Source organism: Puma concolor, chromosome E3, assembly GCF_028749965.1.
Source record: "Puma concolor isolate L17-30 chromosome E3, mPumCon1.1.hap2, whole genome shotgun sequence".
Taxonomy (NCBI): domain Eukaryota; kingdom Metazoa; phylum Chordata; class Mammalia; order Carnivora; family Felidae; genus Puma; species Puma concolor.
In genome coordinates, this window is record NC_141682.1 from 6,182,041 (window position 1) to 6,253,059 (window position 71,019).

At 47.0% G+C, this 71,019-nt stretch overlaps 1 protein-coding gene and 2 long non-coding RNA genes across 3 annotated transcripts in view; 1 reads left to right on the forward strand and 2 right to left on the reverse strand.

The window, feature by feature from the left end:
- Positions 1–2,903: 2,903 nt before the first annotated feature.
- On the reverse strand, positions 2,904–35,634 carry LOC147572903 (uncharacterized). The gene is made up of 3 exons (XR_015245458.1): positions 35,027–35,634; positions 14,263–14,383; positions 2,904–3,150 (listed from the first exon to the last, which is right to left on the reverse strand). It is a non-coding gene; the product is annotated as an uncharacterized LOC147572903 (long non-coding RNA).
- Positions 35,635–36,524: 890 nt separating this feature from the next.
- On the forward strand, positions 36,525–47,343 carry NPTX2 (neuronal pentraxin 2). The gene is made up of 5 exons (XM_086692927.1): positions 36,525–37,134; positions 38,710–38,926; positions 42,880–43,124; positions 44,780–44,959; positions 45,891–47,343. Exons 1-5 carry the CDS (start codon positions 36,709–36,711, stop codon positions 46,116–46,118), a joined length of 1,296 nt encoding a protein of 431 aa, XP_086549053.1. The 5' UTR covers positions 36,525–36,708; the 3' UTR covers positions 46,119–47,343.
- A 23,380-nt stretch (positions 47,344–70,723) lies between these two features.
- Positions 70,724–71,019, reverse strand: part of LOC147572904 (uncharacterized) — a 3,054-nt gene continuing 2,758 nt past the window's right edge. Inside the window, exon 2 of the long non-coding RNA XR_015245409.1 lies at positions 70,724–71,019. This exon is cut by the window's right edge and continues 288 nt beyond it. This is a non-coding gene — a long non-coding RNA (uncharacterized LOC147572904).

Genomic DNA, 71,019 nt, shown 5'->3' on the forward strand with positions numbered 1-71,019 from the left:
CCCCAAATTGATCTATAGAGTCAACACAATTCCTATCAGAATCCTAGCTGGCTTTTTTTTTTTTTTTTTTTTTGCAGAAATTAACAAGAATTAAGAAGCTGACTCTAAAATTGATAATAGAAATGCCAGAGTCCCAGGGCAACCAAAACAATCTTGAAAAAGAAGAACAATGTTGGAGAACTAACACTTTCTAATTTTAAAACTTACTTCAAAGCTACACTAATCAAAACAGTGTGGTACTGGCATTAAAGGATAAATGTACAGATGAGTAGTACAGAATTGAAAGTCCAGAGATAAACTTTTAAATTTATGGTCACTTGGTTTTCGGCAAGAGTGCTAAGACAATTCAGTGGGAAAGATGAGTCTTTTCCAAAATGGTGTTGAACAACTGGATATCCATAAGCAGAAGAATTAAGTTGGATGCCTTATATTATATGATGCTCAAAAAAAAAAAAAAAAAAAAAAAAAAAAAAAAAAAAGGACCAAAGTCCCAAATTTAGGAGTTAAAAATAAAACTATTAGAAGAAAACATTAGAGTAGATCTTCAAGACCTTGGGTTAGGCAATGCCTTCTTAGATAAGGCACAAAAACTACAAATGACAAAAGAAAATATAGATAATTGGACTTCATCAAAATTAAAAACATTGGGGCACCTAGGTGGCTTAGTTAGTTAAGTGTCCAACTTTGGCTCAGGTCATGATCTCATAGTTTGTGAGTTTGAGCCCAATGTCAAGTTCTCTGTTTTCAGCACAAGGCACACTTTGGATCCTCTGTCCCCCCTCTCTCTGTACCTCTTATTTGTTCTCTCTCAAATAAATAAATATTTTTTTAATTAAAAACATTTGTGTTGCAAATAATGCAACCAAGAAAGTGAAAAGACCACTCACCCACAGAATGGAAAAAAATATTTTCAAATCATATACCTGATAAGTGACTTGTATCTAGAGTACACAAAGAGCTGCTACAACTCAATAATAAAAAGATCAATAACCCAATAAAAAATGGGAAAGGATCTGGATAGGCTTTTCTCCAAAGAGGACCTACAATTGGAGAATAAATGTATGAAAAGATGCTCAGCATCATTAGTCATTAGTGAAACGAAATTCAAAACCACAACGAGATACCATTTCACACTCAGCAGGACAGCTATCATCAAAGAGACAGATAATAATGGGATAAGGAGAAACTGGAACACTCATCTTTTGCTAGTGGGAATATAAAATGCAAAATGTGAAAGGAGTGAAGCTGCTGTGGAAAACAGCTTGGCAGTTCTTCAAAATGTTAAACACAGAGTTACCATATGCCAGCAAAATCACTCCTAGAGAAATCTACCAAGGAGAAATGAAAACATAGATCCACATAAAAATATGTACATGAATTTTCATGAATCTGTACACATAAAAACGTGTACACATAGTTCATATATTTATTCATACTAGCTAAATAGTGGAAATAATCCATATGTCCACCAACTGATGAATGGATAAACAAAATATGGTATGTCTATACAGTGGAATATTATTTGGCAATAAAAAAGGGTAAAGTAATGAATACATGCTACAACATGGATTAACTTTGAAGACACAAATGAGAGAAGCCAGTGACAAATGACCACATATTGTGTGAATCCATTCACATGAGATGTTCAGAGTAGAAAAATCTACAAAGATAGAGAATAGACCAGCCTGGGGCCGAGGATGGGGTCAGAAGGGAAGAGTGACTGCTGATGGGGACAGGGTTTCTTTCTAGGGTGATAAAGATACTCTAAAATTAGATGTGGTCATGGCTGCACAACTCTGTGAGTATACTAAAACCACTTAACTGTATACTTTAAGTATATATATAATATATATAAGTATAATATATATATAACATATTATATACACATTTATTTATTTATTTTGAATCAGGGAGGAACAGAGAGACAGGAAGAGAGAGAATCCGTGAAATCCAAGCAAGATCTGTGCAGAGCTCATCTTGGAGCTCGATCCCACAAACCGCAAGATCATGACCTGAGCTGAAATCAAGAGTTGGCTGCTTAACCGACTAAGCCACCCAGGTGTCCCTCAACTATATACTTTAAATGGGTGAATTGTACAGTATATTAATTCTGTCTCCATAAAACTACTGAAAAAATCAGTACAGAAACATAAAAAATATTAGATTTATAAAAAGGGAGAACTTTTCTTCCCCCTATTATTTATTTATATCAATATGGATTCATGGATTCAATAGGTTATAATCCTTTGCCATTACCATTTATTTTGATGCTCAACTTGCCCCCTATTTTGCCACCAGGAACACCTTCAAGCTGGCTACTGTGTCCTTTTGACGTATATTGATAATTCCTGGAGCATTTCTTTACTATTGTTTTCTTTCCTTCTTGGCACACGATAGCCCAGGCTTATCTTACATTTTTCCTTTCCAGACTGGGGCCAGACATTGTTCCAAAGAGCCCTGGTTTCTTGGTGGAGAATAGTACTTAGAAACCAAGATCTGGGCACGAGGTGTGTTCATTGTTGGTGGGGTGTTAGTGCTTCTCTCAGCAAACAGAACTGAGATTTACAGAAATCTGAATCATCATATGTATGTACATACATGCATGCATACACATACATGCCCTCACAATCTATATCCATTTCTATATTTAACTGGACTAAAACCTGCAAGTTTACACCAATACCTCCCATTTCAACATAATGCTAGAGGGTCCATTCTATGATTCTCTCTTTCCATATTTGTAACTCCTTTTTCTGATGGTAATAAACCTGATATCCATTATCCACAATAAATGTACTTATTAGCTCAATCCTAGAATATTCAGAAAGTAATTTCAGAATTGCTAGCTCATGCCTCTGAGAAAATGAAGCCTACTAATTAGAGTTCAATATTTATTTAGTGGGTTTTGTTTTTGTTTTTAGCCCAAGAGTATTGAGTCCAAATACTGTGTTCAAAAGTTAATTGGGTTAGTTCTTTTTCCTCCATTTCAGTGTGGTCACGTTATTCATTTGAATTATGGTTCGGTTTGTTTTTGTTTGTGTTCAGTTTTGAAATTCCTCCCCCATCCTTGCGGATTTTCTTCCTTCCTTCCTTGCTTTCTTCCTTTTTAAATTCTTTCTTTCTGTGTGAAATATTAAGGTGGTTCCAAAGCTAGGGATTGAACAAAAAGTTATATTTGAAAAAGTGTCATTCTCCCTCTCATTCCCTCTACCCTTTTCTCTCCATTTCCAATCATATCCTGTAGGTAACCAATCGTGTTAGTTTCTAGTTTATAGTATTTCTCTTTGGTCAAATGAGTAGATAGAAAGAAACATATTTCCTAATTTCCTCTCTTCTTTTCACAAAAGACAGCATACCGTAGATGATTTTACACGCTCTACTTTTTTTTTTCACTTAACCTACATCCTAGAAATCATGCTCAATCAATGATTAGAGATCTTCTTCATTTTTTACAGTTGCATAGTACTCCATTGTGTGACTGTACCAGTTTATTCCATCACTCTGCTGAGTGTGTATAACTAGGTTGTTTCTAGTATTTTCTATCGTTGGAGTGTATCTCCAGAGAAAATCCTCAGAAGTGGAATTGCTGGGTCAAAAGGTAAAAGCATATGTGGTTTTGTTAGCTAGACAAATTCCCTTTATGAGGGTTGTAACAATTTGCACTCACATCAGTAATCTGTAAGAGAGCCTATTTCCCTGCAGTCACACCAACACTGTGTGTTGTAATGCTTCCTAATTTCTGTCAATCCAATGATGAGAAATGGTATCTCTATGTAGTTTTCATTTGCATTTCTCTCATCATGAATAAGGCTGAACATATCTTTATACATATAAGGACCATTTTTGTATCTTTTTCTGTGAATTGTTGATTCATGCTTTTGCCCATTTTTATTTCATGGTTTTTAAATATTCCCCCATTTAAAAATATAATTGTTTATATAATACATATATTAACTCATTACCTGTGATGTATGTTGAAATGATTTTCCAAGGTTGTTAGCTGCCTTTTAACTTTATATATATGAGGAAGTCTTCTTTAATGTAATTTGATTTATTAATTTTTCTTTTATCACATTGAGGTTCTGAGTCACAGTTAAAAGCCTTTCCCTACCTCCAGGTTCAAGAGGAGTCCATCCATGTTTTTTTTTTAATTTTAATTTTTACAATTTAATACATGTTTATTTATATAATTACCAATTTACTGGATACTTATGCATGTTTTTAGTCCTTGTAGGATTTTATTTACATAAATTTAGATTTATATAGCTTTTTAATTTTTTAAAAAAATTGAATTTTAATTACAGTACAGTTAGCTAACATACAGTGTTGTTAGTTTCAGGTGTACAATATAGTGATTCAGCACTTCTATACATTAGTCAGTGCTCATCATAATAAGTGTACCTTAATCTCCTTCACTCACTCCCCCCCCCGCCACCTACTTCCCTCTGGTAAACCAGCAGTTTGTTCTTCACAGTCTCTTTCTTGGCTTGTCTCTTTTTTTCTTTGTTCATTCATTTCGTTTCTTAAATTCCACATATGAATGAAATCATATGGTACTTATCTTTCTCTGACTAACTTATTTCACTTAGCATTATATTCTCTAGCTCCATCCATGTTGTTGCAAATGGCAAGATTTCATTCTTTTTTATGGTCAAGTAATATTCCATTATATATATATATATATATATATATATATATATATATATATATCATATAATATAATCATATCATATAATACACATACACACACACACCGCATCTTCTTTACCCATTTGTCAATTGATGGACATTTGGGCTGCTCCCATAATTTGGTTACTGTAAATAATGCTTCAATTCACATAGGGGTGCATATATCTTTTCAAATTAGTGCTTTTGTAATTTGGGGGGTAAATACCCAGGAGTGGAATTATTGGATCCTATGGTAGTTCTACTTTTAATTTTTTGAGGAATCTCCATACTGTTTTCCACAGTGGCTGCACTGTTACCATTCCTACCAACAGTGCACAAGGGTTCCTTTTTCTTTCTCTAAATCCTTTGCAACACTTGTTGTTTCTTGAGGTGTAGATAGCTTTTTAGATAGTCGATCCAGTGGGAGTTTATTCTTGTATATGATACGAAGTAGGAGGGATCTACTTTTATTTTTATCTTTAAAAAAATTTATTTTTAATATTTTTTAAACATTTATTAATGTTTATTTTGAGAGAGTGAGAGAGAGAGTGAGCATGGACACAAGTCTGAGACAGGAAGAGAGAGAGGGAGAGAATCCTAAGCAGGCTCCACACTATAAGCACAGTTGGTCTCACCAACCATGAGATCATGACCTGAGCTGAAATCAAGAGTTGGACGCTCAACTGACTGAGACACCCAGGAACCCCATCTATTTTTTCAAAACAGGCATGTGAACTGTATCTTTGAGGACACCTGTAACTTGCTTACTCGGGTGCATCCTGCATTTAAGTCCAATGTCAAAGTCCATGCCGGGGGTGGTAGCTGCTCCCTTGCTTCATTAAAGATTATGTCTCCTCTCCCTCATGTTTTGTTATTCTTGTTTTTGGTGGGTTTTAAGTAAAAAGGGTAGGGTAAAACTTATCTTGACTCTGCTATCTTTAACTGGAAGTCTGCTAAAATATATTTTTTATTTTTATTTATTTTTTAAAGATTTTACTTTTTAAAGTAATCTCTATACCCAATGTGGGGCTCAAACCTACAACCGTGAGATCAAGAGTCACATGATCCAACAACTGAGCCAGCCAGGCGCCCCTGTTAAACTGTATTTTTAACTATGACATTTTAGCTTTACTAAAAATAATTAAAAGTACAGTTTGAATTTTTATAAAAAGTAGTTCAGTTGACTGGGAGTGGGAAAGATGCCTCCTGGATTAACAGGGAGAGTGTTAAGTATAAATGAAAGCATTAGGGTTGGGTAAGGCAGCTAAATTTATAGTAAAAACAGGTTTCAGGGAGTTCAAAACCTATGAAAGTATGGAAAATTGTAGGTTTCCTCCTACAATCCTCCAACTGGCTGAGTTAGATTGTGCCATTCTTCTCAAATTTGCAATATAACCAGACGGTGGGGACAGCAAATCGTCACTGAGCAAAGTATGTGCATTTTCTTAAATTATGCTCTGAATTATAGATCATCCTTCCAAAGGCAAACCATACAATTATTAGCAAGATTCCTATTAGCTAATTGACTATTTCAATAAAACCTTCTGTTTTAATAGAAATAACATAATTAAGTGGAAAAGCATCCTAAACTTTTGCTCATTATTTGTATACTTCTTATTCAGAAAGTCTGGCCACTGGGACCATCTCTCTAGCTTAAGTGCCATTATTAACCTGCTGCGAGTTACTCAAATTTCAGCTAGGAAACCTAGAAAGAAAGAAATAGCTTCTATGTGTAAATTCTGTCAAACCTAACCTATAGCATGGCCAGTATCAGTCACTAAATCTTAATCTCTAAGACTTTACTGAGGATTATTTTGTCAGATCAGATGTGCGGTGAGGCAGCCAGGTAACTTGGGAGTGGTTGGCACGTGTGGGCTAGGAAGAAGTCACACTGAAAACAAGCAAATCCTTCTTTATAATTTTGCTCAGTGCAGGCCTTCTCCCAATATCCAAAGGGACTGCAATTTGTAACCAAAGAACTGGCCATGCATCTTCTTCAAGAAGGGGTTGCCATGAACATCGGGTCAAGAGTGCGGGTGAACTTGGCTTGTCATCCTGCCTTTACTCTTCAGCTAAAGAAGGAAGTAGGTCAGGGAAGAGCATGTGGAAAAAAAGATCAAGTGTTCTCATTTTTATTTTCAAGTTCAAGCTGTTTTAGGGTCATCATCCAACCTTTGCAGAGTCTTCCCATCAAGTAGAGAGGCCCTAAATTAGCTGAGCAACTGCAGTTTCCAGATAGAGGAGAGGTCATCACCTGGTAACTGGTCCCATCTTCTAGCCCACTGCATGACCTCATGGACCAGGGGTCCCCTGAGTTGTCTCTTTACCACTCACTTGGCAAATGCCTGTTGTCTACTCCGTGTACTTTGCAATGTATTAAGTGCCACGAGCCTGTGAAAACAGTTGAGGGGATTTTTGCAATGTTTCTGTATTAGTCTGCTCTAGCTATCATAACAAAACAGTACAAACTAAGTGGCTTAAATGACAGAAAATTGTTTTCTGACAGTTCCAGAAGCTGAGTCTAAGATCAAGGTGCTTAGTTTCTGGTTAGAGCTAGTTAGAGTTAGCTTAGAGCTAGTTTCTGGTTGAGGCCTTTCCTTCCTTGCTTGTAGACTGTCACCTTCTTCCTGTGTCCCCACATGCCCTATTTTCTGTGCCCATGTGGAAGGAGAAAGATCTATGGTGTCTCTTCCTCTTCTTATAAAGATATCAGTCCCATCAGATGAAGGTCCTACCCTTATGACCTCATTTAACCTTAATTACCTCCCTCAAGGCCCAATCTCCAAATGGTCACATTTGGGGGTTAGGGCTTCAGCAAATGAATTTGGGGGGACACAATTCAATCCCTAACAGTTTATTCCTGGAATTTTTAGATTTTTTTTTTTAAGTTTGAATCACAGATACTTTTGGTCTATGGGAGATTTTACCTAACGTATTATACACATTCACCCTTACCTAAAGTATGTGGGTTGACTGGGAAAACTGGATCAAGGACTCTTACTCCCAAATACCTGGGTGTTAACAATGAGATGGAACACAGTAATCACATCTACAGGGCCGCTCGTAAACTTGTAGGGTGGAGAGTCATCTCAACAGTCCTGCCAGAGATCACCCATATGCTCCTAGCATGGTGCCTTGCACACAGTGGTCACTCCATCCAAACGGGCTGAGTGAATAAATGAACAAATGAGTGAGTGACCCATGATGACTTCCACCGAATCTTGGAAATGCCAAATATATGGGATTTTAATAAAAGGAGGCCTGCTCTTTCCCTTCTGTCTGTCATTCACACCATTCTGAGTTTGAACCTTGAACATCTTATCTTTAGCTCTGGGTTTACTTCATGTGCTTTAGGAAGGGTAGGGCTCCCTCCAAGTCTTTGTGAAGTGAGCCTTGGATAAACGGTAGAGGTGTGAAAAGCACCTGTCTAAGAAGATCTGTAAGACGTCTCCTGTGGGTCTTTAATCTGTTTCTTCCAGGGAGTGTGGCACTGGCAGTTCACGGAGGTTCAATCAAATGCAGACAGGTGGGAATGGATTTCCTTCTCCACACAGCTGGCTAGATGGTGAGTCTCTTTCTTTTCTTTCCCTTTCCTTTCCTTCCCTTTTCTTTTCCTTTCCTTTCTCTTTCCTTTCCTTTCCTTTCCTTTCCTTTCCTTTCCTTTCCTTTCCTTTCCTTTCCTTTCCTTTTCTCTTTCCTTTCCTTTCCTTTCCTTTCCTCTTTTCTTTTCTTTTCTTTTCCTTTTGCTTTGCAGTGCTCACAAACTTATTTTGAGCCCTAAGATGACTGGGACTCCAAAGGATAAGACTAATGCTGTTTGATAATCAAGGGGAAGACTATTTTAAAAATCTTTTTAAGGATTCTGCCAGCTTAACTTTAAACTACATATGAGCTGCACTGCATAGGGAAAATGTTCAGCCTAGGTCTACTTCACGATGATTATGTTAACGATAAAGTATTTCATAATTTTTTATCTATTTGGGATAAATTAAGCAAATTAAGTCTACCTTGCAAAACCTGAATTGGAATAAAGCTATTAGAGTAGGATTCCTACTCTAGCAAAACTATATAATTAAATGTAAAAGACTTAATAAATATTTAATAAATTCAATTCGACTTAACATCCACTGAGTGCCTACTATACATGTATGAGGCATAATGCTCAATGCTATAAGGTTTGCAAGAAAAAAATAATTTCTCAAGTAGCCTTGGCTTCCTAAGTATTTTATGTCACAATAATGTGACAACATATAGTGTCTTTTTACAAATCAGCTTATGCATTGCATCTTTAAGCACTCAGCTTCCCCTATTACACAATTTTAATCCTACTTTACCTCAGAGGAGTTCTGTGAAAATGAACAATTATAAAAAGTTCTGACCTTAAGAATCCCTTGTAAAACGCTACAGCTTAAATAATCCTGTTAAAAACATTAATTTAAACAGAGTATTCTCGCTGAGAGCCAAAACAAAGGAAAGAAATTCATTTACGGACTTCTCTGCCAGGGGTACACAGACACACTGTCATTTGCTGATCTAATTCTCTCTTCGGCTTGCAATGTTTTCCCTAAGCTCACACGAAGAAATCTACCAAGAGAGAAGAGAGTTCTCTCACCTACAAAACTCAATCTGGATTCAAGAGCCGACGGATAACACTAGTTCCTCTCAAAAAGGCTCTTATTACTGAATGGATTTTTTTCCCCACCCCCTTCCTGCACTCACCAGAAGGCTCCACAGAAAGTCTCCATAATTTGCTCCTTTGTGTTTCTCATTAGGGCCTGAGAGGAACCCTATTGAGCTTCCCTGACATTATCTCGGTCCACCTGATGCCTGGGTGTTTTGAAATGTCATATTGTTTGAGGGATAATACCAGCCCTGATTGTGTCAGTCACAGAGCTGGGCATGGAATAAGTAAGTGAAGGGGGACCACAAGGAAGAAAGTCAAGGTCATTCACACATGTCGAAGGAACTGGGCCCTCCTTACTCTCTGGGACATTTGGGAGCCAAACTGGCACTGGCCGCGCAATCCCAGGGTGAACTCCATGTATGCACCTGGCAGCTGGCTTCTTGGTCCCAGTAAGAAGTAAGTTTGAGCCCCTTCATCACAAAGAGGGGGAATCAGGGGCAGTGAAGCCTTGTAACTATGACAACCACAGACAGCGAAAGAGAGCAGTGAGCTGGATCTGTCAAGGTAGACGCTTAGCGCAGTCAAGGCTGATCTGCTCCCAGGGGAACAGGTTTGCAGCCACAGGCAAGTCCCACTTGCCCCAGTGTGGGTAACTGCAATGGTAGACCCTGCCAAAAAGTACAGGTCCTTGTTTCTGCTGGCTGCTGATGTTTCCCTCCCCTCACGGGCGTGCCGACCATCCCTCCCAGTCTGTGAATGCGAGCGGAACATGGCACCCGCTTCCTCCTTCCCTGCGAAAACGCATCAGTGCTGCACCCTCCTTGGCTCTGTGGGGTGGGCGGTAGTGGGCAAGGCCAGCCAAGTGTCTATGATCCCAGGGCACTAAGAACACGCAGGGCCAGCAAACCACTCTGGTTGCCTCGCTTACTCTGCCCTCCTAGGCCCTCGAATCTCCTTAGGGAGTTCCTGGGGGGAAATAAACACAATTGGCAAGGGCCTCAGAGATAATTTCATCCCAGATCGGCAATCTCAACAGCCTGCTGAGATATGTGCCAGGTGGGTGTGTAAACATGTAAATCAGGCTTAAGACAATAAGGAGTTGTGGGGCCAGTGTCTCAACTGGCCATCTTAAAGGAATGCAAATTTAATACAATGAAAAACCAAATCGAAACGAAACGGAACATGCAGCCTAAATAAAACACATCTGTGGGCTTCAAGGGTCCCACAGGCCACTAATGTGCAATTCCTGATCTGGTCTATGCCCTCTTTTTATGGATGCAGAGACCGACCAAGTCCCAGGGGGGAAAAGTTACTTGTTCCTGGGCAGGGCTAGAACCCAAGTTACCTAAATTTCCACCTATGGCTGGTGACCTCATAAAGCCTGCCTCATTATGTGTTGGGGGCTCAGCAATGGAAATTGCTAGACTTCTAAGTCCCAAACCTTTGGATGTATGGACACCAAGCCCCACCTGACCAGGACTGCCTGGGGAAGGCTGAGCCGCCCATTGTGGACAGGGTTCCCAGACAGACCTCATGGCCTCTGTGGCTCAGTTTCTATATCTAGAACCTGGAGACGAGCTTCCCAATTTGTCCACCTTTTATCACGAGAGGTTCCTTAACCATTGAGCTTCCTTGTCTGGGGGATGGTGGTTCTACAGAAAAGGCTGCTGTGAGGAAGTAATGAGCTGCTCATGGAAAGCCCTGAGAAGAGCGCCTGATGCAGAGTAATTGCTCTTTAAGCGTCTGTTAACATTGTGGGGTTGTTGTATAGGGGTTATTACTGTTTGATGTAGCCTACAACACCGTTGGCAGATGAGTGAATGACGATGTGGTGTCTCTCTCTCTACACACACACACACACGCACGCATGCAATGGAATATTATTCAGCCGTAAAAAGGAATGAAATCTTGCCATTTGCAACATCATGGATGGATCTAGAGAGTACAATGCTGGGTGAAATAAATCAGAGAAAGACAAATACCATATGATTTTGCTCATATGTGGAATTTAACAAACAAAATAAATGAGCAAAGGAAAAGAGAGAGAGAGAGAGACCAACCAAGAAATAGATTCTTAACTCTGGAGGACAAACTGGTGGTTACCAGAGGGGAGGTGGGTGAGTGAAATACGTGACGGGGATTAAGTGTATAAGAGGACACTTATCACGATGAGCACTGAGGAATATATAGAATTGTTAAATTGCTATATTGTACACCTGAAACTAATATAACACTGTACATTAACTATGGTGGAGTTAACATTAAAAAATTAAAAAAAAAATAAAATGCCATTGGTAAAATTAAATGTTACCCAAAAGCCTAACTAATAGGAAATGACTCAACAGAAGTTTAGTATGTGATTCACACAGCACACCAAGGAAAATTACAAGGAGAGAAATTACACGGCCCAGCCTGGAAAATAGAATAATGAAAACCAAGCAGCGATGCTATCCAGGGTAAACCTTTTCACCAGCCAGGAAGATAAGAATTAAGCAAATTTGTTCTCAAGAAAGATATGGCAGAGAGCTTCCTCTGAAAAAGAAAAATGGAACAATCTGCTTACTAAGTTCTCTCAGGAAAGAAAATTTCCTAAGTAAATACTTCGTATTCAGAATGATCATGAGCCACAAAAGGCATTTTCCTCAAGCGAACTGAGATAGAGTTTCTTGTAAATTAAAAACTTTCCAAAAAAACAAAAAAAGGGGAGAGTGGAGGCCAACTCATCAGGAGCTATTCAAATGAGCACACCTTCCCAGCCACCTGAAGCTGTTGGCCTTCAGCAGAGTTTCTGCGTGTGGGAAGCAAACTGAGGAGTGTCCCCTTCGGAGCCTTTCCTCCTCACCCACCTCAGCCCTGCAGACATTTCTGCCTCACTTGATGTGCAACACTGCTTTCTCCAAGCTTCTGAGATCAGCCCTCGCGGCACGTTGTCGCCTTCCCCAGGGGTCAAATGCAGTGTATGGATATAGAAGCACTTCCACATCAACAAACTCTCTCGTGTGCAATCTTGGGCCCCTCTCCCTGGGTGGTCCAGGGCCCCGGAATCCAGTCCCTATGTACCTTCTCCTGAGGACAGTCACCTTCAGTCATCAGCAGGCCTTGCTCTTCCCCAGCTGGACTGTGTTAAGACTCGACCCCTGGTTTTGGTCTGGTGTAGGGAGGTGAGGCAGGGGCACATCCCGAGAGGGGTACACATTCATTGCCTCGAGAGGCAACAATACCTGCATGGTCTTCCAGTCCTCTTCTAGCCGGGGGAGGGAGGGCACCACGGCAGGGTCTCGAGGTTTCAACAGATCTGGGGCTTCAAGGTTCTCAACTGCATCTCCCAGAATGACCCCATCTCCATCCTCAGGGTGCCTCCTTCCCAACGCAGGTCCTGAGTGGACCTGGCAGACTTGCTGGGGTTGAGAATGCAATGCTTTCTGGGGTACTGGAGGCTTCATGCCCTGCGTGGGGCTCAAACTCATGGCCCTGGGATCAAGACCCGAGCCGAGATCAAGAGTTGGACACTCAACTGACTGAGCCACCCAGGCGCGCCCCCCCCCCCCCCACCACTCTGCTTTTCATAGTCTTTTGCCAAAGTGTCAACGGAACTCATTAAAAAGCATCTCACCTCATTGGAAACATTCATTTCATTATAATATTACTTTAGGCCCTTAACCTCTCAAGGGCTGGAGACATTGGCTTTGCCGGGACTCCTCCCCCAATCCCAGCCCCACTCTCCTTCATGAAAGTCTTCCAGTTTTACCACTCTGTGTGGAGGGACGCAGGAGGAAGGAGCTGAGCCGCAATATGGTTGAAACAGAGGCCTCAGCATGTTCCACAGGAGCTCTGGAGCTGGACCACCCTGCCTGGAGACAACAAGGCCTGAACCCTGAAACTGTCCCATTGCCCAATCATTGGATGTGGCTGCCCTGGTGAGCAGTGGGCCATGGACAGTTCCCAGGGAGGGACTCAGCTGAGAACAGGGATGGTCGCCTGCCCAAGCAGCTGAGGGACAAGTGCCCTGGCCCAGGGGGGGCCGAGAGGTGCATACGTTGGAGGTACACACGTGGCACACCCTTCTTTTGTTCATGCAGATGACGTTGCCTCATCACCTCCTTCCTCCCTGGGCCCCTCCACCTGCAGCCAGGGATCTCTCCAAAACGCAAATCCAATCACACGATGGCTGATCTGCCTAAAACCCTATCGTGGTCTCCCGATGCCCTGAGAATAACATTCAGTTGCCTTAACATGGCTCATAAAATTTTGCATGGTCTGACCTCTGCTTATCTTTGTGGTCTCATTTTTCAACACTTCTCTTGAATGTCTCGCTTCTGACCACAGGACGACCATTTAATTTCATCGCCGTGCCAGGCCTGTGCACGTGTGCGTGCATGCCCGGGGTGGGGCAAGTGAGGGGTGTCTGGAGGGTACTCTTTCTGCCCTCGCCCCCTTCCTTCCCGTGACCACTCCCTCAAGCACCTCCGACTTGCTCATTCCTCCTTATCCTTCACTCCTTACCACTCAGCTCCTCTGAGAAGCCTTCCCTGATCCCCCAGTGTAAGGAAGGTGTTTCTCCTCTGTGTTTCTCATACTTCCTGTCCTTCTCCTGCAACCATGCTGTTCGTCCTATGTTTTAATTGTTTGCTATTCAGTCTCCCTGAAACAACAATGACTGTGGCTATCTTATTCACTGTTGTATTTCTAGCTCCTTGCAGGGTGCCTGGTGCACAGTCTCCTAAACGAATGAATAAATATATGGTGGCTGGAGAGGGGAGCAGAAAGAGGCATAGTCTGACCATTCAACAGAAAGAAAAGACGGAAATTAACCACTGAAGGTAATTATTACCACTTTTGGTCAAACAGCCTCAGAAAGAGAACGGAACTAGTTCTTAGTGCAGATTCTCTCTGAGCACAAAAGCCAGTGGTATCCATCAAGCAGGTGAGGAAGGTGAACTCGCCCAGTGAAAACGGGATTCAACACTGACCTTTACAGAAGAGCTTGGTGCCATTCTGGATGCAGGAACCCGGGGCGGGAGCAGGAAGGCCAGAGATCTGGAGGGAATCTCAAAGAAAGCCAACTAAGCAGTCAGGGAGTCAAAGTGATTCCTGCAGAAAGACAGAGGCACCGGACAGGTTAGGACCCTGGCTTAGAAGGTTTAGGCCAAACGGCACAGGCTGAAGTCTCCAAAATAATACAGGATATGAACACAGACTAATGTGTGGAGGCTGAAACACTGGAATCAGAGGCATCCTGGTACATGACATCAACATAAGGAATGTAAAAATACTTTCTGTGGCAGGAAGCAGATATACAGACTCCACTTCCAAGAAGTAACGGAGGCAAAAATGGGCATATCCCTCACTTGGAGAAGGCCTGGATAGAGACATCACTGCCTCACTTCTCCAACAAAGTGGGAGGCATGGGCCCGAAGGATTGCCCTTCTCTCACTGGATCTGTTCCTCATGATGCCCCACACAGTCAGGGTTGCATCCACAGTAGGCATCTCACTGGTGGTTGTTAACAAGTCCTTCAGTTATGAAAAATACATAAATAATTTGGCAAAGCACCTTGGCTTTTAGTAGAAAAAAAAAAAAGAAACTCAAAGTACAGTCCTTTAGAGCACAGAACCTCTCCTGAATGTAACACAGCCTCTCTAGACAGCCATTTATCGTTTTGTGCCCCAGTTTCCTTCTCTGTAAAGCTGGATTGTTACAAGGATTAAATAACTGAATATATGTAATAATGCAATCTTGGCTGGCCATTTACCTCTCTGGCTTCTTCATTGGTAAGAAAGAAAATGTAATACCCCACACAGGGTTGTTATGGATATCAGATGACAAAGCACCTAAGAAATCTCTGCATGTGTTCAAAAAATTTTTTTAGCGTTCATTTATTTTTGGGGGGTGGGGAGCGTGAGTGGGGGAGGGGTAGAGACAGAGGGAGACACAGAATCCGAAGCAGGCTCCAGCCTCTGAGCTGTCAGCACAGAGCCCAGTAAGGGGCTGAAACCCACAAGCCGTGAGATTATGACCTGAGCTGAAGTCAGATGCTTACCAGACTGAGCCACCCAGGTGTCCCTCTCTGCATATGTTTTAAAGTGCTGCCTGTGAGTTAGAAGGTCAGTGTGTGTGTGTGTGTGTGTGTGTTCCTTTAAGCAGTTTCTGTTGTATGTGTCTTTTAAGAATAATCTCTTATCGCTTCTCGGCCTTTTGGCTAAGATCAAGTGTAGAATAATCTCTTGATGCTGGGAGTGTGCCCGGTATGTTTCCTGAGAGGCCATGAATGGATGGTGGACAAGCCCATGCACAGACCCCAGGGGAAAGCATTTCGCCCCCTCTGTGGAGCAAAGGTACAGAAATCTATCCAAAGGGAGGGATATCACCGCTCCTGTCTGTGGCCATTCCCAGCCTCTCAGGCCCTCACTGATCCCCATCCAAGGACAACAGCTACGCCCTGCCACAGCCATCTCAGAATGTGCCTCTGCTCTGGCTGACCTGGAATCCTCTCTTCTTACACCAGGGTGCCAGATGCTAAGCAAACAGAAAACCACATGCTTAGATGCGCTCGCTCTTTTTTGGGGTGTTTTTGTTACCTCTTGACGACAGACGTTTGTATCTGAATTGCTTCCACAACATTAACCTGGTATTTTGCCTGAGAGGTTTTCAGTGTTGCGATGCAGTAAAGGACAAACCCCAAAGCCATGAATTGCTATGACTGTATACGGTCATCTCCTAACTCACACTCCCTCTCTGCTCCTCTCTTAATATATATGCCTGCTATCGACAAATCACACCTTGTATAAACCGTGTGCTTGAATCTTTTCCAGACGCCGGAAGTATGATGTTAACAATGAGAAAAAGGGAAGGGAAGGCTTTCAAACCTTGAAGCTGTGTTTCAGAAATAGTTACAGATAGAGATACAAGCTATTAGGCCTTTTCCCAGAAGAACACGAGTAGAATGAAAAATCTATCTCAGTATGGGCGAAAAAACACATACAGTTTGTTTTTGTTTTTGTTTGAAAGAATATCGGTATAATAAGGGGCAAACCGAACTCTGAGCATGTACAAGTCTTTGGCACTTATGTGCTATCAAATCCAAACTGTTCAATTACATCACGTTATTAGACCTGCTCTTTTTATTGCTATCACTACCAATACTAGTCTTACTATTACTACTACTACTAATTAACGAGTATCGCTCTGTACCAGGCACAATGCCCTCTACTTGACAGACAACATTTCCCCAAAGCCTCACAACAATCCCATGAGCAGATAGCATCAGTCCTATTTTACAGGAGAGGAAGTGAAATCTCAGTGGTTAATTAGGTAACTGGCCCCAAGTCACAAGAAGGTAGTGATGCCAACAGGATTTGAACCCAGGCTATTTAATCTAAAGCCGGATTCTTAAACTCTATGCCACCGCTGGCTGTGGGCTTTCTTTTTTCAGGATCGTGTTCACAATTTAACCCCAGCTATTTTTCACATTATGAGAGGCCCTGGATTCATGGAGATGGAAAACAACAGACCCTCCCTGAGAAGTGGAGGTGGGCCACTGGCTGGTCTCTCCAGCTAGCAGACCAGCAGCGTCTGCACGTCAGCTTCAACAGGAGCATGAGTCACGCTTTTGCCTTAACAAAATGAGATGTATAGCATTATGGACTTTCAGAATAAAGTTTGTGTGTCCTCATTCATTTGGGCATTAGCCAATGGATTTCAACCATTCTTTATCCTTACGCTAGGTCGAGTTCCAAGCTGGTGATGATGTTTTTCTCAGAAATCTGAAGGCGATGCTGTACTGCCTTGTAGAGTTAAGTGTCGCTACTGAGAAATAGGATGCCATTCTAATTCCTGATCCTTTCTTTGTGAATTGTTTCCTCGGGAGCTTTGCTTTTAGGGATTTCTCTTCGTCTCCGGTATTTTGAAAGTACACGATTACGTGCCTTAGTGTGGGTCTATTTTTGCAGTGGGCTCTTGGTTGTCCCCTCAATCTGAGCACTGGGATTTCTGGGGGACATTTAGAAAAACAGCTTTATTGACATATAATCTACATTCCATAAAATTTGCCCACTTAAAGAAAGGAGTCAATTCAATAGTTTTTAGTATATTTACAGAGTTGTGCAGCTATCACCGTAATCTAATTTTGGGACATTTCCATCACCTCCAAGACAAACCTTGTACCCACTCGTCATCATCCCCTATTTGCTCCCACCAGCTCTAAGTAATCACCCATCTACTTTGGGGGCCATTCTTTTGAATTATTACTTTAATAATCCTCCTCAATTTTCTTGGTTCTCTCTTTCTGGAATGTCTTTTATTCAGGTATTGGGTCCCTCAGACTAATGTTTTAGTTTTCTTACCCTTCCTATTTCCATCTCCCTTTTTCTGTTCTGTGTAAGGGATATTTCCCCCACTAAAGCTCCACACCTCTTACTGAAAGTTGTATTTCCAGCAGAATATTTTTAATTTGCAAGAGGCCCTTTTTCCCCCCTCTGAACATTCTTTTTGTAACATTCTTTTTTTCATGAATGTAATGTCTTCTTTTATCTCTGAAGATATCACTTATAGCTTTTTTTGGAGTTTTCTTCTGCTTTTTGCATTACTTATTTCTTCTGAGTTTTTTTTTCTTCTTCTTCTGTTGTTTTGGTCTCTGAGTTTCATAGTAGACCTTCCTCAAACATTTGGTGACTGCCGATTCATACTTAAGAGTGAAGCACTCAAAAGTATTTCTGTGTGTGTAGTTATAAGTTTATTGCGTGGCGATCACCCCTGCTCCTGTGTGTTCATCACTTAGGGGCCTTTAAAACCAATACAAATGCCAAAGCCCACCCCTGGAGTATCTGATTTAATTGGCTGGAATCTTGTCATTCATATTAAAAAAAATTTTTTTTAATGTTTATTTATTTTTGAGAGAGAGACAGAGACAGAGCATGAGCGGGGGAAGGGCAGAGAGAAAGGGAGATACAGAATCTGAAGCAGGCTCCAGGCTCTGAGCTGTCGGCACAAAGCCCAACACAGGGCTGGAACTCGTGAGATGTGAGATCATGACCTCACTTAACTGACTGAGCCACCCAGGCACCCCCCGCCTCGTCATTCGTATTTTTTAAAACTCCCCAGATGATTCTGTTGTACAGGGGAAGGAATCCCTGTGGGGGCCCGAGGCGGGGGGGGGGGGTCCTTAACTACCAATATAGGATATATTTTTTCCCCCAGAGTAATCAGATCCCTCAGAAAAGAAACTTTCCATCTCTTACCTTGGCATCTGACTGCTGACATCCTGAGACCCTCCTGGAAGAAGGGGCTGAGGGTCTCCCAGTCAGCACATAGGTACTCACTCAACCTGGTGTTCTGCAGAGTGGTTGCACCCTTGACTTTGCCCTGTGTGCGCAGGTCTGGAATCAGAGAGGAAGTCTCTGGTCCATTGGTTCTCATTGCTTAGTGTCCAGCATCAGCAACACCTAGAAATTTGTTAGAAGTGCCAATTCCCAGGCCCCATCCTGACTTGCTGCATCAGAAACTCTGGTGGGGGGGGGGGGCGCATCTGGGTGGCTCAGTCAGTTGAGTGTCTGACTTCAGCTCAGGTCATGATCTCACGGTTCAAGGGTTCAAGCCCTGTGTCAGGCTCTGTGCTGACAGCCCCGACCCTAGAGCCTGCCTCTGATTCCCTGTCCTTCTCTCTCTGCCCCTCTCCCACTCGTGTTCTCACTCTCTCTCTCTCAAAAAGAAACCAAAAACAAAACAAAAAAACCTCTGGGAGTGGGGGCCCAGCGACCTCCAGGGAATTCTGATGCCTGCTCACGCTTGGGGACTACTCCTCTGGGCTTCTGTCGGGGAGCAGGGACTGCGTGGGTGCTCAGAGTGTGGGAGGGGACCTGAGGATCCAGGAGCTCTGGAGCAGGCCTTCCTCTGGTCTCCAGCATCTCCAGAAGTCCCTGGGCCCCTCTCTCCACAGCCTGAGATTTTGTATTGGAAAGCAGTAATTTGGGGTCTTTCTTCCATCTCCAGTTTTCACTCCTCTGGTTTCCTAAGACAGTTTTAGCTCCTCCATTTGCTTTCCAGTCCCTGGATTTTATTGTTCTCTCCTCCTTTGCGGTGCTGTTTCTCCTTGCAGCGCATGTCCTTTTTAGTCCCTTGGCTGCCATTTTAAGTGAGGTTGCAGGAGGGTATTTAATCCACCAGGCTTAACTGAAGTCTCATGATATAGATTAAGTGAATAAAGCACATTGCAGGGTGAAAAAAAAAACCCCAAAACTAGATTCTATATTAACAAAGAAAGAAATAAAAAGCACAAAACCACGATATATGATTTCTATATTTGTATGTGCCTGTACGTGTATTTTAATACATGGTATGGATGGATATACTCTCAACTCCTAATGTTACCTCACGGTAATTGTCTTAGGGAGGTGGGGACGGGGGGAGAGGGAGGAACACTATTACTTTTTAAATTTATTTACTCCTGAATTATTTGAATTACTACAAAGAACAAGTATTACTTGTAAAAAATTTTTTAATGTTGAAAATCTATTTGCTTTGCACGAACTGACCTTATTTATTTAACTCATTTAAGTTTATTTATGTATTCTGAGAGAGAGCAACTGGGGTAGGGGCAGAGAGAGAGAGGGGAGAGTGCGAATCCCAAGCAGGTTCCCCACCATCAACGCAAAGCCCCATGTGGGGCTCAAACTCATGAATTGTGAGGTCATGACTTGACCCGAAACCAGGAGCTGGGCGCCCAACCAACCAAGCCACCCGGGCACCCTTATTTATTTTTTAAACATGTTTATTTACTTTTGAGAGACAGAGAAAGAGAGTGCAAGCAGGGGAGGGGCAGAGAGAAAAGGAGACAGAGGGTCTGAAGCAGGCTCTGTGCTGACAGCAGATAGCCTGATGTGGGGCTCAAACTCACCAACCGAGAGATTGTGACCTGAGCCAAAAGTGGGCGCTCAAATGACTGAGCCACCCAGGCCACCCTGAACTGACCTTTTTAAATTTACACAGTGGCCTGTGTGACCCATCCAGGGGTGGGAGGGTCTGGGGTTTCAGGGAAGAAATAGCCCTAAGTCCTAGGTGTTGTCTCAGATTTAGGCTGGGCCCAAACAAAGTCAGAAAGATCCAAATATTCAAGTACCCAAAGTACCTGCTTCTATCCGTGTATTTGGTATAGAATAAAAGAAGTGTTCTCGGGGTGCCTGGGTGGCTCAGTTGGTTGAGCGTCCGACTTCAGCTCAGGTCATGATCTCGCAGTTCATGAGTTCAGGCCCCACGTCAGGCTTTGTGCTGACAGCTCAGAGCCTGAAGCCTGCTGGATTCTGTGTCTCCCTCTCTCTGTCTCTTCCCTGCTCATGCTCTGTCTCTCTCTGTCTCTCAAAGATGAATGAACGTAAAAAAAAAAAAAAAAAAAAAAAAAAAAAGAAGTGTTCTCATCCCTAGCTGGAGATTAGACTTGCCCTGGAGTACAGAAGAATGTGAGCAGCCACAGAAACAACAAAACACCTCACTGTCCCACCCATGGACTAATTAAATCCCAGGCAATTCTAATGTGCAGCAAGGGTTGACACTCATTTATGCAGATGTTATTTTAATCCCTTTAAAAATTTTTTTTAACATTTATTTATTTTTTGAGAGACAGAGACAAAGCATGAGCAGGGGAGGGGCAGAGAGAGAGGGAGTCACAGAATCCGAAGCAGGCTCCAGGCTCTGAGCTGTCAGCACAGAGCCTGCCGTGAGGCTTAAACTCATGAAGTGTGAGATCATGACCTGAGCCAAAGTCGGACACTTAACTGACTGAGCCCTTAACTGATTTAATCTCTTTTCAAAATCAGAAAGATCAGCTCTCTGATGTCACTCGGATCTTAAAAACAGATCGCTTTGCTAGATTTTTAAATTCTTCAACTTTCTGGGGCGCCTGGGTGGCGCAGTCGGTTAAGCGTCCGACTTCAGCCAGGTCACGATCTCGCGGTCCGTGAGTTCGAGCCCCGCGTCGGGCTCTGGGCTGATGGCTCGGAGCCTGGAGCCTGTTTCCGATTCTGTGTCTCCCTCTCTCTCTGCCCTTCCCCCGTTCATGCTCTGTCTCTCTCTGTGCCAAAAATAAATAAACGTTGAAAAAAAATTAAAAAAAAAAAAATTCTTCAACTTTCTGACATCACATAGCACAATACTGGGGAAGTTTTTAGTCTATCTTAAAATACTACCTAGATTTGGCTTTGCAAGAACCACAGTGATCAACTGTGCACTATATCTCATAGCATTTGCAAGCTGAATGCTCTCTCATGGGCCTCAGAGATAATGCGACTCTTCATTTTACAGATGAGGAAATGTCACCCAGAGGTATTCTCTCACACATTTACTACACTGGGGGGGGTGGGGGGAGGGTGGAGAAAGAGTGTGTGTGTGTGTGTGTGTGTATGTGTGTGTGTGAGAGAGAGAGAGAGAGAGAGAGGAGAGAGAAGAGAGAAGAGAGAGAGAGAGAAAGTGAATATTGTAAAATACTTCTATTACTTTTACAAGTGTATGTAACTGGTTTATTCTATATTATGACAGAAACATTCTCTAAAGATCAGTTTTACTTAACCTTGAAAAAAAAATCAGTCAAGGTCCAAATGAATTGAGAATTGCTCATCTATTCTTCCTTGTGGATTTGTACTAACTCAAGTCCTGGCCTTGGCCTCTTGCAGAAAACAAAGAATAATTTTCTTTTAAAAAAAATTCTGTACCTTTATCCAATGTGCTTCTCTAAGCTTCTTCTTTGCAGCTTTACTGAAAGTATTTTGTTTCAGAGAGAAATCCTCTCGGATTAACCTGCAATGTCCCAGAACAAATGGTGTGCTGTGTGAGCCAGGCACTAGATTGCCAGCTTCTGTGTCTGAGAGCCACGGAAGGCTTGAGGTCAACGTGTTTTCCTTACTGAGGTCAAAGTGAGTAACAAGACAAGGTAGTTCACAGCAGGAAACAGGTCACTCATGTAATGAGCTAGAACTCGTAAGTTCAGGAGGGAGGAAGGAAATTAATGCTCATTGGGTGAAAATTTATTCTTGGGTTTTCCTCTATTAAAATCACATTACATTTCCAATCTATGCCATTACAAACAACATAACATGTGCTATGTTATCTCAAATGTACATTTATGGCTTCTTAGGCATATCTGTTAACCTACATGTATATTTACATCCCATGCCTGCATTATTTAGATGTATGTATTCCCATATGTACAAAAGTATGTCCTCATGTACGTGGTCTCATGTGTACTTTTGTGTTGCATCACGTGTATACTCGATCATTGGCATATTTTTTCCTATTTTTATTAAGATTTATTGGGGCGCCTGGGTGGCGCAGTCGGTTAAGCGTCCGACTTCAGCCAGGTCACGATCTCGCGGTCCGGGAGTTCGAGCCCCGCGTCAGGCTCTGGGCTGATGGCTCAGAGCCTGGAGCCTGTTTCCGATTCTGTGTCTCCCTCTCTCTCTGCCCCTCCCCTGTTCATGCTCTGTCTCTCTCTGTCCCAAAAATAAATAAATGTTGAAAAAAAAAATTAAAAAAAAAAAAGATTTATTGAGGTATAATTTACATGAAATAAACACATATTTGAACTGTACAATTTATAAGTTTTTATATAGGTATACACCCATGAAACCATTACCACAATCAAGATAATGAATACATCCACCTTCCCAAGTTTCTTTTTGGCCATCTGTAATCCCTCTCAGTCCCTCTCCACTCTCCTATTCCCCCTGCTGATCTGTTTTAATTTTGCATTTTGTAGAATTTTATACAAATGGAGTCATGAGTATTACTCTTCTTTCTCTGGCCCCTTTCAGTCAGCATAATTATTTTCAGATTCATCCATATTGTTACATATATTGGTGGCTTGTTCTATCTTGTTGCTGAGTATTTACCACAATTTATTTATTCATCCACTTACTGATGAACATTTGGATTATTTCCACTTTCTGGCTATTATGAATAAAGCTGCAATAAACATTCATGTACAAGTCTTTGTATGAACACAGCTTCCTTGGGGCACCTGGGTGGCACAGTCGGTTAAGCGTCCGACTTCAGCCAGGTCACGATCTCGCGGTCCGGGAGTTCGAGCCCCGCGTCAGGCTCTGGGCTGATGGCTCAGAGCCTGGAGCCTGTTTCCGATTCTGTGTCTCCCTCTCTCTCTGCCCCTCCCCCGTTCATGCTCTGTCTCTCTCTGTCCCAAAAATAAATAAACGTTGAACACAGCTTCCTTTCTCTTTGGTAAATACCTTGAAGTAGAGGGGATGGTTCATAAGTTAGGCGTATGTTTAACTTTTTAAGAAACTGTCAAACTTTCCCATAGTTGTACCATTTTCTACTCCTACAGTAGTATATGAGAGATCACCCTGGCCAACACTAGGTGTGGTCAGACTTTTTATTTTAGACATGTTAGTGGGTGTGTAGAGGCATCCTGTGGTTTAAATTTGCATTTATTCAATGACTAATGATGTTGTATATCTTTTCATGTGCTCATTACCCATCTGTATATCATCTTTGGTGAAGCATCTGTTCAAATCCTTTGCCACTTATTTATTAGGTTGTCTCTTTTCTTTTTTTTTTTTTTTTTAATTTTTTTTTTTCAACGTTTATTTATTTTTGGGACAGAGAGAGACAGAGCATGAACGGGGGAGGGGCAGAGAGAGAGGGAGACACAGAATCGGAAACAGGCTCCAGGCTCCGAGCCATCAGCCCAGAGCCTGACGCGGGGCTCGAACTCACGGACCGCGAGATCGTGACCTGGCTGAAGTCGGACGCTGAACCGACTGCGCCACCCAGGCGCCCCAGGTTGTCTCTTTTCTTATGATTAAGTTTTAAGACTTTTTATGAATTCTGGATACAAGGACTTGGTCAGCCCTGTAATTTGAAAATATTTTCTCCAATTCTATGGCATTTAAAAAAATTTAACAGTGTCTTTCAAAGAGCACAAGTTCCTAATTTTTGTGAAATCCAATGTATTACTCTTAGAAATGGATTGTTCTGTTGGCTAAGAAATCTTTGCCTATTCCAAGGTCACAAAGATTCTCCCCTATGTTTTTTTTTAATTTTTTAATTTTTTAATGTTTATTCATTTTTCGAGAGACAGAGCGCGAGCAGGGGAGGGGCAGAGAGAGAGGGAGACACAGAATCCAAAGCAGGCTCCAGGCTCTGAGCTGTCAGCACAAAGCCCAACATAGGACTCAAACTCACGAACCGTGAGGTCATGACCTGAGCCGAAGTCGGATGCCTCTCCGACTGAGCCACCCAGGCGTCCCGTCTCCTTTGTTTCTTCTAGAAGTTTTATAGCTTTAGGCTTTATATTTAGATCTATGATCCATTTTGGATTACTTTTTAATATCACGTGAGATATAAGTCAAACTTCATTTGTTTTTGGCATAGATACAAAATATTTTTTACAAGATGTTCCTTGGGGCACCTGGGTGGCTCAATCGGTAAGCGTCCGACTTCGGCTCAGGTCATTATCTCCTGGTTTGTGAGTTCAAACTCCGCATTGGGCTCTGTGCTGACAGCTCAGAGCCTAGAGCCTGCTTTAGATTCTGTGTTTCCCTCTCTCTCTGCCTCTCCCCTGCTCACATTGTGTCTCTCTCTCATAACTAAACATTAAAAAAAATTTTTTTTTTAATTCTAAAAGATGTTTCTTTCTCCACTGTACTTTTACACCTTTGTCAAAAATCAATTGACTATATATGTGGGGTCTATTTCTGGACTCTCTAATCTGTTCCATTGATCTATTTGCTTATCATTCCTCCAAAACCACATTATCCTCATAATTGCAGCTTTAAAACAAGACTTAAAATCACATAATATAAATCCTCCAAATTTGTTCTTTTTTTTCAAAAGTGTTTTGGCCATTCTAAGTCCTTTGAATTTCCATATAAAATTTAGAAGTAGACTATCAATTTCTATTAAAATAGCATGGTAGAGTTTTTATTAGGATTGCACCAAATCTATAGGTCAATTTTGGAAGAAGTGACAATGGTGAGTCTTCTAATCCACAAACGCGGCATATCTCTCCATTTATTTACATTTTAATTTTTCTCAGCAGTATTTTGTATTTTTAATGTACTAGTCTTGCACATCTTTTGTCATTTATTTCTTTTTTTAAGTTTATTTATTTTTGAGAGAGAAAGAGAGCAAGTGGGGAAAGGCAGAGAGAGAGGGAGAGAGAGAAAATCCAAAGCAGGCTCCACACTGTCAGCATGGAGCCTGATGCAGGGCTCAAACTCACCAACCTTGAGATTATGACCTGAGCCAAACTTAACCAACTGAGCCACCCAGGTGCCACAATATATATATTTCTAAGCATTTCATAGTTTTGTTGCTATCATATATTTTTAAATTTCAATTTCTAATTGCTGCTAGTATATAAAAATGCCACAGATTTGTGTCTGTTGACCTTGAATCCTGAAATCTTCTTAAACTCACTTATTAGTTCTGGTAGCTTTTTTTTGGAGATTGGATAGGATTTTCAGTGTAGATAATCATAGAGTCTCCATAGTTATTATTTCTGGTGTTTATTAATCCTTCACAGACCCATATTACTACCACTTGGTATAGTTTTTCTTATGCCTGAAAATTACCTTTAATATTTCTCACACCATGGATGTTCTGGTGACAATTTTTCTTTCTTTTCTTTTCTTCTTTTCTTTTCTTTTCTTTTCTTTTCTTTTCTTTTCTTTCTTTCTCTTTCTTTCTTTCTTTCTCTCTCTCTCTCTCTCTCTTTCTTTCTCTCTCTCTCTCTTTCTTTCCTGTATGTCTGAAATGTCATATTTTGCTTTTGTTTTTGAAAGATATTTTCATTGGGTTATGGAATTCTACATTCACAGATTTTCTTTCAGTAATTTAAAGATGTTCTGACTGCTTGTAAGATTTTTCTCTTTATCAGTGGTTTTAAGAAATTTAATTATGATGTGCCTTAGTGTAGTTTCATTTATGTTTATTGTGCTTGGGGTTCACTGAGCTTCCTAAATCTATGAGTTTACAGTTTTCATCAATTTTGGAAAATTTTAGAACATTATTTCTGCAAGCATTTTTTCTGTTCTCTTTCTCTATCTTCTCCTTCAAACTCCAATGACCTCATTGGCTTATTTTAGATTACCTAAAAAATAAATAACTGTAGCCCATAGATGGATGGGACACAGAGAAGGTAATACAACTGGTCTTTGATTTATCATAGCAAATGAGATGGAGAAAGAGATAATCAAGGCGAGATGGGTAATGTGCTGGGTGAGAAGTCAGAAGTTCCTTGTTTGAACTGCACCAAAGTTAACTATGCAACTTGACATTCGCCTCTTTATCTTTTTGGATCTCAATATTCTCAACTGTGAGATCTGGGAGTTGTTCTAGGTGACACTTGAAGTTGTCATCAACTTACAAAGTTTTTGATGCTGGGTGAATTTTGTTGAGAGGAAAGGGGAAAGAAAGGACTGCATTCATTCTCATATCTTCACATGTGTCTAGTATCCATTCTTCTTCTCCCTTCTTAGCGTAACGAGTTTGAGCAATCTGAGCTCAACAGAGTTAGGGAACTTGGTTATTTGGACCAATCCTCTCTTTGAAAACAACTAAAAGCTGAATTTTTAAAAATTCCTTAAAAACACCAAAGAGCCTGACAAGGTTGTGTGAAATTACTAGGCAAATCAGGAACTGAGAGAAATAAGCAGAATACTGAAGCCACGCTTGCCTGTCCAGGGAATTGATTTATTATTGGCCTAGATCCCTAAAGATAAGGATGTTCCCAGCGACTGAGAACTTGATGACATAATTTATCTTCATCCAATGGATGGGACCGTGACCTTAAGAACACGGTCCATCTCTACAGTGAATCCCTTATTTAATATTAGTTGTGTTCAAGGATTGGATGTTCTGTCTGGAACAAAAACTGTCATTATGTAAGAGAGCTCAAGCTGAGCTTTTAGATCATTAAACTACTTGACATGACTCTAAGTTCTTATTTCACAGCCAGAAATTCTTAAACCATATTCCTAGGCCTTCCATAGGTTCTGGAAAAGATGTGCAATTTCGCTGGGCAGGACCTCCCCCTCATTCTGCCACTTACTTTCCCAGTTGCTTTCATTTCTCCCAACTGTCAGGCATGTTGTGAAATTGAGTTTCAGTATCATTCTATTCCAATCCATCAGCTCAGATACTAATCATGAAACAGGTCAATGTGTTAGCTCCCAACAAAGCATTTCTGTTTTAGATTTGCCAAAATAGACTTCCAAAGGCATGTGCTTATAAGGATGATTGATGAGTCAACAAAACTTCAGTGGGGTCACTTTTAATTTGGGCCTGGGAAAACTAACAAGCCCTTTGTACCTCCCGGTTGTCAACAGTGGCCCATGTTGAGTAGGAGGCATCACAGAAATAACTCCTGTTCAATCCAGGCCAACTCAAAGATTCCCCAGGTGTCGTGCTTATAGCTTGAGAATTACGGCAACCAGGATATAAGCAGTGCTGGAGGTAAATGTTCTCATTCTTTTGCTTTGTATTTCCAAAGTTCCATTCACAACGTCCGTTACACGTGTGTCTGTGTGGCTTGGATGGTGACTGAGGCTCCATAAGGAGTGTTAACTGCAATGATGTAGAGAGAATAGTTGAGGCTTATGTATCCTAGTGGAAAAGCCTTTTCAGGCCTGTTCTCTGTTTTCTGCTCCTTCTCCTCAAAGGATGCCCTTTTAAGGTTTTTATTCTCTGGAGTGAGGCTGTTATTCCATTCTCTAATTTCCCAAGAGGCAGTCAAAATTAGGAGGGCTTCTGTCTCTATTGCTTTTCCTGGACTTACACATCTCCAATGTATAATTACAATTGCAACATAGTAGTAGTCTTTCCTGTAGTTTTCAGAAGCAAATTAAGCTATCAATAAACCTTCTAGATCAAGAAGTTAGGAATGCATCTTTTACTCTAAATCAGTATACCGCATATTCACGGGAATGATGTTTTGGGAAGCATACAGCTCCTCTATCACAACACACCTTTCACAACGAATATTGAGCTTTTACAACGTGCCAGGCACTATTCTAAGCCAGAGACACAGAAGTTAATAAAAACAAAGTATTTATCCCTTATCATTATCCAGTTGAGATAATACTCCCTGGCCAGTTTACTCTGTGAGCATGATCTTCATTCAGCAAGACTCAAAGCACTGTGAATTACATTTATGTAGTAATTGGAGGATTTACATCGATTTCAACTGCAAAGGAAATGGCAATGTCCCTACCTTACTACCCACCTGCCATGACACCTAGCAAACACATACATTCTTTATACTACGTGGCTTAGGTGCTTTTCAAACCAGGACTCATGATACTGCTTATTTGTTTAAAAATAAACACTAAACATCAAAACATTAGCCACAGTTTCAAGTAGCATACTCAATGCATATTTATTTTGTTACAGCGTTTGGAAAGTGAGAGAATTCTTTTTTGTGCCAAAATAGCAAAGAAAAATATGAAACACAATAAAGAGACTGGAGTCTAAGCTTTGACCTAAAGTGCTACACATTGACTCTGATTCTTTTTGCTTTCATATGCCACGAGAGGTTCTTTTTTTTTTTCTTTTCCTTTTGGCATTAAATTGACCTTATCTGTCAAACCCAAAGACTCAAGGCTGCAATACAGCATTATGCCTTTGTTCTCATAACCCTTTACTATCTTGTGTAGTTTTCAGGAAGCTAGACTTAAAAAACCAATCATAACACAGTGTCTCTTTCCACCAAAGATTTTTTCCTTCATTTTAAGAGTTTTTAAATATTTTGTAATGAATTCCAACTGGGATGCATGTGGGTTGGGCAGTGGAACAAGGATCATTTAACTGGCTCTTGCTGAAGAGGAAGGAAAATCTTAATAGGAGAACGTATTTATTTAGGTTGCTTGCATTTAAGAGAAATGTCCTTTCCCCCCTTCCACTCAGATGGGCTGTTCATTAGCTAGGCTGAATCACAAAGCAGAAGCAGAAAGAGTCTGGTTGGAAGCTGCCACCTCTTCAACAAAAGCAGCCACGTACATGAAGGGTTTAATTCGCTTCATGTGGTCCAGGGCTGAGTGGAGAAGGCAATGGGACATCTGGAACATAGATGAACATATTCCCTGATGGAGGCTGGGAGCAGTGCAATTCCTCTCTGATTAGCAATCTAAAACATGCACTCTCTTTGCACCTTTCATTCAGCCAGAGAGAGGCTGTTCCAGGTATGAACATCAAGATTCCACGGGGAATAAATAATTCAGCTGAGATGAAAGAGCCAATAAGAATTTCAGCTCAGAGCTCAAGGAAACTCCGAACCTAATATGTTGAGAATAAACATCTCCTATTATGGAGAACTTGTTTTGGCGCTAACCCTCTATTACCAACTGCTCTGAGGGCTCGGAACCTCTGATAGTGCTGGGAGAGAGGTTCATTCTTTTAAATTTCACCTTAACCCCTGCCAAGTGGTGTTATAGAACAAGCAGGAAAAAATGCTAACCCTTCCTCCACCATTTCTGTAACACTTCCATCTGGGTATCCATCTGGGAGAATTTCAGAAAGTCTGGAATGTGTAGACATTCCAGACACAAATTCCCACTTTCCTTTGCTCAATTAAAACTGAACATTGTTACTACTTACACTTTGTTCATTCTTGCAAGTAGCTTACTATGGTCACCTGGCCAAAATAATGACCCTGTCTTTCCTTACGCAGACTAGGCGAGTGACACCTACTGGAAATGAGATAAATTTATCCTAAGGTATCCTTGGAAACAACAGATTTGGAACAGAGGACTAAAAGTCAGAGATTGCTAACTGCATATCTTGTTTTCCTCCAAGGGCTTCAACCTTTTCTTCTCTTGCCTGCTCTTTCGGATACCCAACATTCCTATCAAGTATACCTTCCACTATCTTTTTAAAGGGCTAATTCCCAACTTTTCCATGAAAAAGTCCCTTGCCAATCTAACATAGTGACTTTCCTCCTGCCAAACCACCGAACAAATCATACATTGAACAAAATCTTCTTTGTTTCTCTCTCAAAGTACTATCACTATTGTGCACATCCAACGAGATATTTATTGAAAGGAGAATGTACATCAGACCTAGATGTTGCCCTTAAGGAGCTTGTAGTCCAGCGGAGAAGATAGCTATATTACAAGCTGAAAGTAGTAAGGAAAATAAAGAATGCAAAGATAAACTACTGTCCTTTACAGTGTCACTTTGGAGTGAGCAAAATCAGGGTAAACTTTGGGAAGAAGGTAAGTTGTGTGGAGAGCTGTGACGGATGAATGGCTTATGTGGCTCTAGAATTGGCAGAAAGGTCATTCCAGACATAGGAAACAACGCGGGCTCCAAATCTGAAGGAAGGAAAGTATGGATCATGTGTGAAAAGCATCAAATAGTTTCCTTTGATTACAGGGAAGTGATCAAGGAATATTTTATAAAATGGGGTTAAATAGGAAACTGGGGGGGGGCACATAATGGAGACCAAAGAGTTTACAAATTTGCATCGGGACACACGGGAGGTTTCTGAGAAATTATATGCTTTCAGGAAACTGACCTGGGAACAGCATGTATGCTGAAATGGAGACGGTGGAGTTAGAGAATCCAGTTAGGAAGCAGTTGTATAGTTTAGAACAGAAGTAATGAGGTTGTGGCAGTGAATGGAGAGTTGACAGATTGTAAAAGTACAACTGGAACTCAGAAACTGATGAGAATTTGAACGAACCTGGAGGGCGGGAGAGGAGACACTGATAACTCCAAAGTGTTCAATTTGGAGGACTTGGAAAGCATTAACACATCACAGTAGGGAATACAGGAGGAAGGAAAGAGAAATGAAGAAAAGAACAATGAATTTTGTTGAGAACATGTTGAGTTAGAAGTGGAGGTGGTATATCATTGACATGTCCAGCATGCAATTGGTTTATGATGTTCCCGAGCTCTGTGTAGATCAGGGGCAGAGTCACTAATGTAGAGATCATTGCTAAAAGCATAAAACTTGTTAAGGTAGAGAGCACTGTGAGAGAAAGGAGAGAGATAAGACAACTCAACTTTGGACACATTTACTGAAAAAAGACCCAGGGAACAAACAGAAAAAAAAAAAAAATGCTCTGAGAGCAAGGAAGAAAGCCAGAAGAATACGCTATTATAGAAACTAACAATGGAAAAGTTTTGTTTGTTTTTTGCTTGTTGTGGAAAAGTTTTAATAATAATAATAAAAAAAGACTTAGCTAACAATGTTGAATGCTGTAATGAGTTCTAGGAGAATTACAGAAAGTGGTCTTTGGATCTGGTGTGGCAAATTACTGATTTTTAAGAAAGCCGTTTTTGAGGAAGCCAAGCATTTTAAAGGGTTAATGAGTAAGTTAGGGAGTGGGACAGAGAAAAGAGCCCTTGACTGGGAACCAGAGACCCTGAGTTCCAGCTTGGCCTTGCTGTTAAGCTGCTGTATGACCTCTTAACCTCTCTTGAGCTGTTTCTCAGTCTTCAAAATTCTATAAAATCTCTCCTGACTATCATTTCCAAAGATTCAAGTAAGCTAACTATGGACCTAAACTCTACGGAGATCCTGAGCTACCTATTTTTACCGGGTATATGCCAATTTCAATACTTGTAACTTGTGTAAAAGTAAGGCTCTAAGTGTTTCCTAATACAAAATAATTCAGACCATATTCTTCAAGTATCTGCTTCAAGGAAACCTTCCTCCAGCCTCCTCCCATCCCCAGTCCTTTACTTTTTTTTTTTTAATTTTTTTTTCAACGTTTATTTATTTTTGGGACAGAGACAGAGCATGAACGGGGGAGGGGCAGAGAGAGAGGGAGACACAGAATCGGAAACAGGATCCAGGCTCTGAGCCATCAGCCATCAGCCCAGAGCTTGATGCGGGGCTCGAACTCCCGGACCGCGAGATCATGACCTGGTTGAAGTCGGACGCTTAACCGACTGTGCCACCCAGGCGCCCCTCCAGTCCTTTACTTTTAAAAACTAAGCTAAGATAGTGTCTCTAGTTTATCCAGCAACTTGTCCTATTGCCTAAAATCAGGGGGTGCCCCCAGAAGCCTTTCTTGTTTGTTGAAGTCTATTGGGTAGTATTAACAATCAATCCCCAAATCATGGCTTTCCAGCCATGTGTGATCATATACTTGTACAAGGGCATTTTCTGAAACTCAATGTCTCATATCACAAAATCAAACCAGAAATGTTATTCAAGAAGAACCCAGATGCACTGAAGAAAGAACATTTGCTTTATCTGGGGGCTTTTAATCTATCAGGATCCTATAGCAATACAAACTCAGAATCACTGAAATGTTAAGGACTATAAAACTTTTAGTTGGGTTCAAGCACATAGTTTCGTAATATATTTGAAGTTAGTGTAGGTGTGAAGTAGTTCGATTGAATCTTGCGATTAAAGTTAAAAAACAATGCTTCGTTTTAACACACACACACACACACACACACACACACACACACACACACACACACGAGGATAGGATAACTTTCTCTTGTTGAGACACCAGTAAATTTTCCTGGAGTTCTCATCCCTTGCCTTTCTTTCCTCCAGAGAGGTTGGCCTGTTCTTTCTCAAGAATTCTTGTTTTAATTCCAAATGGATATTGTAGAAAATAAAGGGGTAAAAATTTAAGTTGTTTTTGAAAGAACATATAACTCAGCTCCAAATTCGGTGGAGAAAAGGAGAAAAAAAAAGGACAGTTAGCATCTTTTGTGCACCTGTTATATGCCCTACATGTTCATGTACATTATCTTACTCAAGCCTGACAATAAGACTTTGCAGTAAATTTAGCTTTGGTGTTAGAGATAAGAAAAATGAGGCTCAGGGAGGTTAAGCTATCCTTTCAAGGTCAAATGGCAAGTTATAAAACTAGGATCGAAACAAGAGCTGAAACAAGACTCCAAAGCTCAAGCATGTTCTACTTTACCATGCAGTTCAGTCTAGTGAAAAATTCACTCTTGAAAAGGTCTTAGCATTTGAGGCATAAAAGCCTCCAAATTCTGTTGTATCTGCACTGAGTCCGATCGAAAAAAAATTAAACAAAACAAAAACATCCCAAAACATCACACACGCTCTTAGTTCCCCTCCCAACTGAAATTCAGTAGGGAGGACAGTTCCTGAGTCATGTTCACAGAAAGCTGTCCTTGGATTCTGTTATTGAGCTCACACCCCCATTCCTGACTTCCCAAGTGGCACCGAGAAAGAGAAGAGGAAATGTAAGAAAAGTATAAGATGGGATCCTCTGACACCGTGGTGGAAATTAGCACATTTCCCAGAAGACCAAGATAAAAATGCATGTGAGAAGAACAAGGGAAGCAAACAGATGGGGCAATAAAATGGAGGCGGAATGAGCTCATCAGGATTTCCAGCACACGGTTTAAGTCCATACTGGGCTCTCAGCTGACCTGGGAGCCAGGAGACATAGTGAATGAGTGGGTGGTTACTATGCTGCAGCATCAGTTACACGAAGAGATTAGGTGGAGCTGATTCACTGTGGCAGGATCGGCACGACTTTTCAAGTGGAGGAAAATCTGTGGGCCCTGGTCTCAGCCACTCGCATAACCATCCTTATGGACAGCATGAGTCACATGTGTGGGATCCTGCAGGTAGACAGTATTGTGCCGTGAGTAAACCAAGGGCAAGCTTTCATGTTGCCGAGAGCAGGTCTCAACCACAGCTACGGCACATCTTTGTGTGAAGGTTTATCCGCCGGATACGCAAACACCCCGCCTTCCCATACTCCTCCTGGGCTACAGGTGGTTCGTAACACAAACAGAAAGGACAAGGCTCCGGAACGTTCGTCACACCGAACAGTGATTCTTTTCCAAACTATCAGACCCCAGAAGGGTCTTTGGAAGAGTCTAGTCTAAGCCCCTTACCTGATACACAGCAAACTGAGGTCCAGGGAAGAGGAATGACTTGCCCCAAACCACTCAGCTAGTGACAGAGTGGGCATGAGGACTCAGTTCCCCTGTTCCTAAGCCAGCAGACTCTGCTGCACCAGCAAGCCAAAGTCAAACCCTAAATAGCATATACCCTGTGAACTAAGCCCTCTAATTATACTGCCTCCAAAGGAAATAACATCTTAAATGCCTGGGTCTCTCTCTCCGGGCTTTGGCAATTTCACTGACAATTTCCCGTACTGGAATCTCTTTTGAGAACTTTAAGAGTAATTATTTTCGGATATATGCTTTGTTATTTTTATGCCTTCTTACACACTGCTTTCTTTGTTCATGAGAAAATTAGGATTCTGGAAATACACTTGACTTTATTTAATTATTAAAGGAACAAGCATCCATTTCAAGTAGTTGCGAACGTAAATGTCATCGGTGTGCGTCAAGAATGGATGTATGGGAACAATATAGGCTAATTACTCTATTTTGACATCCAATTAAGATCCACTTTGGTCTCAGGAAAAATCATCAAACCTATGGAGTGAAAACTGAAGAGCGAAATCCTTACCTGGATCATTCTGAACATGTCTGGATTTGGTGCCTTTATGGCATCATCTAAAACGTAACATTTTTTAACATGTTTTGCAACCTGACTGCCTTCATTACTGCAGCCTGTGTATATGTGGGCTCGCTGGAACTTTCGGGGTTTTCAAGGAGCTTAAGTAAGGATGTAGAAGGAATGAGCCCGTTCAAGGTCATGCTTACTAGGTGAAGCTGATGCCTCCTGGTGACCCCTACCAGCAGCAGCATAAGCCCATTACCCAGTCTCCCTCCTCCCCACCTCATACCTTTTTTACAAACTTATATTCTTACCTGAGCCATCATCACTTCCATTGTCCTCTGCTTTGGGTGTTGTGGAGAACAGATTTGCTGGCTCTAATGTTTATCCATGACGAGATTTCCACGAATAGAACTTTCCTCGTAATTTAGTAACATTGTCCTTGAAAACCCCACGACTATTTACATAACGGAAGCTATTGTTTGAAGTGCAAAGCAGGTCAAAATTTGGTTTCTGGAGATTAATCACTGCGGTCTGTTTTATATTATCATAATAATTTCATTTATTTTGATACAATTTGTTTTCAGCATCAACCTCAGCTTCTGTGCACAAGTGACAAATCCATTTGTTTCTGGTATAATGGATAATGTGATTAATGACCTTGCAACAGGATTTCTTAAAAACACGGAGGAAAAAAAAAGTTTCCATTTATAATGTGCAGTAAACCAGCTCAGTCTGTAGCTGTGCCTCAAAAATCCCTCTGAACTTGTTTGCACGCCACAGCCAAGATTTTCAAACAAATTTGCTCCTGCCTTTTGGGGTTTCTGTCCAAAGCTGTTCTCTCCAAGAATGAGCGGACAGCGGCGTCAAATTGGGAAAGTGGATCTACGGGCAGCCCGCTCGCAAGGGTGGGGCCCCGGTATACTACGCGGTGCCATCTCCGTGGCCGCGCTCCGACGAAGCCAAGGAGCCCAGGCCTCGCTGAGTAAGGTCACACCACCTGCTGGGCTGTCGCCAGGCCCGCACGCGACGTCTCTGCGGGCGGCCTCGTGACTCCGGCCCCCGCGCCAGGCCCCCCGGTGGGGGCCGCGCGCGCGCGAGGGTGTGCGGGCGCCCCCTCCGCGCAGTCGGCATCCGGCGCGCGTTTCCGGTGCCCGCGGACCTGAGAAGTCTTCCGCAGGCGGCGGGTGGGAGTGGGGACCGGGAGGGTGGACGTGCACGGGGGCGACCGTCGTGCGTCTCCTTCCCGCCTTCGGGTGACGCGGGCGCGGCGGCCCGCACCGGGAAGCCCACGAGGCCCGCGGGGGAGGAGGGGTCTCTCGACGGCAGCCTTGGGTTCGAGTTCCTCCTGGGGCTCCTCCTCACTGTCCTCACTTGGGGGGCGGGGGTCCCTCCCCACAGGGGCGGCGGTGGCCGCTGAGCGAGGCCTCGCGCCGCGCCGGAAGCCCAGAAGGCGCCCCGGGGAAGCTCCCGGCTTCTCTTCAGCCCGCGACGCCTGCGTCCTCGGGTGGGTCCTCGGGGCGCCTGGACACGCCGGCCAAGGCTCGCGAAGGCACTCGAGAGTGTTTTTCCCCCCTTTTTCCTCAGTTCTTCCTTGCTGGGGGCCCCGGGACCCCGCGCTCGCGCCCCCGGCTCGGCCCCACAGGCCCGCCCGCCAGCCGCGAGAAGGCGCCCCCGTCCCGCCCCCTCGCTGACGTGCGCCCAGCCGGGCCAATCAGAGCTCGCGGCGCTGCGCCCCACGCGCCGGGGCCTTCTCCCACCCCCCTCCCCCCCCCCCCAGCTTAAGAAAGGGCGCGCGGGCCGGGTAAGAGCAGAACGCTGCGCCGGGCGGAGCGAGCGCGGTGTGTTAGGCGGACGGTTCCACCGGCTCCCGCGCTCTAGCTGCCCTCGAGCGGCGTACCCGGCCGCAGCCCGCCGCGGAGGCGCCTCCGCCGCGCGCCCCGACGGCGCCCTCCCGCTCGCCCGCAGATGCTGGAGTGAGCGTTGCGGCGGCGGGATGCTGGCGCTGCTGGCCGCCGGCGTGGCGCTCGCCGTGGCCGCCGGCGCCCAGGACGGCCCGGCGCCCGGCAGCCGATTCGTGTGCACCGCGCTGCCCCCGGAGGCGGCGCGCGCCGGCTGCCCGCTGCCCGCGATGCCCATGCAGGGCGGCGCGCTGAGCCCCGAGGAGGAGCTGCGGTCCGCGGTGCTGCAGCTGCGCGAGACCGTCGTGCAGCAGAAGGAGACGCTGGGCGCGCAGCGCGAGGCCATCCGCGAGCTCACGGGCAAGCTGGCGCGCTGCGAGGGGCTGGCGGGCGGCAAGGCGCCGGGCCGGGCGGCCGCGGGCAAGGACACCATGGGCGATCTACCGCGGGACCCCGGCCACGTCGTGGAGCAGCTCAGCCGCTCGCTGCAGACCCTCAAGGACCGCCTGGAGAGCCTCGAGGTAGCCGGGTGCGGGGGTTCTGGTGGGGGGAGGATCCGAGAAGAGGGGCAGAGGCGGGGCGCAGGGTCCTGCCTGCCAGCCTGGGCGGGCCCGGACGCAGGGCGAGCTGCGCTTGGGGTCAGGGGAGGGCTTCTCGGTCCTGCTCGCCAACTTACTTGGGTGGCTCGCAGTCCGCCCCCACCCCGCTTCCTGCTGGAAGGAAGGGGTTAACTCCCTCCCCGTGCGCCGGGACTGTCCGCCGTGTGGACGGTCACTTACCGAGGTTCCAGCGAGCGAACCTCTAACCTCTTGTGGATCTCCGAGTCCCCCGGAGCCGGACGCGCTCCCAAAAGCTGTGCCCGGTGACATGAGGCTGCCGCGTGAGGTCAGCTGCCCTGGGCGTCCCGTGTTCTCCTTTTATAAATCAGCTCCGGCTGGACCCGAGCGGGCGGAGACCTGAGGGTCTTGCCGGGGGCGATCGCGGGCGGGTCACGGGCCACACCAGTTCGCGCCTTGGAGGAAACCCCGTTAACTTCAAAGACACTGTCCACAAATTGCGACCTTCTGAGGTGCCCTTCCAAAGGAGAAGGAACCTTACTCCGTGCTTTCTTGGAAGGCGTATGCAGTTTGGAACTTTGAAAGAAATTCTCATGTAACTTCATCTTCACTTTCAAATCCTATTTAAGAAGCGTGGATGTTTCTGTTGGAAACGTTTACCAGAATACTTATTAGGGAAACTAGGTTTCAATTACAGGTGGTAATTATTGCAAAATTATTTGAGGATTTCCCGCGGCATGATGGCTAAATACAGTATTTTCAGCATCTGTATATTCCCTGATTCATGATGATTAACAACAGCGAACGTTTCTAGTCACTAAATATGCACCAGTCGTGCTGTCTAATTTTAACCCTTACAACAGTCCTTTGAGGCAGATCCTACTGACTGCATTTTACAATTCGGAATGCTTTAGAGAGAGGGTACATAGCTTGCCAAGGATTCATGGCTAGGCAGTGGCAGTGTGCCTCCAGAGCCAACATGATGGTAGAGGAGTAAAATAAAGAGGAAGTGAGGATTTAGAAACAGCATTAAAAGCAGAGATTCCTGGAATTCAGAAGTGTCATGTTTTAGAGCTCTCGTTTTCCAGTAACATCTCTGGCAAGCATGGTTATTCACCTTTTTGCCACACGGGAATTTGGAAGCTGTTTTCATTTCTAGATGAAGGCTCATCAGCTTTGAGTACCATTTGATAAGCATTTTTTTTTTTAGTCGTAGCTCTGTTGCAGTCTTAACCCAAGAATGGTGGATAGTGATTAAAATTTTGACTTTTTAGCAAGAGGAGAAAACCAGCTTTCTGAGAGAGAAAAATGGAATTCCTAAGTTTCAGATATTGCAGCAAGGTAATTCTTGTTTGACTTTGAAATCCTTTCCATACAAAAGAAGAAAAAAAGCATCAGTGAAGTGCGCCCCTTGGCACGGTTTAACGCTCCCGTTTGGGAAGCTTCTCCCTGTGTGGTTGGGCTTTTAGAGCTGCGTTTCACAATTTCTGTCTAAATGGCCTTAATACTTCCTCACGCGTCCCTCTCCCCAACTGGAAGCACCAGCTCCGAGTGAACGTGTCCACCGCGGCGCTGCCCGGCGACTTCCGAGAGGTCCTCCAGCGGCGACTGGGGGAGCTGGAGAGTCAGCTGCTGCGCAAGGTGGCCGAGCTGGAGGACGAGAAGTCCCTGCTTCACAATGAGACCTCCGCTCACCGGCAGAAGACTGAGAGCGCGCTGAACGCTCTGCTGCTGAGGGTGACTGAGCTGGAGCGAGGTGAGTTCTTGGCCGGCTCCTCTGTCGCCCTCTGGCTGACGTCCCTCCCAGCCCTCCATCCCACCGCCTTGGTGTTTGGCTGCAGGGTAAGGGCGGCTGGGCTCCAAGCGGGGCAGAGAGGCTGGCCCCGCAGCGGTCTTCCCCATTTACACATCAGGCCACTAGGGCCCTTGAGGGAGTGGTGGCTTCCAGACCCCTCTGCCTGCTGACTCTTTTTGCACTTGGTTCTGCGGCTGCTCCTCCCACATCGTCCCCGAACCTGCCCGTCCTACGTGCGGAAAACCACGGGATTCTTTACCATTCCAGCAGCGCTCCACTTTGCCTTCTCCGTTTCTCAAATGAAACAGGGTCTCTTTCAACTTGAGGCGTCTCTCCTGGTGCACAGGGGTTTAGGGTTTCTGCCTGAAGGTTGCCCGGCTTCACAGCCTCGTTGACACGTCTTCCGACTTGGTGGGGACTGAAGGTGCCGATGGCTCCTGGGAGCAGCCTGGTTTCCATCCCTTGCAGTTGGACCCGGAGTGTCTGCAGTGATGGGGCACTGCGTGGGGATGGCCTGTGGCTGGCTGAGCAAATAATAAGTGTGATTGAGGATGGTCCTGCCAGGAATCAGCCCCAACCCTGGCCCACTGGCGTTACGCACGGATACGCTGTGTAGCTTGCCAGGCACGGTGGCCAAGTTGCTACAAGGATGTAGGTCAATAGAAGGCTGCCGAGTTAGTGTGGAGTAGTGCCAGGCAGTGTGCTGGACACGTCACACCGGTGAGACGGGACTTCTCTTACACCCGTGACACCAGTGAGAAAAATGCTCCAAAGCTTTCAGCCAGAGGTGTGTTGTGGCGGTGAGGGGGGGGGGGGGGGGCGAGGTGGGGCCTGGGCCTTGGCCACACGGGAGCTGCTGCTTTGTCACCGTCCCTCCCATCCCCAGCCTCGTTCCAGCACCCACACTCTCGGTACGTAAGTTCTGCAGAAGCCCTCGGAGCTCTTCTGGCACAGAAAGGAGGGCCATGTCCTAGCTGGAGCCCAGTTCTGCAGGCCAGGGCCCCTGACTGGCCTTCCTGTAGGGCCCCCAGGACCTAGACTAGAATTCTTCTGTGTGCTCCACCCCGTTCGGGGATGAGTCTTTCGAGGAAAGTGGTCATTTGCTGACCAGTTTGTCTCCTGGGTAACTTTGAGTTTGTATCTGTCCTGTTTGTGGTCAGTCTAAAGGGGTAGATAAACTCCCAGTCCCCAGATAGACCGCGAGTGGAAAATATAACATGTTCTTCAGAGCATCCTGCTGAGCCCCGAGGAAATGGACCTCAAGCATGTGCAAAGTAGGGGGCTTAGGGGGTCTCTGGCCCTTGGTCCATCATCTCCTGCCCATTAAGTGCCTGTTCTGGGCCAGACACTAGGCTGTGACTTCCACATTCTGTGACCCTTGCAACAACCCTATGAGGTAGGTATTAGTGATGGATGAGGGACCGAACCAGATGCCTGCATCCACGTGTCCAGCAGATTGCAGAGCTGGGGTTGAACTTGGTGGTGACCCCCGCAGATGAGAGGCTTGGAGGCTGTAGCCTAGAGTAGTGTGTGGGCTGTAGCCCTGTTGAACAGCAGGCTCCCCAGAGCCCAGTGGTGAGCGTCCAACCCTGAGTGCCCCCTGGACCCACGGATGCTCTTTTTCTTTGTTGTGGGACCTGCTCGTCTGCAGGGGCCTCCAGAGTGGGGGCCAGCCAGCCAGGCACAGCCCGCCTCAGAGTCTGAGTAAACCTTGCCACTGGGAAGAACACTTCTCTCTTTGGCCCCCACTGCCCCCACCCGTTTTCACTTGTCTGCCACCTGCAGCCTCTGATTTATTGGTCAGGCCTTTTAATGCCTTAATTGGTTTCAACTAAGTTTCCTCTGAACCTCCAAGCTGTTTGATATAAATAGAGGGCACCAGCTTTCAGGGTGTGGGCCCCCTCCTCTGCCCCTCGGCTCTCCCAGGTCTAATTAAACCTATCTGTTGTCACCTAGCTAACGATATTACCGACACTGAGCCTTATTAAATCAGCAAGCCTGCCCACCTGCCGGGATAGAAGCTATTTCTCTTTATTAGATAACCATGCCTTCGTGAAGAACACGGCCATTTGCAGGCTAAATACTAGGGGCTGCACGTAGTTGAGGGAGGACTGCCACTCCCTGCTCTGTCATTCATTAGCTGTGTGACTGAGGGGTAAGTCACCTCGCTCCTCTGAGCCTCGGTGTCTCGGCTGCACAACCTGCAAAATCAGGAGTTGGGGCTTTGTAGTCTCTTGATTTTGCTTCAGCCTAACACGGGGTGAGCCCCGGCCTATGCCCTGCCGGGGGGGCCCCCTCGCCTTCCCCAGGTGACCAGGTCTTGCCAGCCCTCACCAGGTGCTTAGCAGCCCCGAGGCCTGGGAGGTCAGGACGGATGAGGCAAGACTGCACAATCAGCCGATCCGAGTAAATAGTACCCATGAGACCCAGAGTCTAGTGTTTCTCTGCCGCCTGTTCCAGAGAGGTTGAAAGGGTGATGCTGAGCCCTGTTGCCTTTCTGTTCAGGTCTTCCTTGGTTCTCTGGTTCACACCACGGCACCAAAGAGCTTCTTACGCATTATATACTATGAACACAAATGAATTGGGGGCATTGTAGTGGAGAAGGGCTCATCCATTCTGGCTTGCGTTCTACAGAAGGGGCTGATTCATCCACCAGAGACAGGCAGTTTGGCTCCGTCGGTTTTGGGTCCAGAGAGCCTGGCTGTTTCTCATGGTGACAGAGTCCTTCTGGCCCCTCGCGGATGTCTAATAAATACTTGTCAAATGAGCGAAGGGTGTTCGGGCTCCTTCCCTGGCATCATCTAGTGCCCAAATAAGAGGGAAGCTTTTGCCCTGACAACTCACAGGGTTGGGTGGTACCCCACAAACTTCAGAATCTGTGATAACCAGAGACCGGGTCTTGCCTTCCATGTATTTATTTTTGTTGTTAATTTTGGGATTAAATCAAAACTATTGGAAATTACTTAGACCCCGTGAAGAGTACCAGTTGCTTTCAAAGATTTTGGAAACCCCATTTACGTGGGGACAGTCAGGGGGTCCTCATCAGTCCCAGGTGGGCCCCAAAGGCTCCAGGCTCTGGCGAGGTGTGCTAAGCTCAGCGGGGAGGTAAACCTCCGTATTTCTCTGCCTCCCACTGGTTCCAAACCACAGGAAATGGTCAACAGATGCAGTCTTCTCTTGAGGAAAGGGCAAGTCATGAGCAAGGTGGTCCGTGTCAGGGATTTAGTCCAAAAAGCCACTTCTCAATTAAGTTGTAGTGTCCAAACATGGCCGTGGACTCCTTTGCCTGGGTGGCAGTGATTCTTTAGGGTGAGAAGTGACAGGGACTTGACAAGTGTCTACTGAGTGCCCAGGTCCCTGTTAAGACTTCCTGCCTCCAAGTCCATCAGGGTTCCAACCCCGCCCTTGCTGAAGGAGCCAGGATTTCAAGAAAATAGCTGAGGAAGGGTTTTCTGGCTTAATTTAACCAGAAAATTATTTTTGTTAAATGTTTGTTTTTGCGAGAGAGACAGAGATAGAGCATGAGCGGGGAGGGGCAGAGAGAGTGGGAGACAGAATCTGAAGGAGGCTCCAGGCTCCGAGCTCTCAGCACAGAGCCCGATGTGGGGTTTGAACCCATGAACTGTGAGATCATGACCTGGGCCAAAGTTGGATGCTCAACCAACTGAGCCACCCAGGCACCTCTAACCAGAAAATTAAATCCAGCTTTCCTCCTTCCTCCAGCTTTTAGGAGCAGGGAGGTTCTTGTTTACTCCTGGGTTGTAGAACTTTGAACAGCGGCTTCCCAGTAGCAGGTGCTCTGGGGCTCAAGGGACCAGTCTGGGGGAAGTGGGGGTCCAGGAGAGCAGTCGCTCTGGGCTGCACCAGCGGGGAGCAGGCTAATGCCCCGCGGCCTCTCTTCTCCACCCCCCTAGGCAACAGTGCGTTCAAGTCTCCTGATGCGTTCAAAGTGTCCCTCCCCCTCCGCACAAACTACCTGTACGGCAAGATCAAGAAGACGCTGCCTGAACTGTATGCCTTCACCATCTGCCTGTGGCTGCGATCTAGCGCCTTGCCGGGCATCGGCACCCCGTTTTCTTACGCGGTGCCTGGGCAGGCCAATGAGATTGTGCTGATCGAGTGGGGTAACAACCCCATTGAGCTGCTCATCAACGACAAGGTGAGGCCTGCTTAGACTGCCACCTTCCCCCATCACGGCAACGGTCAGGGTGCTGCAGAGTCTGACAGCCAGCTGCTGTAGGGCTGCCCTCCTTGGAATGGTGACAGACTCAGCCCGGCCTAGGGCAGCAGGGGTGGGCGGCTATGGCTGGTGGAGATCCAAGGTGGGAGTCTGGCCTAGAAGCATCTCAGGGTCCAGGCCAGAGGTCATCGAAGGAACAGAGCTGAGGTCTCTGTGGGCCAGCCTGAATCGTCACTGGCCCTTGGGCCAGTCAGTGAGGGCTGTTCTCCAGGGCCATGCTGATTAGGGGAGGGGGAGTGTGTGTGTGTCTTTCTCTGTGGAGGATACTTCTCAGCATATCTTTTGGGGGTGGTTTATTGAGATATAATTTACATACAGTAAGACCGAGAGTTTTTAGCATACAGTTTGACCAATTTCTACAAATGCATGCAGTTGTGTGACCGCAAGTAAAATATGAAAGCGTTCCATCAGTCCCCCCTCTCCACACACAATTTCCTCATTCCCCTGCGTAGTTAGCTTCTGCCTCTACCCTAGCCCATGGCAACCACTGATCTGTTCTCTGCCCCTATAGTATTGCCTTTTGTAGAGTAAATATCCTTTTTTAATAGACGGGCTGGTTTCATCGTTCAAGAGCATGATCTCCTCGAGAACTTGGCTCTGGGCATCTGTGAGACCTCTAGGAGCCCCACTTAAACTTCCATTCTGAAGGCAGACTCAACATAGCCAAAAATGTGTCCTCACATCCTTGCTGGAGCTGAGCACTTGAATGGCCTCTCCGGCTCCCTGCTGCCTCTACCCTGGCCCCTTACCCTGCTTTTATTACTGAACTGCCCTGGGTGGGGTTTGTGTAAGTGGGAAATGGCGTGGAATCTCCCTGCCAGGCTCCGTCTCACGGTGACCATGTTCCTGAGCCAGGGATTAATTGTTCTAAATAACTGTCTTGGACACAGGAGGGCCCAGAACCTTGTTTTCCTTTTGGGTTCGGTGGCATGTAAACAGCCAATTCCCAGGAGGAAGCGCCAGGTTGCTAGGATACCAGCAGTAACAACAGGACAGTTCCTGGTTGGGCTGGTCTGTGGTGCTCACAGGATGCTCGCAGGCGACCACGTGGGTCAGAAATGCCCTTCCCCTGGTTCTGTATGGGGGTCTGAATGTGCAACCTCCCACCCCCCCCAGCACACTCTCCCACGTAATTGTAGGCCTTTGGTTTTCTGCACAGGAGGACACACACAGTCCCCAAGTGCCGTGATAGAATTTGAGACCCTGCCTCGAGTGTAGATGTCTAGTCTGATTGTTTTCCAAAGATTCCTTCAGGTTCTTCAGCACGAGGCATTCGGGCCGAGTGTGGCCAGGCGGGGGCTCATTCTTCACATCTGCTTGGTCTGCACAGTGTCCCAGATTCTCAGCCAAGCCACGGACTGAGGGTGTCCAGTTGCAAGCCGGGCCACCGTGGGGTTAGGGGCATGTCCCCAGGCTGTCTCTTTCCTCTTGAGTGTCTGTGTTTCGCGCACACACACAGACCGAGGCCCTGTTTCCCACATAGCAGAGAAGGGGTAACCAGCTGGGAGCAACACGATCTCTGGTCCCTGTGCGCCCCCCATGGGGGGCCCTCACCTGCATGTTGCTGCCTACAGGTTGCACAGCTGCCCCTGTTCGTCAGTGACGGCAAGTGGCACCACATCTGTATCACTTGGACGACACGGGATGGCATGTGGGAAGCTTTCCAGGATGGAGAGAAACTCGGCACGGGGGAGAACCTGGCCCCCTGGCACCCTATCAAGCCAGGGGGGGTGCTGATCCTTGGGCAAGAACAGGTAGGTGCAGGGGATGCAGGATGGGGTGTGCTGGCCAGCCACGCGTCACGAGGCCACGCCTGTAGGCTGCCCCCTACCCCCACAGCCCGCCCAGCTGTCAGCCTGCCACACCTGGCCACTGTGGTGTGATGGCCACCTGGGTCCATTCTGTCTTGTGGCCTGAGGGGCCGGGGGCGGGGGGACCCGGTTGTGGTATGATGGGTCCAGATAGATTCCAGAATGGAGTCCACCGTAGGTGGGCAGGAGTGTCCCTGAGCTCATGCTGCCATGGAGTGACCATGGGTTCTCTCTCTAGGCGTTTGACCTCTGCTGGGCACAGCACTGATTCAGGGTGCCCGGGGCTGATATGGCATCTTCCGGGAGCTGCTGGCTCAATGTCGTGGGGCATGCCTGTGTGATGCTCAGCCCCTTGGGGGAGCTAGGGGTGGGAACGTGACCGCAGAGGCTGTCCTCACTCCCTGAGACAGAGGAAATCTAAGTTGCTTGTCTGCTCTTGGGCAGATAAGAGTTGACGTTTGGGTCTGTGTTTGAGGTTTGCTGAAAGCCAGGGAGTAGAGACCAGTTCCTTTGAGAGCTTTGAGTCTGGGCCCATCCTTGGCCCACTCCCTGCCTCACTACCCTGTGACTTCCCCGCTGGGAAGGGCTGGGAGTCTGGAGACCCGGGTCTAGTGTTAGCTTTGGGACTTTGGGCCAGTGTCTTTCCACTGTAGCCTCGGGGTAGTTTGGCATGTCCTAGAGGTCTGGAACGTGCAGGAATCGGGTCAGGGAAGGAGTGAGGTCAGAGTTGGGGGAATCAGGAAAATGCTTCAGTCTCCCCCTCTCCCTCCTCACTGTGCACCCCTTCCCAAGGCCATTACATCCCTGGAGATTTAGTGGGCACGTTTGCTTTCTGAACCTGTGCCGATGTGGTTCTGTTCCCCCCCCTTCCCAGGACACTGTTGGGGGCAGGTTCGACGCCACACAGGCATTTGTGGGGGAGCTCAGCCAGTTCAACATATGGGACCGTGTCCTTCGCGCACAAGAAATTGTCAACATCGCCAACTGCTCCACAAACATGCCAGGCAACATCATACCCTGGGTGGACAACAACGTTGATGTGTTTGGAGGGGCTTCAAAGTGGCCCGTGGAGACCTGTGAGGAGCGTCTCCTTGACTTGTAGCTACCTTCTCCTCTGTCTAGGGGCCTGGGGCTGGTGTCTCCTGTCGGAAGTGCAAGGCCACCTGCTCCCCCAATTAAACTGTGTATAGAGCCCCTGCCACAGTGGCCTGGGGCCCCCAAAGCTTGTTCCCAGGGAATCTCTAAGACTGAGGCTCTGTGGCAGCACCTGTCACTGGATTCTTTGTTCCTTCCCAAGATTTTGTTGTGTCGAGTAGGGAAGAGGCCCTGAGTTGCAGGTGGGAAGATACCTGACTTCCTGCTGGGGGTGGGGGGGATCAAGGTCTTCGGGGCCCTGTTCAGAGCCCCTACAGTTGCTAGTGAATCACAGCCTTGCCCACCCTCCCGGATCCTTGGTGTCTCACGTGCGCCTCTTGTCTGTCCCCTTTCGAGGCCGTGTGGCCATCCCACCTGAGTATCTGTGTCCCTTATGTATCGAGTGTATCCTGCTGTCCGCTGAGCACGCAGCAAAGCAGCCCCCACCACCCGCGGAAGGGCTTTCTCTTGGTGTTCTTTCCGCTGTAAGGAACCCTTGAGCTTGAGGAAGGCAGGCTGCCCAGACAATGCCCTGCCTTCTCCAAGGTGGAGGGGGCATCACTGCCTCTAGAGGGGGCTGGGAGCTGGAACTCAGAAGGGCGTTCTGGAGAAGGGCCGCGGCAGCCTTCCATCCCCTTCTGTCACCTCTCCCTCCGACGATGCTTTGATGGGATCATCGCTGGGAATGGCTTCTCTGAAAAGCCTCTTCACTCCTCTGGTGCCAAACGTTCAGTTGCAGCTTCTACAACCATCCGGTGTGGTCAGGGGGATTTCATTTTTTTTCCTAACAGAAAAGAACAGCCATTATTAGCAGGCTCCCATTTTTGATGTTTCGCCCCACTGTGAGGAATGTGCTAGTTTTCATTCACGTTGATTGCTATAAGCTGTGGACTGTCTCAAGGATTTCCCCCAGAACTTCTTCAGGAAAAGGAAGTCATTCGGCCGATAGTTGCTTAGTGACTCCAGGCTGCTTAATTTATTGGACAGAGGATAGTAATTTATTTTAAGGACAAAGTGGTAAAGTGGGGGAAATTTATAAAGTTAAATATTATATATTTTATTTTTCATACATGTTTCAAGTGCGAATTGTGGAAATTCCATTTGTAGGACCAAGCTGACATGCCCATCCCAACATTGTATGCTATGAGAACTCTTCGGATGATGGAATTCTGATTAAAGTGCACTGGAAGATGCCTCCGTGTCTGTTTGCTCCAGGTCTGGGGCTGAGGGTGGGGGTGGGGCTTTGCCACAGTCGGCACGTCCGGGGCCTGTGTGTCTGTCGGACCTGGGGGCGCCGAGGTGCAGCACTGACCCCTTCCCTCCTCGGTGCCAGGCGCGGACTGCGGACGCCCCACGGGCTCTGCCCTGCCTCCCCGCCTCCAGCCAGCCCCCGTTCTCTCAACCAGGAATCGAGCTTACCTAGAGGTCACTGAGCAGCCCGTCCCAGGCATGACCCCTGCTCACCACCCACTCTGTGTGTGTTCCCAGATGTCTCGCTTACCCCTCCTAACGACCCCCTGAAAGTGAATCCCGATCGTAGGTGACTACGTGGAACAGTTGAACGGTGACTTGGGTCACACGGCTGGTTAAGGGCAGAGCTGGGGGTCAAGCAGTCCTGAGACCCTGGAGGCCCTGCCCCTGCCATGATTACCCTCGCGATGGCGTGGCTGACCGGGAGCCGTGGCTCGCCCAGCCACCCAGCATCACGAGTATCGTGTACTGCTTATCGCTCGCCCAGGAAGAATCAAATATCAAAACTCGAAACTGTTTCTACTGAACGTGTGTTGCTTTCATGCCATTGTGAAGTCAAAAACTTGTGAGTCAGGGACCATCTGTACACTGAAAAACTACAGAACACGATTATTTTTTTCTTTTTTTTTTTGATAGAAAATTATAGAGGGAAATCAAAGAGAATCTAAATACATGAAAATGTATCTGTGTTTATAGATCAGAACTAATATTGTCAAGATTGCCATTGTGGACACGTGGTGGGAAAAATTTGGTTCAGATGTCAAGTCTGATGACACTCACATACCCCTGAGAGGGCACGAAAAGGTTTATTAGATCATGAGACTAATAACCAAATGGGGGGATCATGGTGATACCCACATGGGTCCGAAAATGGCTTGAGAGAACAGAGAAAACAACTGGCTTGGTTTTTTTATGGTGGTTAGTGGGTAGCGCCGGAGCGATGATTCTTCCGTGTAGTTCACACACCTCACTGGTGTCAAAGGAGGAGGAATTTAGGCTCTCCTGTTACTTGTCCAGATGTGGGGAAAGAGGGAGAAGTGAGGCTTAAGCGCTGTCAGCAGTCAAACATCAAAAAGTGTAGACAGACACGTGATTACAGCACACCTCAGATGTTCGATGCCTGAAATGCACCATGTTGCATTTAATTAGATTTGAACTTCTGTAAGTCGTCGTGAGGTCTGTAGCTTGAGGCTGGTAAGAATTCTGGAGGTAAGAGTCCTGTCGAATGCCTGTTTGGGGGCCCAGAATTGTGTATCTTGAGAGGTGCGGTGAGTATCTCGACCCCTGTCAATAATATCTAGAACTGTGTAGGAGAGCAGTATCTTGGTGAGGTCTTGCATTGTGGCTTTCATAAGTAGAGAGACTCGTGTGATCTTGATTTATATTTTGGGTGTCTGTGGGACAGGACATTCCCAGAGTTCTTTACCCCCAAAGGGGCAACCTGGTTCAAGAATCTAAAGATGTACAGATGGGTCAGTTGTTGGCCAGGGCCGCTAGTGCTAAGATTACTCTCTGAAGTTTGGCCAGTTGTGCTGAACCTTGGGTCCTACTATCCTTCAGGAACATCCTGGGTGAGGGATAAAAAACATTAACTCCCCGAGGAACACTAGCAGGTGTCATGGTGGTAATGCCATCTGAAAAATGTGAGGACTCCCTTTGCTGTTTCCTTAGCTGATGGCAAGGGGCTCCTCAGATAGCCAAGGGGTCTGGAAGCAGGGTGACGTCCTCCAGCACCAAGGCATCTGGCAGGGGACTGAGGACAAGGAAGGCCACCCTCTGCTGCAGATGAGCTATGCCAGAGGGTCCAAGATTAGCTCTGTTATGTAGCAAAAAGGCCTTGGTGACTGTGCTGAGCTTGCTGCTGGGATGTTGGCTTTCATGGCCCAAGACATATGGACAGCTGGGCATGGGAGGCCTCAGGCCAGGGCCTGTGACAGTGACTGTTTCCAGAATCACATAGTATGCAACTAGCAATTGCTGCTCTAATGGCATGTAGCATGAGGCCAAGGAATCTCTTGTATTAGAAACCCATGAGTAACTTAGAGTGGTCCACAGGCTCTGGGAGGCGTGAGAGGGGATTGCTGAAGCCTCTGTAGTGAAGCACCCTCTGGGGGCACTGTTGCGAATGCTCGTTGCATTGCAATCCGGACAGATTCTAGAGCCTTTTATTGTGGGGGCCCCACTTGAGGTGGGCGATTTGCAAGTAACAGCACAAGTGAGCTTAATAAAGTCTGTAAATGCAGATCGCACTGCTTCCAGAACCCAAGAAAGTCCTAGAAGAGGTTAGGCTTGTTTTAATGTTGAGGATACGGAGAGACAATAGCCATTTTTTGGCAATGTCCGAGATGGGATGGCCTTCAGTTTACCAAACAGTTATTAGGAATTTAACCGAGGTTTAGGGGTCTTGCAGTGAGAGCAGGACAATGATCTGCTATAATTGCATCAAGATACAGGATTCAGTCTGAGACACACAGATAAGTGTGGGCCAAGGCATATGACCCAGGGCCACTTTAAGGAGAGAACCAACCCCACGTTCCTGTCTAAAATGCCACTTACCTAAACTTCTGATGCGAGTCAGTTAAATCCGTAACAGTGACTCCCAAGCTGGTGTGCAGTTGGCTTGAGGACAGGGAAAGGACACTGGCTTGGGGTTTTTACAATGGTTAGAGGGTGGGACTGGGGTGAGGTGTCCATGTATAGTTTGAACTTCTCACCTGCACCAAGGGAGAGAGCACCTGGGCTCTCTCATCAGTTTGCCCAGGTGTGGGGCAGAGAGGAAGAGGGAGGGAAAGGCAGACATCAAAAAATGGAGTCAGAGGATTTCCTTGCAATGACAGTACCTGCCAACTGGATGGGCAGATTTAACACCATCCCCATTAAAAACCAACTTGACTTTTTCCAGAAATTGGCAGGCCAATCCCAATCCCAATCCCAATCCCAGGTGTCTCAGTCAGTTAAGCGTCTGACTTCAACTCAGGTCATGATCTCATGGTTCGTGAGTTTGAGCCCTGAGTCGGGCTCTGTGCTGACAGCTCAGAGCCTGGAGCCTGCTTCTGACTCTGTGTCTCCCTGTCTCTCTCTCTACCCCCGCTCACACTCTGTCTCTCTCTCTCTCTCTCTCTCTCAAAAATACATAAACGTTAAAAAAAAAATGCAAGAGACCCAGAATAGCCAAAACAATATTGAAAAGAAAACAAAAGTTGGAAGACTCCTACTTGATTTCAAAACTGACTACAAAGCTATAGTAACAAGACTGTATGGTCCTGGCTTAGGGACAGATGTATGGTTTAATGGAAGGGTTTCAGACTCCAGAAATAAACCTATACTTTTATGGTCAGTTGATTTTTTAAAAAAAAAATTTTTTTTTCAACGTTTTTATTTATTTTTGGGACAGAGAGAGACAGAGCATGAACGGGAGAGGGGCAGAGAGAGAGGGAGACACAGAATCTGAAACAGGCTCCAGGCTCTGAGCCATCAGCCCAGAGCCCAACGCGGGGTTTGAACTCACGGACCGCGAGATCGTGACCTGGCTGAAGTCGGACGCTTAACCGACTGCGCCACCCAGGCACCCCAGTGGTCAGTTGATTTTTGACAGAAATGCCACGACCAGTCAGTGGGGGAAGAAGAGTCTTTTCAACAAATCCTGCTGGGATAGCTAGATATCCACATGGGGGGGAAAATGAAGCTGGATTTCTGCCTCACGCCATAATATAAAAATTAATTCAAAATAGATGAAAGACCCTACATTTAAGAATTAGAACTATAGGGGTGCCTGGGTGGCTCAGTCGGTTGGGCGTCCACCTTTGGCTCAGGTCATGATCTGGTGGTTTGTGAGTTAGAGCCCCACGTCGGGCTCTGTGCTGACAGCTCAGAGCCTGGGGTCTGCTTCAGATTCTGTGTCTTATACGCTGTCTGCCCCTCCCCCATTTGTGCTCTCTCAAAAATAAGTGTGAAAAGAGAAGATTTAGAACTATAAGCTCACAGAAGAAAACATAGGTGTAAATATTTGTGACCTTGGATTAGGTACTGATTTCTTAGAGGTGATACCAAAAACACAAGCAACCAAAGGAAAAAGTAATAAATTGAATTTCATCAAAAGTAAAATATTTTGGGGCGCCTGGGTGTCACAGTCGGTTAAGCGTCCGACTTCAGCCAGGTCACGATCTCGCGGTCCATGAGTTCGAGCCCCGCGTCGGGCTCTGGGCTGATGGCTCGGAGCCTGGAGCCTGTTTCCGATTCTGTGTCTCCCTCTCTCTCTGCCCCTCCCCCATTCATGCTCTGTCTCTCTCTGTCCCAAAAATAATAAATAAACATAAAAAAAAAAAAAGTAAAAAAAAAAAAAGTAAAATATTTTGTTTCAAAGAACACTGTTAATGTGAAAAGGCTACCCAGAGAATGATAGAAAATATTTGCAGCTATATATCTGATTTTAAAAAGCCTAGTATCCAGAATATGTAAAAAACTCTTAACAACCCAGTAACAAAAAAGGACAAATAATACATATAAAAGTGAGCAAAAGATTTGACTAGGTCCTGCTCCAAACAAGATATACAAATGACCAATACCACATGCAAAAATACTTAATATCATCAGTCATCAGGGAAATGCAAATTGAAACCACAATGAGATACTATGTCACATCCGCTGGGGACAGCTGCAATTAAAAAATAAGTAAATAACACATGTTGGAGAAAATGCAGAGAAACTGGAACCTTGTACATTGCTGGTGGGAATGTAAAATGGTGCATACACCTTTGGAGAAAGCATTTTGTCAGTTCCTCAAAAAATTAAACGGTTACCGTATGACCCAACAATTCCACTCCTGACTATATATCCAAGAGAACTGATAACATATACCCACACAAAATGAGTACACAAATGTTCACCGCAGTGTTATTCATAATAGCTGAAAAGTAGAAACAACCCAAATGCCTAGCTACTGATGAATGGATTAAAAAATTGTGATACATACATATGATGGAATACTATTCTTTAATACAAAGGAATGATATAGTGATATACACTCTAATATGGATAAATCTTGAAGACACTATGCTGTGAGTGAAAGAAACCAGTCCCAAAGGACCACATCTTATGTCATTGATATAAAATTTCCAGACCAGGCAAATTTACAGAGACAGAAAGTATATTAGTGGTTGACAGGGGCTGGGTGTAGGTGTGGGGATAGAGGGAAATGGGAAGTGACTGCTAACGGGTATAGAGTTTCTTTCCAGGGTGATAAAAATGTTCCCAAATTGGGGCGCCTGGATGGCTCTGTTGGTTGAACATCTGAATCTAGATTTTGGTTCAGCTCATGATCTCATGCTTCATGAGATTGAGCCCTGCATTGGGCTCTGCACTGACAGTGTGGAGCCTGCTTGGGATTCTTGCTCCCTCCCTGTCTGCCCCTCCCCCACTTATTCACATGGGTGCTCTCTCTCAAAATAAATAAAATGTTCCCAAATTGATTGTGGTGATGGTTGCAAATATCTGAATATTTTAATATCTACTGAATTGTACGTTTTATGAGTGAATTTTATGGCATGCAAATTAGATCTCAATTTTAAAAAGAAAAACGTGAGGTTTTGGACCTGGACAGGTGGTAGATGCCATTTCTTGAGATGGGGAGATGGGGGAGAGCAAAAAAGCAGGTTTGAGAGGGAGGAGACTCAAGAGTTCTGGTTTTGAACATAGATTTGAGATGCCTTCAACTCATTTCAGTGGAGCTGTCCAGTGGGCAATTGGATTTTGCAAGAGGTCCGATGTGGAGATTAAAATTGGGGTTAAAAACATGGCTCCTACCAGGGTGATTGCCCACCCTCTGCACTTTTTGAGAGTAAATGTAAAGAAGCATTTGAGCTCATCCTTCAGTGGACGACAGGCTCCTCCTCCCTGGTAGGAGCTGTACTTATGCACAAGCCAGTCTAATTCGACATGCATTTATGGATCCTATTTGGGACAGTATTTAGAAGGTTGGACCTCCTCTCACAGTCAAACCGATTAAGCCAAGTAAGCACATCATCGTCTCTGAAAGCTTATAGATGGCCAATGCTGGGGTATGGGCAGTTTCCATAGGGACTTGTCTGTTAATGACCCCTTGCTCCATATTCAGCGGCAAGCTGAACCCACCCAACCATTGACCTTGACCTCAATGGCTCATAGAGCAGCCAGTTGACTCTGCCTGGGGTTGGCTTTGGGCAGTCATACAGAAGCCACTTGAGTGTTACTAGGGATTTCAGTAGGATAGGGAAGCTTGTCAAGGCCAGGATTACGTGTGTTTGGTTACGGGACTTTGGCCTTGACAGGCTGCTGGCCTATTGTTTTCTCAGGGAAGCACCGGGCAAATTTACCAGGTGGTTTTACTTCTCTCTACAAAGCAGTCCTGCTCTCTGCAGTTGTCAGTGCAAATATCCACGAGCACATTTTAAAACCCTGTTCAAGCAGAAATAAAACACAGAAGACTGCAGCTTGTGGATAGATTCACATTTCTTTGTCACTCATTATCATGCCCCAGAGAGCATGTCCTGAGGGAATAATGCAGTCATATCCTGGCTTTCTGTGCTCAAGGGAATGGCATAGATCATGAAGGGTCTATATCTCCACTTGAGATTCAGGTCTTGCAAGAAATACCACGTCTATTTTCTTCCAAGACTATTTTGAGACATCCTATATACAACAGACTAGGTGTAATATATGTGTGCAGTTTAAAAATAATCCTAAGTGAACATTAGTGTACCAGCCACTCGGTTTAAGGAATATTTGTTCAGGGTCTGCTTTGTGCCGGATACTCTTCTAGATACTTGATAGATGCCAATGAATGAAAGAGAAAAAAAATCCTGCCCTTGTGGATCTAACATTCTGGAGAGAGGAAATCAACAGTAACTCCTAGATGCTTGCATGAACAGATTATAGAATTTGTTAGGAGTTGGTGAGTGCTCTGGGAAAAGGACTAGTAGAGTGGAGTGGGGTGAATAGGAGTGTGGTTGTGGGGATTTCTCAGCAAGGTAGGTTGATGGGGGGGCACCTGGGTGGCTCAGTCGGTTAAGCAACTGACTCTTGATTTTGGCTCAGGTCATGGTCTCTCTGTTTATGGGTTCAAGCCCTGCATCAGGCTCCGTGCTGACAACATGGAGCCTGCTTGGGATTCTCTCTCTCTCTCTCTCTCTCTCTCTCTCTCTCTCTCTCTCTCTCTCTTCTCTTCCCCCCCCCCATAAATAAATAAACAAACATTTTTTAAAAGGTAGGTCAATTAAGTAGGCTTTATTGAGAAGATGGTGTTTGAGCAAAGATTTGAAGGAGGTGGGAGTTTTGACCACACAGATTTTTTCTGCATGATCAGACTATGGGCTCATCTATGACATGATTTTTTTTTTTTTTAAATAACTTAATATGACACTTTTGCTATTTCTCCAGGATGGTGTGTGTAGCTGTAATTTATTAAATTTCACCACTGTGTCGTCTTTCTTGAATGTCCAAACCTCATTCATCCATTTGTTCCTTAGCCGATGAACTTTCTTGGATGGCAGATACCTACTGGTGCAACCTGCAAGAATTTTCTCCAGGGCTAATGCCTAGGAGTGCAGTTGCTGGGCTGAAAGGTAGGAACGTCTTCACATTTAACCAAATGTTATGGTTGGAAATGCATGTCCCCACCAAAATATGTTGAAGCCCTAACCCCCAGGATCTGTGAGTATGACCTGATCTGGAAATAGCATCTTTGCAGAAGATGGAGTTGAAGTGAGGTCATTGGGATGGGCCCCAATCCAATATGACTGGTATCCTTATCAAAAGAGGAAACTTGGGTGCAGAGACAGACAAGCACAGGGGGAAGACAACGTGAGGACACAGAGAGAAGGCCATCTGTAAGCCAGGGAGCACCTGAAGCTACCAGAAGCGAGGCGACAGGCCTAAAACACACACCAATCACAAATCCCATGTTGTCAACTGTACTTCTGGCCGCCTGGCTGTAAATTGGGTTCCCATGACCTGCTCCTTGGGTTTGGTAATTTGCCAGAATGGCTCCAAGAACGCAGGGAAATACTTCCATGTATTGGTTTATTATAAAGGAAATAGTAAAGGATAACAGATAAACTTCCAGGTGGAGAGACACACAGGGGAAGAATCCCAAGTTTAGGAATTTCTGTCCCATGGAGTTGGATCGATGACCTTCCCGACACGTGCATGTGTTCATCTCCAAACCTCACACTTTGGGGATTTTTATGGAGTATTCATCACATAAGCATGACTATTAACTCCATTTCCAGCCCATCTCCCCTCTCCAGGGTAGAGCGATGAAATTTCCAAGCATCTAATCATGGCTTGGTCTTTCTGTGACCAGTTCCACCCAGGAACCCACCAAGAATTGCCTCATTAAAATAAAAGATGCTCTATCACCCAGGAAATTGACAAAGTATTTAGGATTTCAGTTTCAGGAACTGGGGTCAGAAACCAATGTGTATATATTTTATTATTTCATAATGCCTCACGTAACTTTTTGGGCATACAGAGCAGAAAAACTTTTTAAGTTTATTTTTGAGAGAGAGAGAGAGAGAGAGTGCACGCTTGCGTGTGTGTGTGTGTGTGTGTGTGTGTGTGTGTGTGTGTGTATGCACATGAGGGCAGGGGAGAGGCAGAGAGAGGAAGAGTATTGCAAGCAGGCTCTGTGCTCAGTGCAGAGCCCTCCTTGGGACACACAAACTGTGAGTTCATGACCTGACCCCAAATCAGGAGTCTGACCCTTAACCCACTGAGCCACCCAGGCACCCCAGAAAAAAATTTAAACATATTGAATGAACACTTAGAATAATTGTCTTAATGTCCTTGTCTCTTTATTTTAACATCTCGGTCAATTCTGGGCCTGGCTTCCAGGAGCCCTGCCCCACAAGTGCTCAGTAGTCTGGGGAGGAGTGTGGTCTGTCTGCCATCTCTGACGTTGTCTGCCCCTCTGTCCAGACACAGTGGGATGACTGAGTTGTCTGCCCCAGGAGGGTGGCAGGCCTGACTGGGAAGAGCCTTCTAATGACCCTCTTTTGGGCACATGCTCATGAGGCCCAGCAGCCCCAGCCTGTCGTGAGCCGGCCGGTGTCGCTGGGAGATGTGGCCATGCCCATGCCCTTCCCCTCGGGGAGCTGTTCTGCAGGACCAGAACCGCGGACTGGGTCTTCGTTGCCACCCAGGGCAAGACTTCAACTGGTTCCCAAGCAGCCCATTAGAAGCGGGGCCTCTGGCAGAGCGGAGGAATCCAGGTGTGGCAGACAGAGTCTGTGCCCAGGAGGATCACACCGTCCTGATCCTGGCCCTTGTCTGCGCTGTGTGTGTGTGTGGGGGGGGGGGGGGGGGGAGGGGCAGGGGGGGTGGAGGGCTGAGCTCAGGTATCCCCACCCAGCTGCCTCTCGCCCCTCAGAGAGGAACTTCTGCCTGGGACCTCTCCTTACAGCCCACCTCCTGTTCTATTTTAAGAGTCTCCGGTGCAAGAAATAGGAAAAAAGGAATAAATACATATATTTGTGTTCCGGCAGAGAGAGGAGGCAGAGTGTAGATGGCTGCAAGGAGACTTTGAGAACAGTGTCTCCTGAGAAGAATCAGACTCACTCCCAGGTGGGCGAGGGTAGGGGCCGTTTACCTGTGGGGAAACTGAGGCACCAGACTTCCAAAAAAGCCAAGACTCAATCTCCGGCCTCTTAGCAGTATACCCTGCATGCTTGGTCTACACGTATTATTCTCTTGGTAATAGGATGTAATCTTTTTTACTCCCTAGGATATAATTTAAAAATAGATGCAGCCTTTGGCAGACTTACAAATCAAGGTGTGTACCTGGACCCGTTAACCTGCAACCCGAGGTGTCAGGGATGGCCTGCAGGGAGAGCCCCGGGTCCCTTCTTCAGGTTTCTGCAGGAACACTGAGCCCCTCCCTGGCAGTGCAGGGCCACGGGCTCCGCTTCCCTGGCTCTCTCTGCTGAGACATACTTGGCAGAAACTGTCCACTTGCTTGGCACACCCTTAGCCCTGACCCAGAATGTGGCTGAGCCCTGAGCACATCCACAGGGCAGCACACTGATGCCATCATTCACAGCCACTCAGCTGGTGACAGTTGGTCAGGGGGGCCTCATGCCCTGAGATGACAGCAGGGCCGGGTGGCTGGGTTCTGGGCTCTGCTGCACTTGCTGTGTGGCCTTGAGTAAGCCACTTCCCCTCTCTGGGCTATCTGGAATGTGGCCCAGAGATCTCGACATCCCTTTGTCCTGGAACCCAGCTGGAGGGGATATTTACAATAATCCCTCATGGGGATGTTCCAGGGGGCTGGAATTCATTTAAGCCACGTGGCATCCCTGAAAAGGCAGGCAGGTTTGTTGTTCCCATTTCACAGATGAGGAAAATGAGACCCAAGCAAAAGAAGGGGCTTACTGACACAGAGGAGACCCACCCAGGATCTGGCCTTGGACATGCTGTCCTGCAGGCATATTTCACCCAGAGACTTGGGGAATAGGGGCATGAGGTGGGGCACGTACCCCTGGGTATTACTAGAGGCATCTGAGTGCCCCCTCCCCCTGAGGACCTGGGGACAGCCCCCAGCCAGCTGCGGGCACCCACGGCAAAGCCTCGTTCCCATATCCTCAGGTCTCTTCTCCTTCCTACCTGGCTCTTTCTCCTTCAGCAAATATTTGCTATTGCTCAGCGAGGTGCTGCCATGGTTACAGGCATCCCAGGAGCTAAGGGTCCAAGTCGGACTTTAAACCTCTTTAAAATTCAAGACCCAGAGTAAACAGCTGCTTCTCGAAAGCTCAGTCCTGCAGGTGACAGTGCTCCCATCACTCCAGACTGCAAGGCCTTTGCCGGCGGAGGCGTTGAGAGCGGTGGAGGCAGGGCTCCAGGGTCGCACCAGGGCCCCACAGCCCCAGGTGGGGGAAGAAGAGCTTGAGGCCACGCAGGCCCCGTTATGGGGACACCCGGGCGTGGTTTCTGCTCTAAAGAGGTGCCTCCTCTGGGCAGCGGGGACCCAGCTTCCAGTGACGCCAGGGGACTGCGGACCGGGACCTGAGTTCTGATCGGGCACCCTCCATCCCAGGTGTGAGCCCGGGGAAAATCTGGATTCTCTGAGCCTTTAGTTTGCTCATCTATAAAAGAAGGGCAATTTAGCCCTCCAGGGCTTATTTGGAGGAATGAAGCCTTCAGAGGAGGACATGTTTTCTGAGTAGGAAAGCGTGGTTGTCAGCGGATGGGAGGCCCAGAGGTCTGGTTCTAATAGATGCAAATGCCCAGGTTTCTTTGCACAACCTCTCCCCTGGGTGACTTGGGGCCGGGGACTTCACGTCTCTGAGTTGCAGTTTCCTGCCTGTGTGATGGAAGAGAAACAATGGACAGCACCGGGCTGTTCCAAGAACTGAAGGAGCTAAAAATGCATGTATCAGTATCTGTTACTGTGTAACGAATTACTCCAAAGCGGAAGGTCTGAAGCCAGGCAGACATTTATTGTCTCGCCATTTCTGTGGGCCGGGAATCCAGGAGTGGCTTAGCTGGGTGGTTCTGGCTCAGAATCTCAAGCTTGTGATTAAGACGCTGGTTGGGGCTGTGGTCTCTGAAAACTTGACTGGGCTGCAGGGGCCACTTCAAGATGGCTGTTGGCAGACCCCAGGTCCTCACCACGTGGGCCTCTCCAAAGGGCTGCTCGCGATGAAGCAGATCTGACCGCAGTGGTGTCTGTCGTAACCTAATCTCGGGGGACGTGCCATCACTTCTGCTGTGTGCTACACGGCTCCGAAAGCCCTGATGTGATACAGGGGCAGGTGGGGCTACTCAAGGCTGTGTGTTCAGGAGGTGGAGATCACGGGGCGCCATCTTGGAGGTAGGCTACACCCCTGGAAAGGGCCCACCCAGTGCCCCGGCGTACGGGAGGTGATACAGTTGTTATGCAACACTTACAATGACTTAGGTTGGAGAAGGGAATGCGGGAAAGATAACAGGCTGAGAACTAAGGCTCCAGGTGCCAGCTGAGACACGTTCCCTGGGCCAGGCAAAGAGACTCGGTGACCAGACTTACAGCGCCAGCAGGAGGGGCAGGAGGGGATCCCTCAAGGGGAGACTGGCGGGGCCAGGCACAGATAGGGCCGGGACAGCCTCCGTCACTTACGGCCAGATCCAGGTGACACGCCACGGAGCAGACAGGCAGGCTGCGGTGGCGTGGACACCCTGGGCACTCTTGTCCTTGGAGCTTCCCTCTAAAGCTGCTTGTCCCACGCACACTGTGTCCACATGCACTGTGAAGTCTTGGGAGCAGCTCTGCTTGGCTTCTTAGGGTTTCTTCTGATATGAGTCTATTCCAGGCACCAGTCACTTTCGTGCGTTCTCCTGAGCACCTTGCTACTCACCTGTATTCCCGAAGCCTCATTCACCCTTCTTGGGGCCCAGGGATGAATTCAACAATCGCCCAAGTGCTTGGAAGATGCAGTCTGGAATGAGATTCTCTCCACATGCCGCCTCCCTCCCATCGCCCAGGAACCTACTCAAATGACACGGCCCCCAGAGAAGCCCCCGTCTCCAGGGCCCCATCTCTCCTTCCCGGACCCCTACCCTGCTTTGCCTTCTGCAGGGCACAGATGGTGCTGTGCCCATTACCTTGCATTTAGGATGGCTTGTTCACCTGCCGTCTCCCATAGGGCCGAGGGCTCCAGGAGAAGCTGGACTGTGTCTCCCCGCCTGGTCCTGTATCCCCTGAGCCCAGCCCCGTGCCAGCACCTGGTAGGTTCTCACGAAAGTTTCTGTAGGAAAGTGAATGAAGGAGGAGAGAGGAAGCTGCCACTTTCTGGTGGGGAGCCCCTGCCATGCCCAATGGAATAGCCATTATATTTTGAGACACAGATGAGACCATGGAGCCTCCTGGCTCTGCAGGGACAGGCCGTGGGAACCCAGGGAGAAGGCAGGGAGAATGGGGAGCCTGTCTAGCAATTCAAGACAGAAATGGCGGTGGCTGAGCCAAGGTTGGTGGCAGGGGAGTTGGCGAGATGGGCTTAGCTTCCAGACTGACTCCCAAGGTAGGGCCGCCACGGTTTCCCTGCAGGTTGGCTGTGAGGATGAGGGTTTGGGGCAGAGCCCGGGGTGTGCTGGTGCTGTGTGCTGACCCTGAGAATAGGGGCAGTGGATTTGGGGACGTGGTGTGGCCGGTGTGGGCGCTGGAGCTGGAGGGGTCTGTAGGCATCCAGTGGGGACATGCATCAGAGTCCAGAGACCAAGAGTCAGGCTGGGGATGGGAATGTGAGAGCTAGGCGCAGAGATCAACATGAAGCCATACAGCACCCAGGTGCCCGAGGGGGCGCTAGGTCCTGAACACCCCAGGTTAAGAGGTCAGGAGAGCAGAGGAACTGAGTAGGAGCAGCTGGGGACAGGACGAAAATGCACAGTGTGGCATCCAGCACGCTTTGGGAAGGAGGGAGACAGGCGACCACCTGCCAAGTGTGCTGGGTTGAATACCTACCGCCCCAAATTCGTGTCCACGTGGCTCCTCAGTGTGACCTCAGTTATAGGGGCTTCGCAGTTAAGATGAAGTCATACTGGATTCGGGTGGGCCCTGCATTCAGTGACCGGTGTCCTCATAAGGGGGAGACACAGAGACACAGAGGAAGAGGTGATGTGGTCACCGAAGTAGGGATGCAGTTACTAGCCAAGGAGTGCCACCTGTGAGCTGGCAGGGGTGAGGACAGGTCCTCTCCTGGAGCCTGCGGAGAGAGCATGGCCCTTCAGATACCTGATTTTGCAGAACTGGGAGAGAATAAATTTCTGTTGTTTGAAGCTGCACGGTTTCGAGGCGCTTTGCCCCAGGAAACGAACACAGATCCCTCTCTGTTGCCAGCCCACCCCAGGGGACATCCAGAGGGTTGTCCAGAGGGTTGCACCTTGACCCACTCTGCTTTGTCCCCTCTGTCCTCCTCCTACCCTGACACACCGCAGCCGAGACATATAGTGACTCTCTGTGGGGAGCCTCTAGATGAGACCTCTGTGTCCAGGGGGCCGGGGTTCGAGTCCTGCTCTGCTACTTTTTAGCCTTGCTTTGTCCTTACCTGACAAATGAGAGCAACAGCATCATGAAGGCCTGAATTCACCCACAGAGGTCTGCCTGGAGGGCCCGGCACAGAGTAGGCTCTTAGAAATAGCAGCTTCCGCTCCCCACCGTGCCCAGGTGGGGACGTGATCTGTGGAATTCACCAGGGAGGATGAGCCCCGCCCCTTGCATCACAGGATGTCATGGATGGAAAGAAGGAATGACAGGAAGACTCTTGTAGGTCTTGCTGCAGAGGAGAATCTTGGCCCCGGCCAGCTTTGGGGGTGGGGGTATGTCTGGGCTACAGTCTAGCTTTTGGCACCGGGGGGGGGGGGGGTGTGGGGCACAACACGCCGTACTCTTAGGGTTAACAGTTAAATACGGGATGCCCAGTAAAATCAGAATTTCAGATAAACGGCAAATAATTTGGTAGTATAAGTATATCCCAAATACTGCATGGGATATACTTAATGATACCAAGTTATTTGCCGTTTATCTGAAATTAAGCGTGGTGGGGTGTTTTGTGTTTTTATTTGCTAAGTCTGGCAACCTTTCATTTGCTAAAGCTTGCTTCCCTCCACTAGGATTTACGGCCAGGTCTTGTGAAGAGGCCATCCACCGACCTCTGGGCTAGAGAAACACAGAGTCATCCCCTCACCCACCTCGGCCTCTCTCCACCTCCCACAATTTGGCTCTTTGTCCGCCGTGGGCAGAACACTCTTTCCCGTTACACCTACGCCCCCAAATATGAGGAATCAATGGCAATTTTAGGGAGAAAATACAGGTGTTGTGGGAGAAAGACGGAGTGAATTCAGAGTTCATTAGGCAAGCTAATCAAGTTGTCCAGCCGTGCCTTGCTGCTTCTTGGAGCCATCTGGCCCTCCTGGATCAACGCTGGGCCCAGTGGGAGGTGTTTTTCAGTGGAGGAGGAGCACAGAGATGCCCGCAGGTAACAGGACGGGAGACCCTGGCGGAGCCCGGAGGCCCTCGGAGTTCATCACCTCACGCAGGGCAGCAAGCTCAGTCAGGACCTCCCGCCAACTCCCATTACTCCTTTTCTCTTGAGCTTCCTGCGCAGGAGAAAGAGGAGCAAAGGGCTGCCATTGGCCGAAGAGCGTCTGTGTGTCGTGGGCTCCCGCCACCCTTCTGGGCCGTGAGTCGGCCAGACCACATTCCTGTGCTCCCAGAGCTGATAGTCCAGACTGGGTGAGGCAGTCAGCATAGCAGCAAGGACTTTCAGAAGGACCGGCTTCCCGAGCTGCAGGACTGCTATGGCCCCCACCCAGTTCCCTGGCAGGCCCGACCCCCTCATCCACAGGGGCCAGCGATCCGTTGTCTTGGTGGGCACCAGCACCAGGCAAATTTATCCTTTGCTTGGCTGGCACGTCAGACCCCAGGGTCAGAGAGTAGGCTCGCTTGCCCACCAGAGCCCAGCTGCTCTGGATTCTCAGGATTTCCCTCCCACCACCTCCCTTCTCCCTGCAGAGCGTACTGTCTGGGCCGAGGTGCCAAATGGCCACCCAGAAGCTGCAAAAGCTCTTCTGTCCCTGTCCTGTATGTGTCTTAGCTTTGGTTCCCCAGGAGCAGACCCGGAACAAGGACTCAGGTGCAGGTGGTGACTGGGGAGGTGCGCCAGGTAGGCACGGATTAAGGATTAAGGATTAAGGAGAGCAAGGCAGACAGGGACTCAGTGAGGGGTGTGTTAATGAGCGGGCTCCCGTGGGAACTGGGACTCACGATTGTCCCACCAAGAGACGATTTAGCTACTTCTCATCCATGTTCCTTTCCTCCACAGCTGATGCTGATTCCGAGGGTGTTAAGTCCCCGGATTGCCTGGGCTTCTCTGACCACGGGCTCGGCTCCTTCCCGGACACCAGAGGCAAAGCTGCCAGTGTGTCCGGGGGCTGCCCGTGGGGGTGGGTGAACCCAGAGTCATCTCCCCAAACTGAAGCTCTGTCCTCATTAAACGCTAACTCCCCAGCCCCCTCCTCCAGCAACAGTTGCCCCCCTGGCAACTACCATTCTACTTCCTCTAAACATTTTACCATCTGACTCTCCTAGGTCCCTCATATAAGTGGAATGATACAGTATATGCATGTTTGTGCCTGGCTTATTTCATAACATAATGTCTTCAAGGTTCATCCATGTGGTAGCATGTGTCAGAATTTTCTTCCTTTTTTTTTTAAAAAAAAAAATGTTTATTTAATTTTGAGATAGGGAGCACCAGTGGGGGAGGGACAGGGAGAGAGGAGGGCAGAGGATCCAAAGCGGGCTCTGGGCTGACAGCAGAGAGCCCGATGTGGGGCTCAAACTCATGAATCGTGAGACCATGACCTGAGCCAAAGTCAGACACTCAACCAACTGAGCCATCCAGGCACCCCTAGAATTTTCTTCCTTTTTGAAGGCTGCATAATATTCGATGGTAAGTATAGACCGCATTTTGTTTATCCATTCACCTGTCAAAGGATACCTGGCTTGCGTCTACATTTTAGCTATTATGGATAATGTGATGAACACGGGTTTACTCACCAGGGATTTCTGAAGAGACTTGAATGAAGGGTCTGTTGACAGAGTTAGGGGCAAAATGGAAGAACCAACAAAAAATGATGATACACCCAGAGACTCCCAAGAGTGGAAAGTCATTACCACCTCCAAGGCCTGATGGGCAAGGTCAAGGAGAGGAGGTAGCAGAGTCCAGGGAGTGTTTGGGGCTGCTCAGCAGGAACTGTAGCTTCTAGAACCACAAGGAAGCAGAGGGGTGGCAGGCCCATTGGTGATGGGGCAGTGATACCCTGACATCCTTCCTCCAGCTATCTGATCTGGTGAGGCCTTCCAACAGAGCCTGGGTGTGCACTGGTCAGCTATTGTCATTATCATGCTGGTAACGTGACATTCAGTGGCTTCAAACAACAATCACTTATTCTCACATTCAAGGATATTCCGATCAATGGGGCAGCTCTGCTCCGTCTATCTCATATCTCGTCCTGTGGCCCAGCCGGTACCCAGGGTGCGTCCTTGTCGTGGCCGAATAGAAGCACAGGAAGGCAAGCGCATTTTAGCCTGAGTTCCTCACGTCCGTTGGCTTCCTGTTGGCCAGGTCAGTGGGTGGGGAGGACCACTCTGCCTGCCACCAAGCCACGGCAAGGGCATGGGGGTGTATTTCTGTTATTGGGGAGTGAGGAATCAGGAGCGGTGATCCATCAACTAGGGAAGGGGGCGGATAGTCTTCAGAGTCAGGTTCCGGAAGCCCAGGGAGGTGGGGTAGTTGGATGGGCAAACAGAGTGGGGAGTAGGCCCCTTCCCTCTGCAGGCTCATCCCACCCCCTCTCCACGTGAGTCTGCATAGTCCCCCCTCCCTGCCACCAGCACACATGTCCTGCAGAGACTTAGCATGTGGTGCTCTCGGCCGCCCTGGTCAGAGGCCGGAAGGGTTAACTGGAGAAGAGTGCACGGAATCACAGAGACTTTTTCAAAGACTTGATAAATAAATCACCACTCATGTTTAATTCAAAGCCCCCGCAGCCTACAGAGAACACAGGGAAGAAGCGATCTTTCAATTAAAACAGCTCTGAGGGGCTTCTCCTGCTCTCCTGGGGCTTTCTGGCCTCTCCCTCTGGCTGGAGGAGGCCCCGGCAGGGAAGGCCAGCGTGATTCTGCAGTGATCCCAGGACAGCTTGGAACAGAACGCAGACCCCTCATGTGGGCTGTCTGGGGTCCCGGCCTCGGCTCACGGGCCACCCTCCTCCCCGATCTCACTCTCCCAGATTGCCCCTTCCGGGTTCTTCTCAGAACCCGGTTTTCTATTCGCCATAGCTCACATCCTGATGCGAAGTTTTTCTGTAGGTTTTCTTTGTTTCTTTATCGTCTTTCTCCCCGGCTAGAATGTCATCTCCATCAGAGCGGAAACTGGGTTCATCTCGCTCCCTGCTGAATCCCTAGCATCCAGAAGAGCACTTAGTAACACAGTAGGTGCTCAATAGCTGTGTGTCTATGTTTGCGCCTTCCCACTTCTAGGCTAAACACCCCCAGCTCCTCCGTTTTCGAGCACGAAGCAGGACCTGGAGCATCTCCTCTGCTCCCTGGGTTCCCCAAGCGTGGGTCTGAGCAAGAAGGTCAGAGAAATGTGGGGCCCCATGTGGCAACAGGCCGGCACCATGCTGAGCACTTTGCACAGATGGACCAGCCCGGCACCACCAGAGCCCATTTTACAGATGAGCAAACCAAGGCACATTGAGATAAAGTCACTTTGGCCAGGTGGCACCATTAGTAAGTGTGGTGGAGGCAGGACGTGAACCCGGGCCCAGGGCGTCCCGAACAGGAACCCTGAGTCACTCTTCTCAAAGGTGAGAGCTTTTTATAACCAGCGGGTGCTGTGAGGGTTGGGTTACCACACACCTCAGGAAACCCCAAGTGGCAAAGTCAGGACTGGAGACTAAAGAGAGACCGACTATTCTTGTAGGCTGGGATCAAAATAAACTCTCAATCAATAGTTTGGACTTAAAACCTAGTCTTTCATGTTTGTCAAAAATATATCCTGTTCCCAGGATAGCTCTCTCTTTTAGGAGTGATCTAGGTGCCAGCATTCAGCACACCTTAGGTGATTTATCTCAGCAATATCATGCAATTGATATTTTTTAAAAAGATTTTATTTTTAGAGAGAGAGAGAGGAAGCGTGTGAGCAGGGGAGGGGCAGAGAGAGGGAGAGAGAGAATCCCACGCAGAATCCATACTCAGCACAGAGCCCGACTTGGGGCTGGACCTTACCAACTGTGAGATCGTGACCTGAGCTGAAACCAAGACTTGGATGCTCAGCTGACTGAGCCACTAGGGGACCCCATGCAATTGATACTTTAAATCTCCATTTTCTCTGTAAGAAAACTGAAGTCCCCCGAAAGTCGAATAACCCAGTCATCCCCCTTGGGAGTGTCAGAGTTCAGACCCCAGAATCATGTTCTTTCTACAGCAATCCCATAGTAATTACGTTGTTTGTTGTAATCATCCTCACCAACATTTAACGGACACTTACTGGATGCCGGACCGTGTGTTCAGCAATTAGAGTTGTTAACTCATTTGATCCTAATTACAACCCTAGGAGGCAAATACTATTTTTATCTCCACTAATTACAACCCTACAATAAAAAAAAAAAAAATTATCTCCATTTTATTTTTTTTAAACATTTTTTTATTAGTTTATTTATTTTGAGAGAAAGAAGGAGCTGGGGAGGGGCAGAGAAAGAGGGGGACACAGGGTCCGAAGCAGGCTCTGTGCTGACAGCAGTGAGCCCAGTCCAAGGCTTGAACTCACGAACCATGAGATCATGACCTGAGTCCAAGTCAGTAGGTTGAGCGTCTGACTTATGATTTTGGCTCAGGTCATGACCTCACGGTTTGTGACGCTGAGCCCCCCTGTCGGGCTCCGTGCTGGGATTCTCTCTCTCCCTCTCTCTCTCCCTCTCTCTCTCTGCCCCTCTCCTGCTCGCACTTTTCTCTTTCTCTCTCACACAAAATAAGTAAATTAAAAAAAAATAAAGATGAGGAAATTAAGGTCCAGATGGTTAAGGAACTTTTTAAAAATGTAGGTTGTATTAGCATTCAGGGGTGTTGAGGCCACCAGATCAGGAGACAATTGCCATTGAAAAGATAGGTTGTTGGGGCTTCCGGGTGGCTCAGTCGGTTGAGCGTCCAACTTCGGCTCAGGTCACAATCTCCTGGTTTGTGGGTTCGAGCCCCGTGTCAGGCTCTGTGCTGACAGCTCAGAGCCTGGAGCCTGCTTCGGATTCTGTGTCTCCCTCCCTTTCTGCTTCTCCCCTGCTCACGTTCTCTCTCTCTCTCTCTCTCTCTCTTTCAAAAATAAATAAACGTTGAAAAAATTAAAAAAAGGAAAGATAGTTTGTTTCTCATAGTTCCCAAGAGGCCACGCCACAGCATGCCACGCTATGCAGGTTACACGGGAAATCACTATCATTGGTCAGAAGGCAGAGGCAGTTAGGGGGAAACATGGGCAAGAGACTTTATTGTGGCTTCCAGGGGAAGGCGGGCTTAGGACTGGCTAGTTTGAATAAGTTCAGAAGGCTCCGGGGCTTAGGGCTATCGCTAGTTGTCTGGTACCTGGCTGTGGGGTAATGAGGGCGGGGGGGTAGTGGCCCAGAAGGTGAGAGCCTGATAGACAAGGAGGTTGAGGGTATGAGCTCCAGACTGGTTGGTATGCATGTAAAAGACACAGGGTGAGCACTTGAGAGGCCCCAGGAATTGGCTTAGCCCTGGGATGGGCCAGTCTCTCCAGGGTCAGCAGGCTCCAGATGTCAAAACGTCAGCAGCACATGGTCCCCCGAGGTCACCCAACACAGGACCGGAAACCTAGGTGGGCTGGCTTCAGAGCCCATGCTCTTAGCCCGTCTACAGTGAGATTTTCTCTCTGCAGCAGAGACCCGCTAATGCAGCTTGGGGAGAGCTCAGGGGAAGTGACCGCAAACACTGATGTCTGAACAGAGATGAGCTGGGGGAGGCTGCAGGTGGGAACGGGGGGGAACAGGAGCCAGGAAGGCTGTTTGGGGCTTTCTTCAGGCAGACAAAAAGTCCCCGAGAGGCTGGTTATGAGCCAGCATTTCAATTATCATACTATTATTTCAATTTGGGAGAAAACCAGCCACACCTGATGGCAACGTGAATCCCACCCCCATCGCGAAACAGCCCAAACTGGATCCAACAGACCCCACTGCCTGGCTGGGCCGCATCCTGATTGTGTTCTGACACGGGAGCATCACCACCGAGTTTCCAGATTATTTGGATAATATGCCTTATTTGGGATAGGCAGCTGGAAGAGAGGAACAGCCTGCACTGAAATAGCAACATCTGTTGAAACCTCCCAGGAGAAAAATTCTCCTTTTGTTGTATATTAAGTCATTAAAACACAAAAAAGGAAAAGGGACATTAATTTCCCCACCATATGCAGACAATATTTTAATGCAAAGGTACCAAGGGAAGTGTCGCCTGCCTTCTGGTGACAGTCTGTGGAAGGAGTGTCAGGCAAGTGGGGGAGTGGGGTGGGGGGGAGGGTGACCCTCCACAGGAACCAATTTGTCCCCTGCAGACAGGGGACCAAGGAGCCTGGACTGGCTCTGCTCAATCCCATGTTCTGAGTTTCTTTCTGCTTCCTGGGTCTGAGCTTGGCTCGGAGCTCTGGGGTCTGCACCAGGGTCTCGGGCTCATGCTTAAATCATTGTCCCAGATCATTTTCTAATTTTATTTTTTTAATATAATTTATTGTCAGATTGGCTAACATACAGGGTGTAAAGTGTGCTCTTGCTTTTTGGGGGTAGATTCCCGGGGTTCATCGCTTACACACAACACCCAGTGCTCATCCCAACAAGTCCCAGATCCTTTTAGAGGCCACGGTCTCCCCGAACCTGGGTTCCCTCACCTTCTGATGGCTGATTAATGACACTTGTTCTTCCTGTCCCATCGTGCTCATCCGGATCACCGCACGCAGAGTGCGCAGTGGCTTTGTCCAAGCTGGCTCATGAAAGGTTCTCTTGTCATGCGACCCCTTGTTGCAGGGGCTTTTTGGCCCACTGCCTCTAATACCCTCTGCCAGGATATTAGCCCCTGCACTCTGCCTGGTGAGAATGCAGCAAATGCTCTGAGCCACTGCCTGTTTCTGTATTGAGGGAGCAAATTACCCACGGGCCCGTGCCTCTGTCCTCTGCCTTCCCTGACTTCCTTGGTCCAGACAGAACATCCTTCCTGCTCCATCCCCTGGGCACAGGGGCCCCATCTCTGCCCTGAGCTGGACATCCGCCCAAACAGCTTCCCCAGGCAGTGCCTTCCAGGCCAGGCCAGCCCTTAGCAAAGCCTATTTGCATCTTGAGTATCAGCCCTCACACAGCCACTGCCTTTTTACTTTTATTTTTTTAAGAGAGAGAGAGAGAGAGAGAGAGAGGCAGAGGGTGGGGGGCAGGGGGAGAGAGAGACAGGCTCCCAAGCAGGCTCCAGTGCAGAACCCCCATGGGGCTCGATCTCACGAACTGTGAGATCATGACCTGAGCTGAAATCAAGAGTTGGATGTTTAACCAACTGAGCCACCCAGGTGCCCCAGAGCCACTGCCTTTTGTGTGCCTGGGACAGCCCTCATGAGTGGATAAAAGCCAACGTCTTCCTTCCAGAATGCCCTTGATGCTCCCTCTTGGGGAAACATGGTATTCGTTTTCTATCCTAGGAACAAAAAGCCTAGAACAGAGTGTCGTTTGCAATGGTAGCAATCACCCCAGCAAGGATCCTGGCTCTTGTTACTAGTTTACTGAGTAGTTTACCTGGAAGAGCATATTAGTCAGGTTAAGCGAGGCTCTATGGCAGTAATAAATACTCCCAAATCTCATGGCTTTAACCCAGTTGATGTTAATTTCTTGCTCACATAAGTTCCGTGGCTGGTCCGGGTGACTCCCCAGACAACCTTCCTCTATATGTTGTCCTGACGGATACAAGCTCTGTGGTCTTCAGTCTCCCCGTCAGCACGACCTTCCCAGGGAAAAGGGGTCCTGGAGAGTCACACTAGCTTTCACAGGGTTTCACATGGAAGGTCACATGACCCTGCTGCTCCCATTTCATTGGCCAAGGCAAATGACACATCCATGCCTGGTTCCAGAGGAGGGCAGGAAGGCGCAAGCATCCTCGGGGTCAGAAGGAGAGCAGAGGTGGAGGGTGGGGGGCAGTAGTAATGCCCCCCACAGCCAGCCCCTCGCAGTGCTCACCGTGATCCAGCTGCTGTGTGTGAACCCATTGAATCCTCACGGTGATCTACTCTCATCCCCCTTCTACAGATGAGAAAACTGAGGCTCAGGTGAATGAAGTGACTTGCCCAAGGCCTGCACAGCCATCCAGTGGGTGCCCCCTCCAGATGAATAGCACTGATAGGGACACAGAAAGCAGACCCCGAGCTTCTTGGATTCCCCCAGAGCTGGCTGGGGCTGGACTCCAGTGTCCTCGGAGGAGGAGGGGGCAGTGGTGGCAGCGGCCCAGCAGGGTATAAACTGAGATCAACACCAGATTCCCAGCTCTCCTGCGGGGAGCAGCTTCTCTGCAGAGACCTCAAAATCTTTGTCCCAGTCATGACGCGGTTCAGCCACTGAAAAAATGGAAATTTCTACCCCTAAAACTCTCTGGACACTCTGGTGGTGTTTTAAAGTCAGAATTCTTGGCTTTTGACAAATTGAAGTTCATTCTAATGCTGTTTTCCAGGGCCCAGCCCAATGCCCCCTTGATGAGCAGCCTCAAAAGTGTGCAACACCATGGGCTGTGGAGGCCAGGGGTCAATTATTTTTATTTGCTCATAAGAAGCTACAAATCCAGTAAATGGTAGATGAAATAAGTAAGAAATGTCTTTGCATCATGAAACAAGGAGCCTGGGGAGGGCTACCCATGGATGTCATCAGAAATCCAGATTATTTCTACACTCCTACTTTGCCATCCTTGGCATGGGGATTTGACCTCATGGTTACAAGATGGCTGCTACACCTCCAGGTATCATACCTGGACTCCAGACAGAATTAAAGGGCAAAATTTGAAAGGCTGAATTTGCTCCAAGAGCTTC

Excerpts from the sequence above, each read along its gene's own strand:
- NPTX2 (XM_086692927.1), top strand. The coding sequence starts at position 36,709 with ATGCTGGCGCTGCTGGCCGCCGGCGTGGCGCTCGCCGTGGCCGCCGGC. Across the intron at positions 37,135-38,709 it reads ACCGCCTGGAGAGCCTCGAG|CACCAGCTCCGAGTGAACGT; the intron begins GTAGCCGGGTGC and ends CCCAACTGGAAG. Across the intron at positions 38,927-42,879 it reads GGTGACTGAGCTGGAGCGAG|GCAACAGTGCGTTCAAGTCT; the intron begins GTGAGTTCTTGG and ends CCACCCCCCTAG.